This window comes from Pleuronectes platessa, chromosome 21 (genome assembly GCF_947347685.1).
Source record: "Pleuronectes platessa chromosome 21, fPlePla1.1, whole genome shotgun sequence".
In the NCBI taxonomy this organism is placed as follows: domain Eukaryota; kingdom Metazoa; phylum Chordata; class Actinopteri; order Pleuronectiformes; family Pleuronectidae; genus Pleuronectes; species Pleuronectes platessa.
In genome coordinates, this window is record NC_070646.1 from 1,863,262 (window position 1) to 1,931,867 (window position 68,606).

At 46.1% G+C, this 68,606-nt stretch overlaps 6 protein-coding genes, 1 long non-coding RNA gene and 1 pseudogene across 8 annotated transcripts in view; 3 read left to right on the top strand and 5 right to left on the bottom strand.

Annotated features, from left to right (window-relative positions):
• Nucleotides 1-8,131, top strand: part of sema4gb (sema domain, immunoglobulin domain (Ig), transmembrane domain (TM) and short cytoplasmic domain, (semaphorin) 4Gb) — a 12,914-nt gene extending 4,783 nt beyond the window's left edge. Inside the window, 8 exon segments of the mRNA XM_053413391.1 lie at nt 483-495; nt 498-657; nt 2,040-2,178; nt 2,263-2,485; nt 2,594-2,709; nt 3,047-3,201; nt 4,734-4,795; nt 5,369-8,131. Coding sequence (XP_053269366.1) covers nt 483-495; nt 498-657; nt 2,040-2,178; nt 2,263-2,485; nt 2,594-2,709; nt 3,047-3,201; nt 4,734-4,795; nt 5,369-6,336 — 1,836 coding nt within the window. The 3' untranslated portion in view covers nt 6,337-8,131.
• A 3,577-nt stretch (nt 8,132-11,708) lies between these two features.
• Nucleotides 11,709-13,460, bottom strand: mrpl43 (mitochondrial ribosomal protein L43). Its single transcript, XM_053413390.1, has 3 exons — nt 13,196-13,460; nt 13,006-13,112; nt 11,709-12,272 (listed from the first exon to the last, which is right to left on the bottom strand). The coding sequence occupies exons 1-3, from the start codon at nt 13,324-13,326 to the stop codon at nt 12,055-12,057; spliced, it is 456 nt and encodes a 151-aa protein (XP_053269365.1). The 5' UTR covers nt 13,327-13,460; the 3' UTR covers nt 11,709-12,054.
• Nucleotides 13,461-13,696: 236 nt separating this feature from the next.
• twnk (twinkle mtDNA helicase) lies at nt 13,697-17,647 on the top strand. Its single transcript, XM_053413382.1, has 7 exons — nt 13,697-13,745; nt 13,905-14,619; nt 15,269-15,971; nt 16,078-16,318; nt 16,416-16,523; nt 16,604-16,745; nt 16,933-17,647. Exons 2-7 carry the CDS (start codon nt 13,996-13,998, stop codon nt 17,248-17,250), a joined length of 2,136 nt encoding a protein of 711 aa, XP_053269357.1. The 5' UTR covers nt 13,697-13,745; nt 13,905-13,995; the 3' UTR covers nt 17,251-17,647.
• Nucleotides 17,648-24,452: 6,805 nt separating this feature from the next.
• On the top strand, nt 24,453-45,933 carry LOC128426490 (leucine zipper putative tumor suppressor 2 homolog). 2 transcript variants are annotated; one of them, XM_053413384.1, is made up of 7 exons: nt 24,453-24,605; nt 34,437-34,587; nt 41,567-42,100; nt 42,281-42,901; nt 43,021-43,143; nt 43,279-43,425; nt 44,337-45,933. In XM_053413384.1, the coding sequence occupies exons 3-7, from the start codon at nt 41,594-41,596 to the stop codon at nt 45,042-45,044; spliced, it is 2,106 nt and encodes a 701-aa protein (XP_053269359.1). In that variant the 5' UTR covers nt 24,453-24,605; nt 34,437-34,587; nt 41,567-41,593; the 3' UTR covers nt 45,045-45,933. The 2 variants fall into 2 exon arrangements, with proteins under 2 accessions (XP_053269359.1, XP_053269358.1); XM_053413383.1 differs by lacking the exon at nt 24,453-24,605 and adding an exon at nt 25,553-25,785.
• A 1,276-nt stretch (nt 45,934-47,209) lies between these two features.
• LOC128426488 (PDZ domain-containing protein 7) lies at nt 47,210-53,472 on the bottom strand. Its single transcript, XM_053413381.1, has 16 exons — nt 53,310-53,472; nt 52,666-52,803; nt 52,410-52,584; nt 52,145-52,321; nt 51,593-51,740; nt 50,964-51,024; nt 50,698-50,875; nt 50,380-50,606; nt 50,139-50,303; nt 49,917-50,032; nt 49,565-49,656; nt 49,385-49,476; nt 49,190-49,261; nt 48,385-48,990; nt 47,599-47,699; nt 47,210-47,386 (listed from the first exon to the last, which is right to left on the bottom strand). Exons 1-16 carry the CDS (start codon nt 53,470-53,472, stop codon nt 47,243-47,245), a joined length of 2,655 nt encoding a protein of 884 aa, XP_053269356.1. The 3' UTR covers nt 47,210-47,242.
• Nucleotides 53,473-53,483: 11 nt separating this feature from the next.
• On the bottom strand, nt 53,484-55,023 carry LOC128426505 (uncharacterized). The gene is made up of 3 exons (XR_008333274.1): nt 54,868-55,023; nt 54,254-54,331; nt 53,484-53,608 (listed from the first exon to the last, which is right to left on the bottom strand). It is a non-coding gene; the product is annotated as an uncharacterized LOC128426505 (long non-coding RNA).
• Nucleotides 55,024-55,747: 724 nt separating this feature from the next.
• On the bottom strand, nt 55,748-57,728 carry LOC128426500 (peroxiredoxin-like 2A; annotated as a pseudogene).
• A 2,130-nt stretch (nt 57,729-59,858) lies between these two features.
• LOC128427232 (DPY30 domain-containing protein 1) lies at nt 59,859-61,739 on the bottom strand. The gene is made up of 3 exons (XM_053414328.1): nt 61,593-61,739; nt 60,828-60,920; nt 59,859-60,200 (listed from the first exon to the last, which is right to left on the bottom strand). Exons 1-3 carry the CDS (start codon nt 61,737-61,739, stop codon nt 59,859-59,861), a joined length of 582 nt encoding a protein of 193 aa, XP_053270303.1.
• Nucleotides 61,740-68,606: the final 6,867 nt, after the last annotated feature.

Here is a 68,606-nt window from a genome sequence, read left to right on the forward strand (position 1 = left end):
TCTGATGAACAACACATGTCAGACGTAAACAAAGATGAGTTTTAAAAAATGGAGTCGACTCTTTACCTCCCTTTAAATGAGGTGTGCTAAATTACTCTTTTAGAGAGAGAGCTCCTGCAGCTTCACCTCCCACGGCTACAGAAATGCAATTAGAGCAAAATGTGCCACAGTCGATGTGCTCAGAGTTAGAAGTCCAACGTTCCAGCTCCACTTACATAAGACTCTACCTCTCTCTCTCTCTCTGCCTGCTCTACCAGTATAACCTGGTGTGAATCATGATTTGACTCTTATCGTTTGGTCGATGTATGTTTGTCACTTTTAATTACATCAGATCAGTTTCCATCAACGCACACGTGATAAATGAGGGGGTTGATTCATGGGATTGGAAAGTGTAAATGTCAGAATACATCATCTCAAGTGAGTGACTGGATCTTGGCGTTCATTGATTTTTCCTGTCCCTCTGCTGTCTCCTCTGGCTGCAGACTGACTGGGGGGGCAGCGGACCCTGCAGAGGAAGTGGACCTCCTTCCTCAAGGCCCGGATGGTTTGTTCCGTCCCAGAATACGAGCTGCACCTCAATATCCTGCGCAGTGTGTTTGTGCTGCAGGGTCGGGACGCCCAGAGCAGCATCTTCTACGGCATCTTCGGCCTTGAGTGGTAAGAGACGACCTTGAGTTCTGCTTTTATAGAGCGACGCAGTCGAGGCCTCAGCAGCAAAACGTTTTCTCTGGGTTCCAGGTGCAAGGTCACAGATTAGGTTGTTCGCTCTTCCAACATAACCAAACCCTGAACCGAGCTTAAAATACTTTCAATAGTTTTACCTGAATATCAATATAGACTCTATACTGACCTCTATATGTGCTCTATACCGCCTTCTACTCTATGCTGCTGTCTTTCCATATCACCCTCTACTTTGAGATATATATTGAACTCTATATTGCACTCTATAACCGCTCTATACTGTGCAAGCTCGTAATGACCATCACCATGCAGTGCAAGATGGTGGCACCGGTATCCAGGATACTTTGGCTTCATTCACAGTTGAAGAGGCGTCGTCCATCTTTATTTAGTCAGTGGTATTTAGGATCATTAAAATTGTTATTTCAAATTCCAGGTGAGTTGTTGTTGAGCTGCTGTCGAAGCTGATGGATGACGGCTGTGATGAGTGTGTGTGTGTGTGTGTGATGTGCTGAGTCATGCTGCATAAAACTGTCCCGGGGGGGAGGGGGGGAGATTGTGATGTAGAGGACTCTGCAGTAAACGAATCATAATGCTCTGTTTCTTCTTTGTGTCTTTTCTTATTTATTTCACATTCGAGCTAGATTTTTGTTAATTCCTCTCTCTCTCTCTCTCCCTCTCTCTCTCTCTCTCTCTCATCTCTCTCTCTCTCTTCTCTCACACACCTGTGTGAGTGCCAGTCAACGCCGTGCATTAGTCACACCCGTGCATGAATGAGTAAACCCCCCCCCCCCCCGGGCGACACCTCTCCCCAGATTTAAAGACAGATTCTGGGTTTCACGTCAGCCTCCCTCTCCTCACCTGAGTGCGTTTGAAGGTGGAGGGGGTCTCACAGCCGACAGAAGAATGTGACGCACCCCCCCCCCCCCCCCCCCCCTCGTTACTAATCTTCCCGTCCAGGCCTCAGATGGAGGGTCACCTGGCTGCCGACTCATGCTGCTGTTATGTGGTCGGACAAATCTTTTCTTTCGCAGGTGCTTCAGGAAAACCACAAATGGGTTTTTATTCCTGACTCACAGGGAGTGGAGGGGGGAGGGGGGGGGATTTTAGCTCTCTGGCTAAAGGAGGAGAAACACACACCTCCACTCCCACGTGTCCACACAACACAAATAAATGATCACATCCAGCGAGGGAAAATGTGATGAAAAACAAAACGTCAACACCTGCAGAGTTTTCCTGGGTGTTTGAAATCGATCCCGGTGGCGGTCGCTCCTCAGACAATAACCTCTCAGTGCTTGTTCAGCGTTGAATCATTAATCCTGAGCGTGTCCTCTGGACGGGGGGGGGGTATCGTCTTTCAGGAAGAACATCAAGGCCTCTGCGATTTGCCAGTACGCCTTCTCAGATGTGCAGAAGGTGTTCGAGGGGCCGTACATGGAGGTGCAGGACTCGAAGTGGAGGGAGTACACAGGGAAGGTGCCGGAGCCCAGACCTGGATCTGTAAGTTTCAAATAAAACTTCACACGATCATTTTTAATATCTGGCTCTTCCCCCCCCACCCGTTCAAACAACCCTCTTTCTCAGTGTATAACAGATCGGCACCGGGCCCAGGGCATCAACTCTTCTCGTGACCTCCCAGACAATGTCCTCACCTTCGCCAGGAGGCATCCACTCATGGCCGGCCAGGTGCACCCGGTGGGAGTGCGCCCCCTGTTGTTCAAGAGGAGCGTCAACTACGTCAAGATAGTCGTGCACAGGGAGCCGGCGCTGGATGGAAACATTTACACCGTCCTGTTTCTGGGGACTGGTGAGTCCAGCGTCTCCTGTGGACAGACAACTCTAGGTCCTCCCCTCTTTAGTTGTGTGTATTGTTATCCCGGTGTCCTGTTTGACGAGGTTGTGTCTCCTCCTGCAGATGACGGCTGGCTGCACAGAGCTGTGGACATCCAAGGAGAAATGCACATCATAGAGGAGCTGCAGCTGTTTGACAAACCTCAGCCCGTGGAGAGCCTGGTCATCTCCTCGGCTCTGGTACGTTTGCATGCACAACAAATTAACCAGGGTTTAAATGGACGATGACATAATCGATAGAGCTGGGGCTGATAAATTAGCTGCGTAGAAATGAGGTATAAACATTTTTCACTTATTAATCAGAATCCGTACATTAGATCATTTCTATGTCTCCTGCCACCAGCAACAACATTATATTTAGGGTTTGTTGGTCCATCCCAATCTGAACTCGATATCTCATCGAGCTGTGTAGGGAATTTCTGCAAAATAGGAACAAATGTTCAGTCGGACTTAACGATGAACTGATTAGAGTTTCGTGCTTATATTTAAATTAATTACAACGTTCTTTGTTTCCCAGCGGAGCGTGTACGTGGGCTCACACTCTGGAGTCGTGCAGGTCCCGATGTCGGCCTGTCGGAGATACACTTCCTGTTACGACTGCGTGTTCGCCAGAGACCCGTTCTGCGGCTGGGACGGGGGGGCGTGCGTAGAAATATCCTCCAGTTCAAAGAGGTGAGGTGGACTCTAACGTGCTGGAATAATGTTTAGCACATTTAATATTATTATAAACATCCTCTTTCAAAAATAATAAGTCTCCTGTAAAACAGAGATGAACCATTTGGACAGTGTTCACTTTTGCATAACTCGACCTTTTCAGACGATGTTTACTTCTTCGCCTTCGGGGCCCAGAACAGATCCTGGAGTCTTATTAATTATTTATACGCTTTACTTTCCCTTCCGACTCTTTATGAAAGCAGGTCTGAGACAATGTGCTCGACCTCAATTTGTCTCATCCGCTCGGTGCAGCTCAGCGGGAGCTTCATCTGGAGCGGGAAGGTTTGAATTACAAATGAGTTACCCTGTAAAAACCCACTGAAAGAAATTAATTGTGATTTTTAAAACAATTTTTCATATCTTAAATCAGCATTAAAACAGAGAAACATTTAAAATTAAATTCAGTCTTTAAACTGTTAGTTATTGATGATTACTTGTTGTAAGTAGAACAATTTGTCAATTTATTTATAGATTTATTTGTAGATTTACTTGTTGGAGTTCTTCCTCTTGAAAGAACCTGAATCCTTACAAATTAAATCCACTGGAAGAAATTTTTAATGGAAATTTAAATCGTCAATTCTTAGTCTTGCATCTTGTAAAGCGTTTTTAGTCGTGTACTGTTTTGACCTGAGGATACTGGGAGTGTTGGGATTTATTCATCCCACCAAACACACTCTCTCTCTCTCTCTCTCTCTCTCTCTCTCTCTCTCTCTCTCTCTCTCTCTCTCTCTCTCTCTCTCTCTCTCTCTCTCTCACACACATACCCAGACACACACTCTGGCTCCATCTTGCACTGGGGCCTGTTTGTTTTTCCCTCTTCATTCACTCTGCATGAATGAGCAGCAGACATCTTAATCTCCATCGCTGCTCTGGACACCTCGGCCTCTCCTGTGGATTTGTTGGTAGCGTCTGAGGCAGCAGCACAGTTGTGGGACGTTAATGGGAAACGTTACGTTATATATAATATATAATATTCAATGGCCACTTCCTTCTGCAGCAATGACATTATTCTTGTTATCAGTCTTGGAGAAATATGGCTGGAGAGTAAAACAGGATTATTCTGAGCTGCACTGGGTTTTAAAAAAACGACTTTTCAATATTCTCTCCCCCTGCCTGGAGCCTCGTGCAGCCTCAGTGGAGCCCAAACTGTAAAAATTAAATGATTTCTGTTCCAGAAACTTTTGTGTTTCTCTCCTCTGACTGTAGATGTGTTGGAGTATTGTGTAATCTCACTGTGTCGGCCTCATTAAGACGTTGTTTTCACTTGGTCTCGTGGTGTTTCACGGCTCTGGGGTTGTGTTTTCACCAGGAAACCAACACAATATAACTTTTCAAACTTTAATCAGCAGCTTGATTAAAGTAAAGTTTGATGGAGAATGTTTCCTCCCTCGTTCCCACTCCTCACCCTGAACCTTTGAGTGGGAACCATCTCCTGTGCTTAAATCAGATTTAAATACTCAGTGACTGAATTTTAAATCATCTTATTTCAGGTCAAACATAACTCAGGATATTCTGAGAGGGACCAGAGGCTGCAAGGAGAATTTAGGAAACGGTATGTTACACACACACACACAGACACACACACACACACACACACACAGACACACACCACTCTACATCCGATCTGCTTTTACTTCTTTATCCTCACCTGCCGCTCAGTGTCCTTGGTGAGTTTGCCTGCCTCCCTCTATCTTTGTCTCTCTCTCTCTCTCTCTCTCTCTTACTCTCCCATACACACACTCACACAGATTATGGGGTTAAGAAGTCCAACACACACACACACACACACACACACACACGCACACACTTTCTCCACCTGAAAACTCCAGCACTTAGCAGCTATTAAGAGATTCCACTGGGTGTGCGTTCCCCCCCCCCACCCCCCAGGTCCCAGCGCTCACATTTTAATCAGTTCCTCTGCTGGTGGAGGTCAGGAGGTCGCTCTGGCTGCATTGCAGAGCTCGCCACGTTTATAGAGGCTTATGAGATGTAATAGAAAGCGATGGCGGTGGGTTGAGCCGTGCAGGTTGTTCACCTGAGGCCCCATCCGTCTCTCTGTCCCTCTGCTTGTCTGTCTTCCTGCCGTCTCCTCATCTCATCTCTGGTTCTTGTCTCTTGTCCTCAGTCGTCCATCGGCGTCGCTCTGTGATGTCGGGTGATGACGTGCTGCTCCAGTGTGAACTGCGCTCCAACCTGGCGACGCCACGCTGGACCCTGAATGGCAAAGACCTCCAGGGGTTCGACCTGAACTCGGGCTACCGCATCGGCACAGACGGCCTCCTCATCATCGGAGCCCGGGCCCAGCAGAGCGGCTCCTACCGCTGCCTCGCCGTGGAGAACTCGGTCTCTGTTCTGGTTTATCTGTACACGGTCCGGGTGCACACTGACCCGTTCTACCCCGTGGAGCCCACAGACACCACCAGCCCCACCACAGTCTCCAGCCCAGCTGTTGTCTCCACCAGCGGCCCCACCGAGCAGCCCCTGCCCTCGCCCCCCGCCCCGCTGCCTCCGGGACCCGAGTTCCAGACCTACAGACACATGGAGGCCGTGTACATCTCCCTGGTGGCCGTGCTCGGGGGGCTTTGCCTGGTGCTGAGCGTGGTGCTGCTCTACGTGAGCTTCTGCACCAGGCGGGCCTCTCGGGACCGAAAGTTCTCCCAGCAGGGGCTGCGGGTCCTGGGCGAATCCGAGAGGAAGAGGAGCTCCCTTTTTGAACTCACAACCATCTCCAGCCACTGCAACGGGCGCCAGGCGCGTCACTCCATGTCGATGCCAGACTTCTCGGACATGGGCGACGGCTTCCTGCAGATCGTTCCCGGTCAGGGAAACATGTCGCCGACCAAGACGCCTCCGCCGGCCCCTCCCCTTCCGATGCCGCCTCCCCTTCCCAGCATGGACTACGCCAACGGGCTGTCGGCCACTCTGCCCAGCGTGCTGAGGAAGATGAACGGGAACAGCTACGTGCTGCTGCGGCAGGCCGACCACGAGGGCACGTCGCCGCTCTACCACTCCTTCACAGAGGAGCTCAACAGGATCCTGGAGCAGAGGAAGCACACGCAGCTGGACCTGCAGCCGGACGAGAGCTCCATCTAGGACGTCCCTCTCACTCTTTGTCCCACTAGTTATTTATTTTGACCCCAGCTGAAGAACTGGAACGCTGCTGTCGGAGCCCCTGATCTGAGATGTTCAGCCTCCTGAGACACATGATCCACGATGGACAACATTAACCAGAGATTGATATTCGATTCGGCCAAAGACGACAGCACAAGAGAAAACCCTGAGGAGGAAACGTAACGCTCCTCAGTCGGTCCACACAAAAGACAAAGCTGCTAAATGGGGCATAGGTCAACAAATACAGAAGCTGAGGAGGCGATTCTGTCTCTTTGAGCCTGGGGAGGTGCTGAGGAAGTTCTTGGTGCCCTGTAACGTTAACCCTCTGTGGAGCGTGAGGTCACACTTCCTCAAGGCGTGCCCCTGGCCCCGTGTGTCGCAATGAGCACGTTCCTGTTTTTGTCCACAGCTCCGTTGTGGTTCCTCCGTCCAGAGGAACAAAGGTTTGACTCATCTGTAGTCCCAAGACTGGACTCAGATTCTCAGAGTCCTTCTCGTCCGATTGGTCGTAATAACTTGATTGAGTTGGATTCTTTGCCCCTCGATGTCCGACCTCCAGGGTTTTTTAATGCATAAGAATGATGAATGGCAAAGTGTACGAACTGTTACACAGTCCAAAACAAGAAACACAACATTAACGGCTAACAAGGAGAACTAGCCCCAACTCGCCACATCCAACTGACCACAGTGCTGACTCCTTAGAAATGAACTAATCATCCAAGACTGCAGGACAACTGGAGGGCTCACGCTCTGAAGTGCACGTGGAAAAGACAACAGCAAATTAACATACACAACATATGACAAATCAGTCTCACACAACGCCAATTTAACAAAAACACGACAAAATGATAAATCCCTTCTGTAAGTCGTCCAATCAGCATCAATCCTCATCACTAAGAGGTACACAGAGGTTAACACTGTGTTTTTGGATGTGCACCTGGTGTTTGACGGACTAATTATTGGCAAAAACCCACAGTTGTTTCGACCCCACAGTGAAATATAGCTTTTACATGGAGCATCACTTTAAGAAGACAGTTCTGTTTCCGTGCACGACACATCACATGTTTGAGTTTATTTTTTAAACCAGTCTTTTCTCATCTTTTATTCTCGTGTAAATATCAATATTCACATCACAGCTGCACCAGTAAGTACATATGTGTTGTGTCAGTTCCTATAGAGGGTAAACTTTTACTTTGAGAATTATTCTGGAATTGTTTTAAGTCTGGAACCAGGACGAGCTGCTACAAGATGAATAGTGAACATAAAAACATTTGATTTAGAGCAAATGGGAAAAAAAAGGCAAAGGTACAAGACTGTGAACTTAATTATTTAAAAAGTGAAGAACTACGCTTCCCATAAACCATTGTGATCAACACCAACTTCCACTGCTTCTTCTTCAATTGAACTGTGTTGTGGTGATTTTGTTTCCTCCTGAGATAGATCGATGATATTTCAAAGCACTGGATTCTTTCAGGACATTTTGTCACAACAAGGAAAATATACAGAAACAGTAAATGACAGATTACTTTGTCCTCCGCCCGGTGGCAAGTTTCCCAAACCAGCAAAGCGAGGACCTTCACAAAAGCCTCCTCAGTGTTTACCTGACATCAGAGCAATGTTAAAACAACACAAACTGCCGAGCGGACAGTTTTTCCTTCTGGCAAGACAAACAGCGCGATGATGAAATACGTGCAGAACGTGGAGAGAAGTGGCTGAAATGAATCTCGGGTGTAATTTGTAAACGTGTCACGGTCAAATAAAAGAATCTGTCTTTGCAGCGAGGCCTTGAATCAGCAGCCGCCGCCCTCTCCGGTGACTCACAGCCCAGCATCTGTCAGGGTGACAGTAACGGCAGCAGTTGGCTCACCTCCACCAGGAGAGGACGGGGGGGGGGGGGGATCTGTCTGTTTGCATGGAGCAATGTCGTCCGTGCAGGTGGAGGCGGACGGGGACACACTTGACCTTCATGTCCCGGTGGAGACGTGGGGGGAATCGGGATGAAGATGATGAAACGAGCCAGTTTACTCTGATCCTCTCCGTTTTTTTCCTTGAAAGACACTTTTGTTATGAATCTGGACGGAATCATAATGGAGGAGATGCACTGGGGCGGGAAATGTGCTGGTGTGGATTGAGAAACCTGGAGTTCACAGGCCTCACCTTGAGTTCTGGGGTTTTTAATTAACTGAGGCAGCCGGTTGGATGAGAGGTGAAAAGTGTCCATCAGCCCTAGATTCAGCTTTTCTTTAATTACAGATACACTTTATGATTATTCAAAAGTTTGCTCCTCTGTTTATAGAGGGAGCTCTTTGCATTTCAACGTGTGAACTCAATCTTGAACCACGTCCTTCTGGGTCCTGCCGTCTCTCCTTTGAACCAATTGATCAAAGTTCTGATTGAAGATTTGTTTTTCCACATCTTCCTAGATTTCTAAATTAATAATTCATGTTAATTGATGAAAAAAATCTGACAAATTTCAGGGGACTGATATTTATGAGTGTTTGAGATCCTAATAAGAATCTGGATCCAGTGAGTTCCATAAGTGAATATGCTTTTTACTGAGTATTTGTTTGTTTCGTGCATTATTTGAACATGTGACAGAGGATTTAGTACCAATAGATATTCTTTAAAAAATTAATTAGCTTAGCTTTCTTGCCCGATACTTTCACCTGCTCTACTTGTCCTGGTTATTCATGCATGGTCGCATGTTTTCAGCTTTCTACTCGCCCTCCTCTTCATCCTCCTCTTCATCACTCCTCTCTCCCCCTGTCCCCTGCCTCTTTTGTCTCCCCCGTCTCATCACCCCTGCTCCACAGCATCATCTGCTGCTCACATGTACTCTCTCTCTCTCTCTCTCTCTCTCTCTCTCTCTCTCTCTCTCTCTCTCTCTCTCTCTCTCTCTCTCTCTCTCTCTCAAGGACCCTGCTGAGTTTACAAATGGCCGTGATGCCCCCCAATCAATTAGAGCCAGTTTTCAAAGAGCACTTGAGTTTGTGTTGGCGAAGGCCAGAGAGAGATGTTCTGCATTAGTTCAACACACACTTAGTCTCATGTTTCTAGAGGGACTTGAACTCTAGAGAACGTCCTCACGGTTGGAGCTGGACTTTCTCCCGAGGTTTTTTCCATCACATGTTAAACACAGCAGGAAGATTCTCTGCTCAGACGGGAAACATCATCAAGTCGCTCCTGGTGAATCCTCCAGAGAATCTCCTGGTGTACATGCGCTCATTCGGACGTTCTCCGGAGCTTTTACCCTGAGGACAATATCAGGAGATTCTCTGTCAGATTCAATGTCCAAAAACAGTTGAGTGCCACTTATATCTTGTGCTTCCTGTAAGTGTCACACAGATTAAACATGGAGCTGATCCGTGAGAATTTAATGGTGTGACTCACTGGAAATGCTTCTGATGGGTTAAATTGATTGCAGTTTCAACTTGCTCTCTCTCTCTCTCCCCCCCCCACCCCCATTTCTGATATAACAGCTGAACAATCCTGCACATGTGAGAAGCTTCATCTGATTCTGCTGCCTCTCTCTCTCTCTCTCTCTCTCTCTCTCTCAAGGACAATGTGTTTACAGCAGCCAGTGGCTCTGCTCTGTAAACTGTGCTCTGGACTTTTAGGTGAAGTCTCTCACGTGTCACTGGTTTTACATTCTTCTTGTTTCTGTCCACTGGTTTTATCAGATTCTGTGACGGTACCGACATCCCGCTGATTCAATATGCAAGCTACGCTATATTTAATGTAGGTGTAGATTATTTCTTTAAGTGGTGGCCAAAGAAACTGGTGTAGAGTTTGCAATTTGCACAGTTGTTGCTTTAAAAAAGTCCTTTGTAGTTTTCCCCTGTTATCTGTGGCACTTTCCTCCATCTTGGTTCTGTTTGATTTCCTGATGTTGACGATGAATTTTAACGACTACGTGAAATTTACTCCGTTGCTTCTTGTCCGTTGAGCTGTTTCTCTTATTATGTTGGATCTTATCATCTCATCTTATTTATTTGTGTTCATTAAACTTGCTCATGTGCAGACTGGAAGAAAAAAAAAGGTGTTTTGCAATATGTCCTTTGTCCACAGGGGAAGTGAGGAGGTGAAGATGCAGGACGTGTCCACACTGGATCGTGTTCTCCAGACGATTCCTGGTGGCTCTCAGCTGGTGGCGAGCGGCGAGGCCACGGGGGGGGGGGGGGATCTCACTCGTTTACATACATGTGTAACAGAGCCGAGGTGGATCATAGGCCGAGGTGGGAACCATGTTCAGAGCAGCGTCCACGGCTAGTCACTTAGCAACAGCATCTTTATTTAGAGCTTTTAAAGTCCCCACTCGGGTCGAGCTGTTCCGGGGGGTGAGAGAGCACCGTGCCTCAGAGGAGTTTAACTGGTGTCAGAGATGAATGAATAAATCAGACAAGAGGTGAGAATGAAAAAAAAAAAACACGTTTTCACATCATTAGAATTTTACAAATTGAATTCCAGGTTTTTATTAGCACCTGAGTGAACAGTTAGGATTCACAGATGATTAAAGTTGAGCCTCTTTTATTGTCTAAACTCTAACTGCTGTCTATACTGTATGTTTATGCAATGGTATGAAGAAACTAAGTACATCTACCCATTGCAGTACTGTAATTAAGAACATTTTTTGGTTCTCTCTGCTACTCTACTTCATTTCAGGGGCAGATATTGTACTTTTTACTCAACTATATTCATCTTACCTTCAAATAAGAGATTCAAATTTTATATATTAAATATATTTCATCATAGATTAAAATACTGTATATAACACATTTTAATCATTTATATAGGGGTGTTTTTTATACATATGTACTTATTTAAGTTGCATATTGTATAACAGTAGAGTTGTTAAAATGAACATTAACATTCAACTGCTGTACTCAACAATTAGTACTTTTACTCATGATACTTAAAAGTACATTTTGGAGCTAATACATAAATTCTTTTAATGTGGTATTAGTACTTTTACTTGAGTAATAAGTCTGAATGGTGTCACCTCAGTCTGAGGGAAAGTGGGGCGAGCGCTTAAAGTAAAAAATGATAAATTTAGGACGTGATGTGAAAAGAACCCAGTTGTATCTGAACTGATCTCCCGTCAGCTCTTCTGTTCCTGCTTCAGTCTGACAGAGGACGACTCCGTGCTCGAGGTCAAGAGTCGTCCCTCAAGTTACCTCACAAACATCTGTCGTGTTCATTTAACCTCTGGATCATTTCAAAGGTTGTGCAGCGAGAAATCCTTCAGCCCTCATCAGCTAACAACTGTAAAGAGCCACTTGTGTTGATGTTATTCTGACAAGCTGTTAAAACACGAATCGACAGGAAATCTTAAATTTAAAACACAAGTACCAAGATTCACACAATTCTTTTTTATTTCATACAAGGTTGCATCTGCTCCCCCGTGCTGCTCTTCAAAATAAAGCAGTTATCTGCTGTTGAATATGTGTCCGGTGGATTCATGTGGAGTCTATTCAAACGTGGCCTTCAGAGCCACGTGTGTGTTCTCCTGCCCGACTCGAGTGGCTCTGCTGCCGCCGGCTGAAGGACACGGCAAAAACACTCCGAGCCGTAGTGACGTCTTCAGCAGGAACATCCAAAAGTAATTCACTGGAACCTGCTGCAACCACGAGAACTACGTGACCTGTGCAGATGTAACGCAGCTCTCAGGAGGAGCTGAAGCAGATGGAGAGAGTCGAGTCCTTAGACAGAGTCCTGCTTCTGGGGCCTGATGGGGCCGATGGCCGGGGGCCGGTTGGTGAACGGGTGCCACTGGCCCTGGATGCTGGGGTTGTCCGTGTGGAAGGGTTTGCGGAGGCGCATGATCTCCAGGCCGGACTGATTGGCCAGTTTGGTCAGAAGCTCTGAAATCTGCGGGGCGGTTTTGCTGGTGACGAGTTCTTCCCTCACGTTGCCGTTTACTGCAGGAAGAGGAAAAGAGAAGAGGAAACCATGAATCAGACTTGTGTCACTGACTCAAACAGCTTTATGGTGAAATGTCTCAGTGTCAACAAGAAGTTCAGGTTTCTGAGGGAGACGAGTTTACAAAGTCTGGTGAAACATCCGGTGGTGTGTTCACCTCTGACCGAGTCGATGGAGGTCTGAGAACAGCCAGTGTTATACTGCCCCCTACAGCATCTCACAGGAGTAACAAGCACATTCGCTTTTCTTATGTCTTTAATCAAAAAGCCACTGAACATCAACATGTGACTGGTTTGAACCCTGAACCTTTTCTACTGGAAACCGTGTCTTTGTATTTGGATGATTTAACTTGACCTAAGTATATTTTAAATAAAAATGTTTGCTTATAAATAAAGTATTTAATCATCTTGGAAATGAACGTACTGAATAAAAAATGCATTAGCACTTTAATCTACAGTTAAATGAGCTGACCTTCCTGTGTAGTTAGCAAATTAATATGATTCTGATTAATTAGTCAAACTTAACATGTACTTAAAATATAACATCTGTCCTGAGGTCTCTTACAGTTCTACACACATGAAGGAAACAGTTTGTTTACATTGGTTTGAATGGATTTCATCTGTAATTTGTTAACTTGCTTCCTGTGAGACAAACAGGAAACTACAGGACCTGTACAATAACCGACCACAGCGGTTCCTTTAGATCCTTCACAGTAGTTTGAAATCCACTTACGATACTCTGCCACCACTTTGGGGATCCTGCAGGTCTGAGGGGACACGTACACCACGGTGCCCGGGTTCTTCTTGGCGTAGTCCACCACCCCCTCCTCGATGAAGTCCCTGAGAGAAGGAGAAGAAGGAGGAGGAGGTGCTGAGTTGCACGGGGATCGAACCTGTGACCTTCAAACTATATGTTTGCTTACCTGACTCCCAACGAGCTCTGTGCGTTCTTGGAGAAGACGATGGAGATCCGCTTGAGCTGCGGAACGTAGCGACCGAGCCCGTTCCGCAGGACACTGGCCAGGAAGCGGCTGGGTGTCCCCCTGGAAGACATCTGGACACAGGCAGCTAACTGTCGGTCCTTAAGATGGACTCACTGTTGGAAGCGTGTCCCCCGGAGGAGGCGAAGGAGACGCTGGACAACAGCTTCCGTCTCAGAGGACGAGTTCACGGGCAGTGTGTGCAGAGGTGTCCGTCCCCTAAAAAGGCCCGGGGGAAACATGAACCTGACATCCCCCTTTTTTTAAAACTAAATAATAGAACTAGATGAGAAATTAATACGATTAAAATTCAATCAAAACATTCATTTATATTTAAATTTAATAAAGCGTTGACATTTTTCAACCTGAATTCACTCTGCGGGTGATTCTCTTCAGCTTCCGTCCCGTGTTTCACACGGACTTGTTTTGGTAACGCACCGAAAGCCCGGGTTAGAGGAGCATGGAGGAGAGTGGAGGCTGATGACACGAGCTGGTAAGTGGAGTATTATGGGATTTTTCTCTTTATTTATCTCGCTGTGTTTGTAGCTGAAGCTCTCATGCACGCGCACACGCTCATCCTCGTGCATCGTGCGCGTGCGTCTGATTTGAAACTAACGGTTTCCTGGCCTCTGTCCTCTCTGGGATTATCCAGGTGAACTCAAACCTTCCATGTTCTCCTGGAGGTGGAGGATTGTTGATGACGTGGTGTCTGCTGCAGGTTCTCTGTCCCGTCCCGGTGAGTGATGTGGAGGAGGCTGCTGCTCAAGGGCACCTCCTGCCTCCTGCAGGCGGTGGACCCGAAGCTCCTGCACCACAGACCTCTCTCCTCCCTGTGTCCTAGGCTGCCCCCCCACAGGCTCCTCCACAGGCCCCCTCGGGCTCCGTGCGCGGGTGCAGGCTACTTCCTGGCCCACGGTGGCACCAGGACCTACAAGAAGGATGCCAAGTCTCCCGTGGAGCTCCCAGCGACCCCCATCACCGTCACTGAGATCAAACAGTACATACGCTCCAAGGACATCCCCTTCCACGACGGCTACAGCTGCCTCCACATCCCGAGCATCTTCGTGGAGCCGTCGGCGAGGAGGGACACGTTCTCCCTGTTCGTGGACAAAACCACCGGCCAGTTCCTGTGCAAGGACACGCTGGTGGAGGGGAGCTGGGAGGATCTCCAGGACTGCCTGGAGGTGATGCAGAAGGAGGAGCAGGACGTCCTCAGCCCCCACGTGCTGCTGGGATATCCAGACAGCATGGAGGAGCAGGAGGAGAGGGACAGGGAGCTGAGGGAGGTGCAGAGGATCTGGTCCAGCGCCGTGCCCCTCACCGACGTCCCAGAGGAAGAGGCTCTGCTGATCAAAACCATGTTCCAGGTATTGTCCAGTGGGAATTAGTGAAAGAATTACCAGTTAATGACCAGTTCCACCACCTTTCCATTTGGTATCGTGGTAATCCGTCCTGTGGTTTTTGTTTAATCATGTTTACAAATAAATAAAGATACATGTGGGACGAACATCCACAGAAGGATAAACAGATTTTATATTATCAATGGAGAGAAATAAGTAAGGAAGGTAAAGGTTGGAAAGGCAAACTAGCCTTTATCTTAATGTAATGTATGTAAGTTAACGTATCTTCAATTCTGTCCACTTTTTATTGTGTAGATTTTAACACAATCTTATTTGTGACTTTGCTTTTGTAACTGTTAAAGATATATGTCAGTACATTTTGAGTAAAAACATATATTGACTTATTATATAAAGAGTTTTTCAAATTATTTCAAGATGAAGCATTTCAATTAGAATTTAACACTAGTAGTGAAATAATTCCTCTTTTTTTAGAGATTATCGAAAACAGTCTACACATAAAAATAAATCCTACCAGGTTTGTTAAACATGTCGATTGTCTTTGAGATTAGTTGAGCTGTGAAAGGCTAAATCACAAAATGTATCAGCAAAGGAAAATAGAAAATACTTGCATAACTTGTCAGGACATTTTTTGATTATTATTTATGATTTATTTCAGATCATAAAGGTTTCTAACGCCACCCTGAAGAAGTTCGGAGTGAGGCTCTTCAAACCCACTAAGAGTCTGGTGTTCCCGTGGTTCGGCGGACCCGACTGCTCTCTGAAGGGAGTGAAGCTCCTCTCCGCCCAAAGCACCGACACCGACAAAGTCACGTACAACGAAGCCACCGTCCCAAAGTGCAGCTCTTACTACAACCTGTTCGGCCTCCCCCTGGTGGGCCGCATGGACTCTGAGGTGGTGCTGACGGGCCACGAGCTGGACACTCTGGCTGTGAGTCAGGCCACGGGCCTCCCCAGCGTGGCTCTCCCCCGTGGAGTCAGCTGCCTCCCTCCCATCCTGCTGCCGTACCTGGAGCAGTTCAAGCGGGTGACGCTGTGGCTGGGAGGCGACATCCGCTCCTGGGAGGCGTCCAAGATCTTTTCCCGGAAGCTGGGTCTGAGGCGCTGCTCTCTGGTGCGCCCGGGGGAGTACCGGCCCTGTCCCGTGGAGGCGCTGGCTCAGGGGAAGAACTTAAACCACATCCTGAAAGCCTCCATTCCAGCAGCTCACAAGTCCATAGTGTCCTTCAAGCAGCTCAGAGAGGACGTGTACGGGGAGCTGCTGAACACTGAGCAGGTGGCCGGGGTGAAGTGGACCAGGTTCCTGGAGCTCAACCGGATCCTGAAGGGGCATCGCAAGGGGGAGCTGACGGTTTTCACAGGTATAAGAAACACAGACAGGAGGTCAACGTTTATCTGTAACCTGTCCTGAACAAGTTTGAGAGCACGCTGTAAACACTTATCTTCATATGTGTCTTTATTCACCAGGTCCTACCGGCAGTGGGAAGACCACCTTCATCAGTGAGCTGGCTCTGGACCTCTGCATGCAGGGCGTCAACACGCTGTGGGGAAGCTTCGAGATCAACAACGTGCGTCTGGCTAAGATCATGCTCACCCAGTACTCCATGCAGAGGCTGGAGGAGAACCTGGAGCAGTACGACTTCTGGGCGGACAAGTTTGAAGACCTGCCGCTCTACTTCATGACGTTTCACGGGCAGCAGAACATCAAGTGAGACTCGTGGGGCAGTGCCACGGGAATCCAGAAAGCTTGTAAAACCCCGAGTCCCTGATCTGACCCGTCTCTAAACTTGTCCCCTTGTCCACAGGGCGGTGCTGGACACGATGCAACATGCTGTTTACCTCTATGACATAAACCACGTCATCATTGACAACCTGCAGTTCATGATGGGACAGGAAAACCTCTCCGTGGACAAGTGAGTGACACTTAACTTGGAATTGTCCATACACCATCCTTCAGGCCCAGTTCTTCTAAGTGTTGGTTCGTGTGATGCAGGTTTGCAGTTCAGGACCACATCATCGGGGCGTTTAGGAAGTTCGCCACCAACAGCAGCTGCCACGTCACTCTGATCATCCACCCCCGGAAGGAGGAGGATGATCGTGAGCTGCAGACGGCTTCGATCTTTGGTTCTGCTAAGGTGAGACCGAGAAACGTTTAATCTTTTCTACTGAGGGATACACCAGGGTTAGAGTCATATCCCAGATCAGTGGAGTGTTATCACAAGACAGGAGGAGGATTTAGTGTTAAAAGTCAGTTAGAACATTACAGATGTTTTAACAAAGACATCTTGATCTTTAACATCCCCCCCACTCCTTCTCCTCCAGGCCAGCCAGGAAGCCGACAACGTCCTCATCCTGCAGGAGAAGAAGCTGGTGACGTGTCCCGGCCGCAGGTCCCTGCAGGTGACCAAGAACCGCTTCGACGGGGACGTGGGCATCTTCCCCCTGGACTTCCTCAAGTCCTCGCTCACCTTCTCGGCTCCCGTCAAGGGCAAACACAAACTGAGGAAGGTCGCCTCCAAGCCGGAGAACGAGGAGTCGGAGGAGGACGAGGCGGCGGTGAAGAAGAGCCAGGTTAAAAAGGAGAAGGCTGAGAAAACAAACAAAACAACAAAGACTCCAAAACCTGCCACTGGAAAGTAAACAACCAGAACTCTTTCATATATATATATATATATATATATATATAAACCCTAAGCATTCATATTTCATGAAAGCCAAGAAGTTGCCATCATGTATTTTACCTAAAAGGTGTCAGGCAGTTTTATGTCCGTCACAAAGTGTTGAACATGTTCAGTCTGGAAAGTTTTTAGTTCTGGATAATAAGATGAGTTGAAGCCTTTTCTAAAAGTGTTAAAGTTCTTCTGTTTCAAAAGATACTGTGACACAAAGCTGCTGTTTTCATGGTTGAACACTGTCGTATATCAAGATGATATCAGTAACAGAGAACCACTGTGTTCTGAATTATGATTTATTGAACCAGCTGTTTTATTAAAAAAATCAAAATCAAACAGATTAAAGTCCACTTTTATAAACAGTCTATACTTCAAGCACTTATTTTTACTTTCTTTGCTGAGGAGGTTGTGTTCTCGTCTGCGTTTGTTTGTCCGTGAGCAGGAATACACAAAAACTACAGATATGATTTCCATGAAATCTTTTGGAGACGTACAGCAGGACCTATAAATCCATGTTTTTTTTGACATTTTCATTGATTTCTCAGAGATTAACTCATGGATCCTGATGAAAGAAATCAGTCATTTTTAAGGGAGTGTTTAATTTGCAGCTGTATTTCAGTTTGCAGGCAGCAGAGGGCAGTGTGACACAGTTGACTCCAGACAGGAGCTGATGTGACTAAACCACAATAAACATCATGGCTGCTTGTTTACTAACTAAAGACATGTGCATCTGATTCACGTTGTGCGTCAGGAGAAACTGTTTACATGTTGCAGAAGTAACTAGAAATTCACTCAGTAGATCTCATAACCTCTGTGTGTGTGTGTCTGTGTGTATAAATACACATGTACATACAGTGCGGTGATAAGGTGAACAACCTGCCTTGGTGCAGGTGTGTGCTCTCGGAGTGACCTTCCAAAGGTCAAGATGTCTTTAGTTAAATAACAGTTAAGAATGGAATGGCACTGAGTCGAGCTCACACCTCCGCCAAGACCCAACAATCCAGACTCCTAGTTACAGGTTTCTATCAGTCCCCTGAACACACCAGACTTTTTTTCATCAAGAACTTTATTGCAATGTTAATGAAAGCGGGGGGGCGGAGGGAAGAATCCTGGATCTGCACCAAAATGCAATGGAATCATTCCTGACTCATGCTAATCCTCACAGTGTTTTTTGTGTGTAATGCTGCTAACAAACAGACAAACAAACAACCTCCCTGGTTGAAGGTTATTGGCTCCAGATGTCTGTGTGAGTTCTAAACACGCGTGTGTGTCACTGCACAGTCTTCATGAGATCAAGTTGATCCCACACTGTTCAGGTAGAGTTATAATCGCTGCTGCAGATAATGAAGCTGGGTCAGATTTCACATGTGACGAGGTTCCAAAGGTTTTCACCCACCCGCCTGATACCTGCTCTTTACTCCAGCGTCACGTTACTCTATCCATTATTTACACTGAGTGACTTTTAGTGAATACAAAGTGCGTTTCAAATCATCTCTCCCATGAATACTTCATGGGTTTGATCAATGGACCTGCCCGGTCTGCGCTGGTGCACGGTTACACGTGGAACCGGTAACATGCAGAGGTGAGGAGCCGAATGAAGCTCAGATTTACGATACAGAGGAAACACTTCATTGTGGGAATAGTGCCTTTGTGTTTTATAACAGGGCCTCACAGTACGAGTCACTCTGATTGACCGAAGATTTATGATATATGCACATTAAGACACAAGCTCTAAACAAGAGGCAACAAACACAAACTCTTCTTATAAACTCTTCTTTTATATCTTGGTCACAGAGCGGGGCCTCTCCAGCTCTCTCCTGGCTCCTGCTCTGAGGGGCCGGTCCAGGGAAGCTCCTCCTGGCACCAGACTCACTTTACTCTTGGTATTAGGAGCCCTGAGATCCTCGTGTATATCCTCGTTATATTAATATTGTTGTAAACCGTGGGAACGATTCCTCGGTAGTTGACCAACATAAATCACTGAAGGATGATGTCAGGGTTTGGATCCAAACTTAATCTTGTGTCCTGTCTTTAAATGTGTGTTTCTGTGAATGTCTTACTGGTGTGTGCGTACACTGTGCTGCTGGTAATGGCTCCAGGCTGTGGGCTGGATGGGTCTGGGTGTCCTCTGGACCGTGAGGCGGCCTCTGAATGGGGCTCTTTGTGTTTGCAGGCATTGCTGCGCTCAGATGATGGTTCCACTGTCGCCTGCCAGCTCCTCAGAAGACGTCAAATTACACAGAATTGCGTGAGGGTGCACGTGCACGCGCAGTCGTACTTTGAACTCTCAAATATTTACACTCTAGAGCCATTAGTCATACTTTTAATAGCGTTACTGAGCTTCATCCAAGGGCGCTTTGCAGATAACTGCTCCACTTCTCTGTTTCTTATCAGAGTAAACAGAAAAAATGAAAACTATACATGTTACTGGGTTAAATGGAGTCGGAGCACAAAGCTGGACGCTGATTGTTCTGCTTCGTTTTTAAAAGCTCGCTCAGATCAGATCAAATAGTTTCCATCTGGAGATGAAAGGACTCGAGTTACGCAGCTTTTTAATCACGAAGGAAACAAATTGTGCGTAGAGCAAACAAACTCCCCTTCATTAAAAGGCTAAAGGACCCGAGTGGACGGGGATAGAAAGATGTTTCAGCTGCAGACTAACCCTGACGTAGAGTATTTGAATGGATCCACTCCACGAACTGATTTAACAAACAGGAAGAAGAAGAATCCGGGCATTATAATGATCTGAGGAACCTGAGCTGGAGGTTCCAGCTGCTGAGGATGACCTGCGTGCACGACTCTCCGCTCCATTAGCTGGACGTCACTTAGACAAATATTTGGGTCTGGAGGTAATTTCAAGATCCTCAATGAGAGTTAATCAGTCGGGAGCTTTGACGCAGCTCGGTGACTTCACTTTCTGCTGATCCTGGTTATTGTGTAGATCAGATCACTTTATTATTACCTCAGTTATATTTTCATTCGTCTGTGTGTGTTTGTTTGTAGCTTCCCTGCCTCGAGCTTTGTGGTAATCCATCCAGTGGTGTGTGTCACGCCAAGGAAAACATGGCCTCCTTGGCCGATGCAACAGGAAACTGTGAAGTTCAACTTACAGGTCGACGTGGACGTGGTGGAAGTCATGAGAGAGCTCAGAATTAAATCACTGAGGTCTAAAATGCATTTTAATGTAAATATTCTGGCTCATTTCTTTTTGTCCGGGTCAGTGAACCTGGATTTTAACGTCTTAAAGACACAGGGAGGATTATTGGACCGAGACTGACGTTAAAATAGAAACTGTGAGACGACCTGCTGGGGAAACGTTGAGTTCTCTCAGGGACTCACTGAGTCTGTAGAACAAGTTCATCAGGACACTGAGTCTGCTTCTGTTTCCGAAACATTTCTCATCCTTCAACATGGGAAACTGAAGCCTAGTATCTCTGCAGAGTCCGTTCAGTGGCTACAATGAGTCCGTTAATAATCAGTCAGAGATGTTGGTAAATAACGTGGGGTCTGTTCCCATCACAGAAACTCACAGAGCATTCCTTAGTTTACACGCTGACGACTCACGGTGCCTGCAGACGGACCAGAGGCGGTTCCAGAGCGGAGGCTGATTCGAGATGCTCCAGCCTCCCCTCAGTGCTTCCTCCAGGGAGTGGGGGGGTGGGTGGCTTTCTACTCTGCCTCACTTACTCACATGCACTTTGTAAGTCTGACCCACATTACCCAACAGTATGCCTGCCGCTGTGTATATTAATAACCATGTGCATATCCTCCGAGCTCCCAGACCAGGAGAAGGATGATGTTCCAGCTCAATAGGTGAAACTGGGAGACTGAGGATGCTCTGTATTTTTACTTTAGCAAACAAATGAATTGATCTCACTACAATGTGCTGTCTGTGTGTTCAGAGGATTATTCTTTGTCATTTAGGTCCATATTTTACTAAATGCATTAAAAACACAGAAGTGTGCCACAGACAAAATATTCCTGGTGTGAACACCTCCATCTTGCACCAATGACATCATCTGCTGATACATGTAGTGAATGACTCCCGACTTGACCCCTCTGAGAAGCTACCTGCAGGGATTTATGTCTCTTTGGGAATTGGTTCACCTGCAAACATTTAAAAGTCAACTCGTATTTTCAGTTGCTCGGGTATTGATCTGTTGTGTGTGTTTTGGCAGCAGCCGGCTCACGTGGCCCTCGTGGTTCTCCTCAGTCACCGGGATGATACCGTCTGCTCGTGTCTCTAAAGCTGAACGGTCATGTGGCCTCAGCAACTGACCGTCAGTCGTCCGTCCAGCCCCCGATGACACAGCTGCACTGCAGACACCTGCCGACTCTGTGTGCTCCACTGGCCACATTCTGCCTTTTCACCACGATGGGGAAAGAATTCCAGAGACACCAGCGTGCCCGGGGCTTATGTAACAGCGAGGAGAGAACGCTGACGGGCGATTATCCGCCCTGGCACCGTGGGTTCGAGAGCTATTCAACAGCCTTGAAAGGACTGAAGAGGCTGCACCACCCTGTTGAGCACTTCTAGCTTTTCTGCATCCTGGAAAACTTGTAAAGGTGAAAAGAGCTGTGAGGTGGTGTTCAGAGACACGGCATAACTGCAGTGGTAAGAGACGAGAGTGACGGGTTGTGGTCGGGAAAGTGGATTCTGAGGGGAAGGGAACAGACGATGAGGCTGGTTAATGGGGCCTTGAGAGGCAGCCATCTCTGCTTTTAATGAGCGGAGGGCCTCATTCCTCTCAAGCAAGTGGTCAGAATTAGCGTCCTTCACCGGGATAAGTGAGGCGCCTGGCCGGGCTCCAGCTCGGCGAGGAGAGACACAGAGAATGGGAGACGGCTTTGGCCACGCAGCCAACCAGACATGCTGCACAGCCAAGGCCAAAGAAAATCACCATTCACTGTCAAATTAGCCGTCTGCATGGGCGCCTTCAGAGGAGGCCCCGCTCCGCCTGTTTGTCTCAGGCAGCGTGCAGACACTGACCGTCCAGCCGGTGGTCGACCCGCCGCTGCCTCATCAGCAGAAGCTTGAAGCCGATCACTGCACATTGAATTATCCTCTGTTCAGACACACGTGGAATAACAAGCCATCAGCAAACCATCAGAGTGAGCGCCCTGTTCAATAAGTGAGAGAAACGATTCCTCTGACATGGACAGATGAGAAGGCTGGCAGGGTGCAGTTTGGTGCAGCTTGATTGAATTAAGGGGGATTTATGCTATAGTTTTGTTTTGGTTGTAGTTGTGTAAAACGTGACGTATTTAAAGAAAGTGAAACAATTCCTGGATCCGGCCTCTGATCCGGAACCTACATTTAATCACTTCCTTCCTGATCCACTTCCTTCCACAAAATCCTGCAAAATAGCAGATAAAACAAAAAATAACCTCGTTAACATGGAGGAGGTAATTAACCAGAATCCTCGTGACATACGGTCCAGTCTGTTGATTCAGACTGTGACATAAACATGTTACTCTTCAGCTTGGGATCTCAGTTTGATTCACAGGGCTTGGAAAAAAATTATTATCTGAGCTTCCAGCAGGTAGGACGGAGAGTTCCAGTGTCAGAAGGGCATTCCCCTCATCATGTATCTTTAAAGCTATTGCAGTATTTTATTGGCCCATAATCTTGCTGTCATTTTTTAACCAGTTTTATGAGTTTTGTACTTGCAGACACATCAGTAATTAAATAACACGAGCAAACACAGGGAGACTGGAGCTGAATTTACTGCAAATCAAATGTCAAGTGTGTAAAACCGAATATCTGGCCTGTACATGAACACCCTCATACTTCAGAAACCTGAACTTGTATTTCCCTGGCTTCCTCCGTGCACACGCCTGGTGTATCATGATGGAACAGCCGTGCTTTCACGTTCAGGAAATGGCCTCTCACATAGAAACGAGCTGCAGCGTCACTGACCAATTACTTTTTCTCCAGTTATCTCCATCCGGCATGTTTTTGAATAAACTGAGCTCAGTGGATGCAGAGGGGCGGCCATTATCCCTCAACACAACATAATTGCATATGGGCCCGGCTGCTTTGGGCAGCGATAGGCATCTTGGGCCCAGCCCGGTGCAGAGGGCGGGGGGGAACACAGTGTCCCGCTGCTGGAGTGCACGAGCAAAGAGTCATTATCAACAGACACGCTGCGTTCGACCCACACACAATTACCAATTACTCTAACAACTCTTCTCAGATTCTCTACTTGCCACATAAGTGCAGGACAATTTCCCTTCAGTCCCCCCGGGCCCTGATTGTTGGACCAGCGTCACAGAGGCTGCTCGCTAAATCCAATTTCCTCAGAAATGGACCTAAGCTCTTTGAAAATTAAGCAAAACTTAACAAATGTGCCACGTTCACACAAAGTAAATGAACCAACCTGTGTGTGTGTGTGCATGTGTTACTCATGTAGGGACCTAAATCTCACACAACAGGGACTTGTCTTCCTTATAGAGACAAAAAACAAATCCCCATGATATAAATCCTTGCAGTTTAAGGTAAAGACATATTTTAAGGTGAGGTTTAAGTTCATGGAAGTGCTGGGGGTTAAAACAAAGCACTCTGAGTGAGGGCTCTGAAAAGCTGGAGCATGCTGGGACTTTAAAACAATTTAAAAGTCCATAATTGATCGGTTTGTAATTACACCATGAGGAGAATAAATGAATAAGTAAGTTAATAATAACAATTACGTGAGGGAAGGAACAGTCGGGGCAGCCGGAGTCTTAGTTCTTGTAGAAAAAACATCCAGACTTCACAGGCATTACCCTCGCCTGTGTAGTTTGGACCGTGTCCCATCCACTAACATGGTGGAGGTGGGAGATTTAGGACCTACATGGCCACCAGGGGGAGCGATCAAGATGACTTAACTTCCCCTTTTGGGGGAGCAGCCGTGTCGTCCATCTTTATAGACTATGCACTGAACATAATAGTCCAATTATCAATAATCAATGTTTGACCTGCTGACGGTGATAGAGCTGGGGTTAGCTGTAGGGTGTATCCTCAGGAGATCATGAAAGTCGGCACCAGATTTGTACCAGTTGGTCTGTTCTGGACGAACGTGGCCAAACAACCACACAACCTCTACACAACACACACTGTTGTATCACTGCTCATGAATGTGGTCATGTGCAGAAGCAACCAGTGAGTGAGTCAGAGTTCATGTTGTAGAAATGGAGTTGTGATCGTGTGCGTCCTCTAATCTCGTGCTCCGGCCTCTGTGGAGACAACGCACACACGGTGACATCAAACCGTGGGACTATGTTTAGCCCTGCGTCACAGCACTGGAGCAGCAGGGCCTGTCTGCGAGGGTGGAGGTTAGTCAGGTATGACCTCGTTCTACATATCTAGAATACAGAGCAGGGAACCGGTTGTGCTGGAAGAGGATGTGGATCTAGTCTAGTTTATCTGTGTCACACTGTCGTCCTCTGAAACCACCCAGGTTCAAACTGGTTATTCAGTCATCAGTAGACTTCAAATACTAGAATGTGTCTGAGTATGAGAGGCGCTAAAAACTGACATTACTGTTTCTATCATCAGTGTTTTATCCTTTTGAATAGTGAGCATCTGCTTCTTATAGACCCAGTTGTGTCCTGGCCTTAGTGTGTGTGTGAGTGTGTGTGTGTGTGTGTGTGTGTGTGTTTGTGTGTGTGTGTGTGTCACATTGACAGCAGTCCAGGCGCGTCAAGCACCTCAAAGGCAGTGCAACAGCGGAAACCTGTAAATTGTCCTGTCAGAATAAAAGCATGCAATTTTGCACAGTCACTTTAGTGCGCAGAAGATCCGAACAAATAGTAGGAACATCTGTTTGTATAATGAAATGTTTTATGCTTTTTTTAATGTAACAATTTAACCACCATACCGAAATTATTATAACAATTATTATAGTTTGATTGACGGAAAGTAAAAGGTGAAACTTTTGAGATTAGTTACAATTATAGATTTAAAGTCAATATGTGATATGGTCAAAAGTCAAATATATGATATAGAATCAACTTTAGGAGATATAAAAAACAAATTGACATATATAAATGTGGGTGAACTCTGAAATGTAATGTAATAAATCAAATCTAATAAATGAAAGGTAAAATGAAAGTCAAACCTTCGACTTTATAAATCTAAATTAGGACTTGGATTAAAAACAAATCTACAAACGTCGCATTTTTATTAAACCAATAGTATTTTTCTACAATAACAAACTTTCCCTTCATTTCCAATAAGTGTGTCACCTTATTGTGAAACCGGATGTGCCTGTGTGCTGGCTTCAACTTAACCCTCCCACGAAACAGTCTGTGGCTTAAACCCGCGCAGCGTCAGTTCTGCTCCTCACAACAACAACAGACCGGAGGAGGGAACGTGCGCAGCCGAGGGAACTGACTCGTGCGTCGGGCTCCTCGTCCTCGAGCGTCGGTGAAGTTTCGACTTTGTGGATAAAACGAGTAAAAAATAAAAGACCTCCGCGGACTTTACGGAGCAGGAGCGGGCTCCCGACGCTGCGCGTGCACGGTGAGTTTAATTCACCCGTTGTGTGCGTGTGTACGTGTGCATGTGTGCGTGTTAGTAATAACACGTGTGTCGTTGTTGTTATCTTGTATAACTTTATGGATGTTTTAAAGTGACGTAAAACATCAAGATGCACAGGTGTGTGAAGGTGAAATTGATCTCACACGCACATACACACACACACGCACATACAAACACACACGTAGACTGTAACCTCAACCTTAACCCAACAACCTTTACTTAACCTTTATACACGTCTTTGCCTTAAAATGTAATGATTTACACTGAGGGGACATTATATTGTGTTAACATCCCCACAACACCAGTAACACTTTGAACACACACACACACACTCCAGGAGGAAATTGAATATTGTTTCATATTTATCCTTGGAGAGTAGAAGCTGGAGGAGCCTCTGAGAGAAGTGAGTTCTATCAATGTGTGCATCAGATGGTGGGTCGAGTGGGTTCAGACATAACAAAGTGCCCCCCCCACAAACACACACACACAAACACACACAAACACACACTCATTTCCTGCTCATACTTCACATCTCAAATCAACAGTTTCCTCCTCATGCCCCTCAGCATGTCCCCCCCCCCCCCCTCTCCTGTAAACAAATCTCATTGATTTTTATCTTGTGTTGTTATTTTTGTGTGATTTGAAGTAGTGGCCCTCAGATGATGAATGTGTGTGTTTTTTCCCTCCATGTTGTTAAAGTCTGTACAGGACAATCGCTTTTTCTAACAAGTTACGTTTTAGATATGAAAATGTTTATTTGAAACAGTAATTACGTAATAATCAACTGCCAAAGTCAGGGTTTATCTTCTACCACTGCAGGTGTGAACCACATTACAGTACACAGCTCCATGGGGGGGGGGGGGACAAGCATATTGTTAGAGCTGTGGCTGCAGCAGTAACACATGTGAATGCTTAAGACGAGTGGCATTCCCCCTCTGACGCGTTCTGCAGCCACGTTTGGCTCCACACTGGTTTTTTCTCTTTCTTCCTTATTGGTTTGCCAGGTGCAGTGTGTTGGGACCACAGCTCCCCAGTCTGTGTGTTACTGGAAACAGAAAACAGAAAACAAGAATATGAATCTGTATTTCACACACAAAAGTTTGCTTGTTGGTAAAACTTGTTGTGTGTCCTGGTGGAGTTATGTTGTGAGTCCGCATGTCAGCTTTGTTCTGTCAAAATACAAAATACCATAATTGCTCAATTAAGTAACGAGGTTCAGACGAGCAGCTGGGACTTCCTCATGTGTAAACAGAGCCGAGCATCGAACCCTGCGCTGGGCTCACATCTCTTCTTCAGAGGTCGGGTGTTTACCTCCTGGCAGCGGCAGCTCACGGGTTTCTGTGCATTAGTAATTTCTCAAGTGATTTTTATGAGCACATGGCAACCCCCCCCCCCCACACACACACACACACACTCTGAGTGGAAGTGCTTCATCAGCACATCGAGGTGTTGGCATCATCGTGGAGTTTGAAGACGTGTCCTCCGTGTTGTGTCCTTTGCTGGACAAAAATATAAACACTCTGCTGGTGTAGAGTCGGGACTTTGATCTCATCTGCACATTAAGAATGATTAATTTTGAATTTGGTGCATCTCTTAAAGTGTCATTTGTTTGAGGTGATGATGAGTTTCATCGTTGAAAATTTATTTAATGTTGTTTAGGGCTGTAACTAACTCTAAGACTTGGATAACTTCAGAAAACAAGTGTAATTCTGTTTTCTAATAAAAGAGAGAGGAGGTTTGCCTTATTAATTAAGTATAAATGACCAAAACAAGACATTTACAGATTGAAGTCTCGATTTTGTATCAATGTTTTGACAATTCATGAAGTCTTGTACCTAATAAACTGACAACTGAGTGCATTCCCTTGTGTTTCTTCACTCCACTGGTTAAGAAGTGCAGCTTCTATTTCCTTTTTGTTGTGTTAAACCTCCTCTGGCCTTGAGAATCAAACACAACCATCAGAACAGACCCTGGAGCAGCCGCGTCTCACTCCTCTTGTGATAAACATGTGGTTGTGTTGCATTGAGGTGCAGATCTGAGAGGTAAAGAAAACCTCAAGGTCAAATATGTGTTGGCGGTTTAATAAAAACCCCGTGTTGTGTGTAGAAAAAGCACAAAATGTACGTGAATGTGTGTTTATCCAGTTGTGTGGTTTTCTAGTTGAACTGGATAAATGTTTTCTCTCTGCCTGTGAGCGCCTGTGAAGTTTTTTGCCCTTGAGCTATTTCCACCGAAGGTCAAGTCCCTGAAGCCGATTGCAAAGCGTCTCCTGGAGGAAGTGGAGAGAAACTTAAGAAGACAGGAGGACAGTGGGAGCACAGCAGGGGGCGTTCTATCTGTCAGGCAACGTGAGCACCGTGTTGTGTTTAGTTCTCCCTGTGGCTCATTGTGTTGAAAGAAGTGCTGATTTTGTGTTTCGGGCCTTTTGTCTGGTGCGTACAGTGTGCCATTGTGTTGAACTCAGTCTCCTGTCGCTGGTTGTGTACTGTAGATTGTGATGTGGCACGGTTCTACCACCACCACCAGAGGGTTTAGAACAGACTGTGTGAGTCTGTGTGGGTTTTTTAAAACAAAGACTCATGACTACAGGCTCATTGTGTTATTATCGAGAAGGAAAACATCTTGACTTGATGACCTGCATCTCTTCTGTAAATGTCAAGAAGGGAAATAAGCCTTAAATTAAAAATCTAAATGACAACAGAAGGAAAACATCTTAAGTTGAAGGTTTAAATCCCTCGAGTTTAACTTCTGTAGCGAAGTTTTAAATGTCTTGAAATGTGCTAAAGTAAAAACTTCTGTGGGGGATTTCATGTAGTGGACACACTGCTGGTTTGTTAGAGATCTGCTGTAGTGTCAGAAACAAACCCCCTGTGCTGAATCCACACAACACAGTCAGTTGACAAAACAAAGTGAGCAGCTTCCTTCTCCTCCTTTTAAAGAGAGAGAGTTCAATTTAGCTTCCGATGTTTCATCAAACCTGAAGAGCAGGGTTTTACTGAGGTGAGTTCATAGAGTTATAAGCTGATTAAAGGGAAATCAAGGCCCAGGCTCCTCACTCAATGTCTGCTGGGTGTCGCACCTCGGTCAGATCGGGGGGGCCGCCCTCTACATGTCTGTTTATCAAAGGGTTAACCAGTTAATTGCTAAAGCTATTAAGCATCGTGAATTTCAAATGTCCAAATTCAGTTTGCAGTGAACACCAGCGAATCCTCCCAGTGGACAAGGTGAGAAATTAGATTTCTGTTTGACGTGTCATCACAACATTGAGGTCGACCGCTCCACATGGTGTCTTTTTAATCTGTTTACATAACACCGTGTTATGATAGCTGAGATCCCAGACATCTATTTGGTCACATATCATATTATCGTTCTGGCGTATTTCCCAGCTTTGATCCAGATTTGTCCACGGGCGGCTGTGACAGGATTGGTTTGGTATTCTTAGCCGGCTCTGAGGTTCGCACACAGCTGGACGGCACATCTGTCCGAGGGCACCGAGCGGCGCCGGGGCCGAGAGCCGGGAGTTTGATCCCTCTTTGGTTAATCTGAAGCCGAGTGTCTGTCCTCACCTGAGCAGGTCACGTCTGCAATCACCAAGTAGTTAGGGGATATAGATGTATGACAAACACACACACACACACACAGACACACATGCTTCACACTTACCTTTGTGGGTGAACTCTCAAGTGATTTTAGCTTTGTCCCAATTTGAAGGAGCAGAGCACAGCGGCCATTAATCTTAAAACATCTTCCATCTCCCAATTTGCCATTTTCCATCACCTCCTCTCCTGGAGCTTTGACTCTCGGCCCCATTTCAATGCAAATAGACCACGATGGCTCCAGAGCGCTTTCTGTTTTCTAAAACCAATCTCTTTGATATGGTTCCACATTCTGATCGTTCTTCCAAAACTTTTACAAGAAGTTGCATGACTTTGAATCAAAGGCGAATCCCCCTCGACTTTTACACACAGATATATTTCCACACATTTACCAGATTAAGCCAAACAGTCTAAATAAGACATCACCATGTAAAAAGCTTGTTCTGACGACCTTGACCCGAATAAGGTCATCCTGGTAAAAACATATGAGAATGAAGATGTGGGAGGTTATGACCCCTGACCCTGGCAGAACAATGTCAGCTGTAATGTTAAATAAACATTGATATTAGCATTTAAAAGCACATCTATGCCCACGAGCCTCACTGTAGATTCTTACTCTTGTATTTTAATCTAATAAAAACCTTCTCCTGCCTGGAAGGAGATGCCAGTGTGGCTGGATTACACTGATCTGACGTCAGTGAGCTGGAGGACTCGGGCCCAGTTTTGTTGTTTGGCCTCGTTCCCGAGTCTTTTTTCACCGAAATGAAATGGTGACACACGAGAGAGAGTGTTTTACACAGCTTGTCCATGTTGTGCGTTGCGTCATCTGTTGTCACTTGTGGAGGATTGCATGCTCTAAAAAAAGAGTGATAAACAACATGCCCGTGTTCCCATGAGCAGCTGTGATTGGCAGCGGTAGTCGGTGTGATGATGACACTGACGGCTGCTGCAGGGAGGGAGGCCCACATGTGCTGATGCACCTTCTCCTCACTCCTGCTTCTCTCTCCTCCTCGTTCCCTCTCTTCTCCACCGTCACCTCCTTCCCTCTCGCTTGCTCTTCAGCCCTGTGTCAACTGCCCCTGCTGTAATTGTTTCACACTCCCCGACTGTGGCGTGGACACATTTTGTAAATATGGGAAAACACAGAAAACTGACACACAAAACAATAAGAACTGTTTCTTTTAAACTTCTAGTTCGAGAGAAAATCACTCTGCACAGGACAAATGTGTTTTTATGATTACTGAATCATAGAAGGTGAAATTATGAATCACTCAGCGGTTGATCAGCAGAAAGCTGAGTCACTTCCTGGCTATTTCTATGGTTTTATCAGTCGTTCATTCAGCATGTAACTGGGAGCGCTCCAGTTTGACCTGCACAGTGCTGGTGTAAGTGGGGCGACCCTCAAACCTTCTCTCCATTCAACCCACTTGCAGATAAAACGCGACAGGAGTCAGAAATAAGGAAACAATATTAACGTAAGAGGCTTGTGAGTGGCGAGGCTGACCATGTGGTGGGAGGCGGAGTGATGGAGAGGTGAGGAAGCTGAGTGGGCTGCACGGCCGGGTGGTCGCTGCGTCACAGAGTTTCATAAGAGCTTACGCACGAAGAGGGGATCTGAAGTAACGAGTGAGGAGAGCCGTGGGTCCTGCCTGCGCACTGAGAGGGGGAGAGATGTGAGGTATCCCTCCATCCCTCCATCCCTCCATCCCTCCATCCCTCCGTCATTCACACCCAGCAGAACACAGGCCGGCCTGTTGGTGACTCTTCCTCATTATGTATTGATTTATTTTATTCATCTTGGCTGATTTAACCATTTGAGCCATTATATTTACATATCTAGATTATTCTGACATCCAGGTCTTTTATTTGGTTTCTTTTTCAGTAAATGCTTTATTTTGCATGATTTACCCCAGCGGTGAAAATCAACTATACATATTTAAATAGAAATAAGTTAAACTGTAACTACAAACAAAACAAGGATAAGTTTTTCTGCTCTATTCAGGGAGTAAAGTGGATTTTAAACTGTAATAGTATCTTAATTTGTTTCACTACTTTGTAAGCATCTCTTCATCCTTCTCGTTTCCTCCTCGTCTTCGAACACTCCCTAACTCGTGACAGTGGAAATGGACGGGGGGGGGGGGGGGGGCTGGGTGGTTCTCTGTTGGTTTCTGAATGGTAGGAGGATATTTGAGGTTTGGATGAGTCCAAATGAGGAATGTCTGAGAGAGTGCAGAGATATTTTGTGCAGTTTAATGTGATGGTTTCCATGTGGGCTAAGACAGAAAGGCCTCTTTTCCCCAGTGGATTCGCTTGCCAGTTCCCACTCGGCCCATTTGAACCTTTTGAATATATACTGCTGTGTTATTTATTTATATTGTTGACAACTGTTTATAATCATGTCCTGAGCACAGTGATGTCCACACGTCTGTTTGTGCGATCTCAGCTCGTTTCCCTTCTTTCCTGAACGGCCTTTGTTCAGGGTGAGTCGCTCCCACTGTGTCTTATTGCGTTTGGTAACTTGCCTGAAACCTTCAGCACATGGCTGATCATTACAACAATAAACCCAAGTGCTGTGTGGTGGCAGTGTTTGGATTGGGAAGACGCCGGCCGCCACCCTGTTCTTTAGGGTGTGTGTGTGTGTGTATGTGTGTGTTTGTGTGTGTGTGTGTATGCGTGCCTGAAAGGCCGGCCACTACAAAACCTCATTCATCCTCATTACTTCTCCTTTATTACACTGCCCTTCCCAATGAGTATCTAACTTTAATTTCTGCACCCGATCCGGTTATATGTAACCTCCTGACCACTGCACAGAGCTGCCTGCTACAGTTTTCTGATCCATAAAGTTTTTATCACCCTCACACTTGCTAATTATAATAGTTTTGATTTGTAATTTTTACCTTATTTTGTCAAATCATGCTCTTCCTTGTTGGATACAGACTTTTGAGGCCCCCTGACCAAACTGCCTGGCTTCTCTTCATCTGTTTATCAGAGTCCGACGGGAGATTAAACTTTAATCTGTGTTCTCTCTTATCCATCATCTGTTTATCTCCAGTGTCAGATTTAAATATATAAACTGTCATTGCATGTGAACTGTAAATACCCCTCTGCACATCCTGCATGAAACCCACACACTGGTGAAGCCCGAGTGAGAGATCTAAAGACTCACAGATCTTTACGATGCAAAATCAGATTCATTTCTGCACGTCGTCCATCTTTATTTACAGTCTATGATTAGATTAGATTAGATTCAACTTTATTGTCATTGCACAGTACAAGTACATATACAACGAAATGCAGTTTAGCATCTAACCAGAAGTGCAAAAAAAATGGCAGTTAAAGTGCAGAGATGGAATATGTAAATAAATATGAAGTACAGTTAGAAATATACATGGAATTATAAATGGAATATCAACAGTATTAAGAGGTAAGGTATGATATAAGAATGATGAATACACACATGAATACATAGAGCAAGATAAATATAAAAATATGAATACACTATAGGTGGGATAATACAGTAGGAATAAGTTAAGTGCAAATGTACAAATGTTCAAATGTGCAAATATGGTCCAGCAGATGAATAATGTAATGAAATGATAATCGCAGTGTCGCTCCCTCTCTTTTCTTTTGCTCCTCTCTCTGTATCTGTCCCTCTGCCGTTTGGTTTCCTGTAATGAGGCTTGTCCCTGTGGAAGTGGAGAAGCCGTTGAGAGGAGCGGCCCTCTTAAGTAAACACCTCTTTCTGCTCTCTAGGTCAATTGTCTGCCTTTTTTAAAACAAACAACTCTTTAAGTTGTTACTTCACAGGCCTCGGTGTCTTCCCCCTGGTTTGGCTCCATCGCGGTGCAGCATTCACACTCAGCTGTTTTAGAGCCGTGTGGACGGAGCTGCATTACATGTGGGAAGCCACAGTCTCGACTCCACTTCCATGTGTCTGTAACACACTGATCCAGAGCGGTCGGCACAGAGGGAGGAGCGGCAGGTTTGCTCAGCTGGAAGTAGAGCCCGTGCAGTTGTCTTTGCCCTGCAGGCAGTTTGAAACGTTACTTAAAGCAAACATCCTGCTGATAAAACAGGATGTAAGTTAAACTGACTAGCTTCTCCCTCAGTTTATGTTTCACAAGTTATTTTTTGGGGGGTTTATTCATTTCTTCTTCTGTTAGCGTCAGTACTTCTTTCTTACTGACATGATGCTGTTAGCAGAAAACACGATTTGTACTATCCACTCCAGCAGCACAAGAACACTTCCCTACTAGACACTGACACAATCACATCATTGCATTCTGTACCATAGGGTCAGACCCATTCCTTTACCTGTATCTGTCATATGTTCTACCTATGTATTTGTGATTTATGTATGTATGTCAGTTAAGTGTATAAGCTACTGGATGACCTAAATTTCCCACGGGATTAATAAAGTAAGTATGTATGTATGTATGTATGTATGTATGTATGTATGTATCTATGTATCTATCTATCTATCTATCTATCTATCTATCTATCTATCTATCTATCTATCTATCTATCTATCTATCTATCTATCTATCTATCTATCTATCTATCTATCTATCTATCTATCTATCTATCTATCTATCTATCTATCTATCTATCTATCTATCTATCTATCTATCTATCTATCTATCTATCTATCTATCTATCTACATTGAAAAGTCTGAAATAATGACTTCACTTCTCTGCAGATGTTCGCACTGTTCTGTCTTTTTTTAGACAATGAGATAAAGTTAATCCAAAACATGTGTTATCAACAGTTTAAATATGAACAACATGTGATGGTTATTAGTTTTCATGTTCAGCCCCTCGCTCTTGTTGACACAGAAAAAATCCCCTCAAGTCTCGACCTTCCTGCACAAGAAGCTGATTTTTTTTCGCCGCCATGACTCAGAGTTTCCTCTTTTTCGCTGACTTCCATAAACACACTTGTCACATTTCAGGTTTTCCAGCTCTCTGCAGTCTCGCTGCGTCTCGTCTGCTGATTCAACAACATGATGCATGTCTTCTTGCTTTCTGTCTCCTCAGTCTGGGAGAACACACAGAGAGAGAGAGAGAGAGAGAGAGGGAAGGAGAGACGAGGAGGAAAGAAAGAAGATCTGTTCACCGGTGTGAGCTCCTGGGATGCCCCATGCTTTTCTAAGGCCTCCAGAAGTTAAACACAGGGCGTCATTGACAGGTAAGTGGAGCCTCTTGGAGTGAGTGTGAAACTGCACCGACCGTCTTTTCTCGAAGTCTTGAATCTTGATTTTAAAACGTTTTTGGGCCAAAGCAGGAATTCTCAGGCCCGGTTTCTTCTCTGCAGCCATTTCTGCAGAGAAGTGGCTGTAACACACCTCACATAGCAGAGTGTGTGTGTGTGTGTGTGTGTGTGTGTGTCCTGCGACGTGTGAATGTTAACACACTGCTGCAGCACGGGGGTTAGCGACAGATCTTAATCATGGATAGGGTTTTGCTGTAATTCCAGAGCTGAAGGCGTAACCCTAATCTCTTTGGCACATTATACAGTAAATCAGAGTGGTGGTGAATCGGGTTCCTGCCAAACAGCCCATTTCTCTGGATTTATGACGGGCACTTGTGAGGTTTACTTATTTCAATCTGCAGACGTCTCTCTTCTTCTCTGCTTTTCATTTGTGTCTAAAACTAATGGAGCCTCCCCGGCCGGGCACTAGGTCTCATGTCGGAGGTGCTCGCAGATTGCTTTGTGCCAGGGGGGGATTGTTTTGGATGTGAGCGGGTCAAACGGCCGGCTGGTCCAGGCCAGTTTTAGCTGCAGGGTCCAGTGGGAGAGACGCCCCCCCCCCCCCCCACGCAGAGGCAGCATGGACACTGAGGAGTGGCCTAGCTTCCTGGTCCCAGACGTGAGCCTTTGTTATGAAAATATAGAAGGAAGCAGGTTGATGGACAGAGAGGGGGGGGGGGGGGGCGACCTGCACGGCCTCTACGGAGACACTTTCATGTAAACCTTTTTATGACTGGAGAACATTATTCTTTCATACTTTACATGTCGGCTATTTCAGAGCTCTGTTAAGCAATGGACCAAGTTCACAACTTTTCAAAATAAAAGCTCCGCTGGATGTAAAGCATTGTAGCAACAAAACAAATGTTGTGCTCGAGCCTGAATTCATTTGTTAAGACTTTTTAAGACCTGCTCAGGATTCTAACTTGTTGCTTGAGCCTGTAAATCTACTGCTTCAAAAGGAGCTGACTCATGTTACACCCCCCCCCATCATCCACCCCTCTCCCATTGCATAGAAAGATGAAGCGCTAATTGGTGGCTAATCACAGAGTTGCAGGCTGCCTCTTTGTTGTCGCCCCGTCTTGAGCGGTGGTTTGTGTCTCTCACACGCTGCAGCAGGACGGGTGTCACGGTACTCGAGGCTCATTCCGAGTCCTCCTCACTTTCCTTTTCAAGACATGACCGAGAGCGACCTTGAACTCCCTGCTCGGCCTCGTCTGAAGGACAAACCTCCAGTTTGACCCAGTTACAGGAGCTGGGAGAGAGAGAGAGGGAGTGGAAAAGAGAAAGGGAGAGAGACAGATCTGTGTTTGTGTGTGTGTGTGTGTGTGAGGCGGTGACGGGGCATAGCCTACTTCTCGTACCCCACTTTGCCCCCCCCCCCGCCCCCGTCTCAGTTGAGCTCCGTCTCTTCCTGTTGATTCAGTTTGTGGTGGTCACGCGGTGGATAGCAGGTCAAAGGTCGGACTCCAGTGTCACAGGAGAATAGACCTGATCAGCTGCTTCCTCAGTCCCAGCTGCATTAATCAATATTGTTCTATTAACGATGGATCAAATGACCACATGTCGTGTAAAAGGGTCAAATGTAGAACAGAGAACTGTCACTCAAATCGTTTCACTTTCTGCTTCAGGTTTGCAGAGGGAGCTAAAAGGTCTCAAACGGAACGGCTTGCCTTTCCCCCGGCTTTCAGAGTCTGTCTCCTTTCTCCTCTTTCTACAGCCGGACAAAGGCTGTGGAGGAGCTGGCAGGGTGTAGTTTCTTTGGTCAAAGGAGGCGGTAGAGGAGGAGTGGAGCAGGGAGAGAGGAGGTGTATCCACCATCAAAGGAGGGGGTAAATGGAGAGGCTGGACCGAGAGGAGGGGGCCGGAGAGAGAGGAAGGGGAGGGGACTGTGCTCCCATTCACGTTGGAGGCATTTGGCCTTTTTTTGGGGGCTAAGTAAGAAACAGAGGCAGGAGGAGCAGGACCACATGTGACTGTGGGAGCTTGATTTCAATCTGAGGCCGGATGATGAGGAGGAGCTGGTCCGGCTGCAGGGCCGCGATGCAGACAGAGATCTGGGGTAAGAAGCTCGGAGGGAAGGAGCCTGGGAGAAAAGGGAAGTTGAGTTTATTGCTCAGGTGTCTCAAGGTGACCGGGAAGTTCACTGATAACAGTTTGTGTTGCGTTTAAAAGGAGCTTGTGCAGGTTTATAGTATGAAAATAACTTAATTTAACTGTGCCAATAATAACTGGTGATTAGTTAAACAGTTAATTGAATACCAGCGAATATCAGATCAGTTATAATGTTTTCAAATATTAATTTGGATCAAACGCCAATAATTCAGTTTACGGTTTTTCAAATGTCAGGATCAGATACTTTATATTTCTGTCAGTTAAATGTCTTTGATTAAAGTAATTTTTTAGACATCATCTGACATTTAAGCACCTTAAGGTTTAATCGACGGTTGAATAATCATCGGGGGCATGAATGTTTAAAACACTGAATCCGGTGTCAGCCGGTGGAAAGGTAGGTTGTCTAAGAAACTGAAATAGCCTGGTCACACTTCTCCCTCTATGTTCCACTTTCCAGAGAGAGGGGGGGGGAGTGAGGAGATGGGAGGGGGGGGGGGGGGGGGTGTTAGAAAGAGAGAGTGGGATTTAGAAGTTCGGGCTCAGAGAGATGGAGAGTGGAGGAGGGGATCTCCAGACGCTCTCCTCTGAGAACTGAGCCTCCTTCTCCTTTACGTCCGTTCTGTCTTTTATTCTGTCCGTCCACAACATGGTGGAGTCAGAGGTGGCGTCTTGTTGTCCCTCCCCCCCCCCATGAGCATATACTCTTCACCTGGTGGTGTGGGGGGGGGGGGGGGGGGGTATTTATAGACTCTCCCCTCTGCGGCTGTGGATGTGTGTTCATGGCGCGGTGCTAACAGAGAGGGGGTTTGGTGCCGGCTCCTTCACTTCGTCTCAAAGCAGGTTTGTGTGACGTCCTTCAGGAGCAGAGCCAGTGAACCTCAGAGGCTGAAACTCTGTAACACGGCCTCCATTAGACATGTCATCCCCTGAGAGGTCTGATGATCGAGTCGACTGGACTCACGCAGACTCGTAGATCTCTGGATAAACAACCTCACTGTTGAAAAAGGAAGGATTTTATTCTTTGATTCTAAAATGTAGTTTTCAAACTTTTCCTTCTTCTCTCCTGGCAAAGGCAGGGAGTTTGCTTAATGGAACATTAGGAGCTGTAGTTCTACAAAGTTTCCCAAACAGAAATATTGTCTGACAAAAACCATGTTTGATAAAAAAGTATCTGAAGTGTACTTTTATCTATTAGTTTGATCGAGGTCCCATCCGTTAACATGGAGGAGACGGGGTTTACGTCCTATACTGCCGCCAACCAGCAGGAGGTGATCGAGATGCTTTCAAAAGTACTTGAATCAGGAGAAAATCTGACCTCAGACCTGCTCCTCCTCCTGCAGACTGAGGCGTGTGGGCGATGAGACACTGACCGCCGCTCACTGTTTACTCTGAACTCTCTTTAGCTGGTGTTGCCGCACATTCCTGCAGCCGGAGGAGCGACTGACCGACGGACTGACGCCTCCTGCCTGAGGGCGCCGACCTGACAACCTTCAGGGGCTTTCCCAGACCAAACAGTCCCAGTCAGTCAGCTGACACTGGGCACATCATGAGGGGGTTATGATGTAATTCACACGTGTGCACTGCTGTTTTAGTGAATGCATTGTTGTTGCTTTACTTCAGGGCTTTAATTGGCCATTTCTAGGAATTCAAACTTTCACTGGTCTTCAGGAGAACAGTTGTAAGGATGCAGCCTGAGGGACAACATGGAGTTCACCTTATCTTTTAGGGGAAGTGAAAGTTATTCTGTGAGTTTCTTCATGGATCCTCACACCAGTCATTATGTTGTTAATGTCTGTTTAACCTCCATGAGCCTCCTGCGAGCGTGTGGAGGTCTGTCCCCACTAGAGAACGTCTTTAAGAGGCTGTGAGGACGGATACTGGCCTCTACCCCCCCCCCCCCCCCCCCCCTCCCCTCCTCCTCTTTATCCTGCCCACACTTTCTTATGATTGAGGCCCCGGTCCCTATGACAACGAAGTGCATGTAATGGCAGGGGGGCAGTGGGGGGGGGGGGGGGGGGGGGGGGTCTACCAATTCTTAGTAGAGTCGCTGCATAGTTCCAGTCATCTCGAGTCCGGGGGGGATTAGAGCTTTACTCACTTATCTGGAGAGAGTTAGTCCAACAGATGGATTCCTCACGAAGTACTGATGGTGCAGGACAGGTTCTTTAGAGGCTCTGAACTCGGGGGACAAGCTGCAGTTTATATTCATTCATTAAGGATATTAATTCCTCGCTTGGTTTATATATGAACCAGGCGTTAATATAGTTGTGAGTGGCATCTAACGTGTGAGTGTGTGCAGCTTAATTTAACTCTTTAAGTTGGACCCCTTGCTCGTTTGTACATAAAGTTGTGTATTATATTAAATATTTAAAGATGTCATCTGGTCTGCAGGGGTTTTGATAATGAAAATAATCGTTAGCTGCAGCCTTACAGTCTTCACCAGTAAACCAGGGACCAGGTGAATCCAGAGAGTTCTGTTGGATCTGATCCGAGCCTCCAGACTGTCACTGTAAAGAAACATCATCTCGAGCATCAGGATTTCTGTCTGACAGCAGCAGGTTGTGACAAACTGCAGACGTTAGCATCGCCGCTCTCATGCAGACGGGATTATGTGTAATACATATCGTCACGGGCTGATTAGCTTTTCTCAGCGCGTAGAGAAATCACACGAGATTAATCGACTTGGCTCCGGAGCCGTTAAGTCTGCAGCCGCGACACCACATGTTGCTCCTGCTGCCGTTCACCTCCAGACAGACACCGAGGCAAGGATTCAATCATCGAGTTAGAATCTTTTTAAAGGCTCATTTCAAACTGCATTAACCAAATTACCTGAGAGAATCAACTGACGGATCATTTCTGGTCTCATTTGTCATCTTCTCCCACAGGGGGGGGGGGTGAGAAGAATGATTTTTAGATTGTAATTTCCTGCTATTTTCAGTTTGGAGCTTAATGGTTTTTTGTTTAACCCATTACCTCTTTGATAGAGAGAGAGAGACATTTAAAATATACCTTTACACAAAACCCTGTTGTGCTGGTGCTTGTTAATTCATTTTCAGTTTGACAGCTTGTTGGTATCATAACACGTTGCGGTGCCAGATTTGTCTCACTCGGAGTCTAAGAAGGTCCCGGCCGGTGTTTGTTGTTCCTAATTAACTTCTGCTAATCACAGTTAAATCACAGTAGTGGCCTTGTCGGCTTTGGGTGAACTTGGCAGGTTGGAGACTGACCCTGTCCTGGCTGTCGGGCCTTCTCTCACCTCATCAGCCACTGTCCTCCAGCCTGGATCGTCTTCTTCAGCTGCTCCTCGGGCGTTTTCATCCTCAACGTGAATCAAAAGACAAAGTTTGACCTCTAGAGAAATCCCAGTTTTATTCAAGGTCATTTTAAATTGCCACACATCCACTTTACCCGTGGCCTTGGACAAACACCCTGATAGCCCGTTAGCATCTTCTTCCTTCCACTGTTTGTATTTTTCACTCTTGCTCGAAGTTAAATACGCTATATTTAAAGTTGCTGTTCCTAAAAACCTTCTCTCAATTCGCCGAAAGTTAGGATCGGGATACGCCCCTCAGTCTCTCTGCTGTCAGTGCACCATGACTTCATCATCACGCGTCCTATTCCCCCCCCCCCTCCCATTGTTCTCTGCACAACATTGTTGTCTACACAGTATTCTCCGTCCACGGGACAAATCAAATGATATCACATCTTCTACGAGCCGGTTACAGTGTCAATATTTACCCAGCCGTCCCGTGAGAGTGGGGGGGGAGTGAAACAGTAAGTTATTTTGCCTCCTGCTTTGTGAGTTAAGTTCTCTCAACTGTATTTTGTTGGTTTTTACTGAGCAGCTTTCATCAGCCACGGCTGAAGTTTCACAGCAGGTCGAACATGTCTCCTCTCTTCATGCTTCTCCTCTGAGGTTTTATCCACAGTCGGGGTTTCTGGTGATTATTGCCGAGGCTGATCAGATGTGTGGAGACAGTTGCCTTTGTTGCTGTCAGGGGAAAATACCGGCGTGGCGGAAGCCATTTAGCATCTCAAATGAAAAGAGACTCTTTTCTCCTGCTGCCTCACGAGCCAAACGCCTCAAGCCCCGTTTGTGCTGCTTGAATGGGTTCAGTGAATGGCTCGGCTCTGTGTGTGGGCCACTGTGGTCTTGTGGGATACTGTGTATGCTTCGGCCTGTGGTTCATTTGTTTTCCGGCCTTATTGGAATCTTCAATCGAATCAAATGCATCAAGATAAGTTCTGTACATACGACAGCAGCAGGTTTCATTTTAAAAACACTGTAAATAAAGTTTTGGCTGGAAAATGTTTGATTATTAATGATGTGGGAGGTCACCTGTCCTGAAGGATCTCAGGTCTTGTTTCCTGAGACTTGGGAGTCCTCCTGGAATTCATGGACTCGAGATTTGTCCTTATATCTTAGCTTAAGACTCACAGGACATGGGACTTGTTGTGCTTGAGGCGTAACTTGAATTTGTAAAGGATGTAAAACTTGATTAGGGGTTGTCTTGAATGAAGGACCTCCCTTGGACCTCAATTAGAAGAGTTAACTATGGCCTGTCTTTCATGACTAAAGACTTTGTCACGAATCTGGATTCATCTTGAAAGACTTGAGGTCTTATTTGAGAGTTTCTGGAAGATGAGATCTGCTATTTGAATTCTTAAGACTTTGAATCCTGCTTTGACTCAGGCTTTCAGCTGGACTTGTCTCAGATGACTTGTGACTTGACTGAACTTCTGTTGTGATTGAGACAAACTATGTAAACATGCAGCTATAAGTTGTGTTGTTTTTCTCTTTCAGAGCAGGTGACCCCTCTGAGCTGCCACCATGGCGCTGGTCCAGGCTCTGCCCATATCTGCTGAGCCCCACAGCTCCGGCCTGAGTGGAGGAGCCCGTAGACGACACCACTCTGGCCCCTCGTCCCCCATCAACGCTCCACCACCACCACCACCACCCTCCACTCTGGATCCTATGGGCTCTGTCAGCAGCCTAATAGCCGCACGCCCCGGCCCTTACCAGGACCACCGCTCCGGTGTCGAGCTGGGAGCAAGAGTCCGACGACCCACACCGGGGGCTCCCTGCCTGGGCAGCCAGTCCCCCCAGGACTCCTTACTCCAGAACCAGCTCAAGAAACAGAGCTCCACGGCCTTCAGCAGCACAAACGGGAACTTCACCTATCTGAACGAGGACTACTTAGGGGACTGGAATGAGAACCTTGTGTTACCTCTCAGTCCAGGAAGTGATGTGGACGAGATGAAGGAGGGATCGGGGCTGAACGGGAACATGGGCGGACCTCCTCCGAAACTGATCCCCATATCAGGAAAACTTGAGAAGGTGATTGGGTTTACTAATTTAAGTAGGAATGATATATTTCAATCCAATATATCTTCTGGAAATAATAAATAAATCACTGATTTGCCCACAGGAATCCTAAGTGATAAAAAAGTTATTCAATCTGCATTATTTTTATATATATAATGATTTAAAAGTGGTTTATCTTCTTCCCTCGTGTAGAACATGGAGAAAACGGTGCTGCGGCCCACTGCCTTCAAAGCTGTCATTCCAAAGAGCCGCCACTCCATGCATTACCTCTCCCCCCGCCACTGTGCCAACCCGTCAGAAAGCCAAAACAACCTGAACATGCTCAGCCCCGCGCACAGAGAGGCGTCGCCCTCCTGCTCGGAGAAGCGCAGCTCGTACAGCGGAGCTCACAGTGGAGGAGGAGGAGGAGGAGGAGGAGGAGGAGGAGGCAGCAGTCAGTCCTGCTCCCTCTCCGACTCTGGACGTAACTCCCTCTCCAGCCTGCCGCCCTACAGCAGCGCCGGCTACAGCCTGGCGTCAGGCGAGGCGTCCGCCGGCCAACTGGAGCCCGTGAAGAACGCCCCGCCCGCCAGCGCTCACGGACATTCCAACTCAGACAGTGGGCGCTCGTCCTCCAGTAAGAGCACGGGCTCTGGTTCGATGAGTGGCCGGGGGCAGCCTCTGTCCGACAGCGGGTCCAGCGGGCGCTCCCCCGGCCCTGTGGACTGCTACGAAGGGGTGGTGAGGGACCTGGAGGACAAGCTGAGAGAGAGAGACCTGGAGCTGCTGCAGCTCCGAGACAACCTGGACGACAACGAAGCTGCAATCTGTCAGGTGGGAGGGCGGAGCTGAAAAGACCTTTTTAACAGCTGGACATTCATTCTGTAGTGTCAACTCTCAAGGATTTACTCTTTCAATGATGTCTCTTGTTGTTGCTCTGTCTCGTCTCGCAGGTTTACGAGGAGAAGCAGAAGCGTTTTGAACTGGAGCTGGAGGAGCTGAGGCAGGGCTGTGCCACCAGGATGCAGGTGGCCTCGCAGAAGGCCCAGCGCGCCCAGCAGGTGCTCCAGCTACAGGTGAGAACATCTGCCTAAAAGGTCCATAGAAGTTTCAAACATGCTCCCGTTGTGCAGATCAGTTTGCGCTTTACCCAAATCAAAAATCGACCTCCTCCGCTGAATTCATTGAGATCCATTTTTTCCTGTTTGCAGGTTTATCAGCTGCAGCAGGAGAAGAAGAAGTTGCAGGAGGACTTTGCTCAGCTCCTGAAGGAGAGGGAGCAGCTGGAGGAGCGCTGCAGCTCCTACGAGCACGAGAAGATCCAGCTGGGGCCTCGGCTGGAGGAGACCAAGTGGGAGGTGAGCAGCGAGACGGGGGGGTGCAGTCAGAAAGTTCTGAGAATGCACCTGCACCACCTAAAGTAGTTATTAGATCAAGCCACAGAGAATCAGTTCTCCAGTTTACTGACCGGCTGATTACTGTTGAGAGGATACGAGTGTCATCGCTTAGTTTGTTGTAGAGCTTTTGTAACAATTCTTCATTAAAACCACATTATATGTGTTGTTGTCTTGTGACACTTTAGAATATCCAAAATTATACAATTTCAACGTATGACGAAGGAAAAACTCCCACTGCTAAACCAGTCAGCTGCTCCACTGCTCACGATTATCTGTTCCTAGTTTATTAATCGTATAAAACTCCCATGATCCCACACTGCTTCTCAAACACATTAAACTAGGTCTTTGTTTTTAATTTTGAGAGAGAGCCCCCTAGTGGCCAGAGTTACATATTGGTTTAAGTGGAGCCTGAGATGAAATAACATTTACTGAACATAAATCTGTGGGAAAACCTGCTCATCGTTTTAAACGCATAGAACTGTTGATGATGGACAAATAGGTTAAACATTCCTGGTTGTTAAACTATTAGAATATGATATTTAAATGTCACATGGGCTCATTTTCACATTTTACAGACCAAACAATCTATTTGCAACCCTTCATACTTCTATTACTATTTAATATGTACACTAAGGCTTAAACTAACAATTATCTTATTATCCAGTAATCCAACCAATCACTGTCTTAATTAAAAGTTTGAAGTTAGAGTCCAAAACCCAAACATATTTAATTTAAATACAAAGAAAAGCAGCAAATTCTTATATTCTCGTTTGATACTTTTGATGGAAACACAAAAAAAACACCAAATATTAAAATAGTTTCAATCATCTAATCAATTGCTCAGCTAATAGTTGTAGCTCTTCTCCCTTCAGGTGTGTCAGAAGTCGGGGGAGATCTCCTTGCTGAAGCAGCAGCTGAAGGACGTGCAGGGAGAGTTGTCTCAGCGCGTCGGGGAGATCGTTTCCCTGCGAGGTCAAACCCGAGAGGCCCGCGGTGAACTGACCAACACCCAGGTGCTGCTGCAGGAGGCCCACGGCTCCACCCGCACACGGACCCTGGAGCTGGAGGTCTGCGAGAACGAGCTCCAGCGTCGCAAGAGCGAAGCCGAGCTGCTCCGGGAGAAAGTCGGGCGACTCGAGGGAGAGCTGGTTCATCTCAGAGATGCTTTGGCCAATCAGGGCCCAGGAAACCGACAGTGCCAGGTGTTCCACGAAGCAGGGGAGCACATGTTGTCCTACGACAGCGACGAGGCCAAGGCCCAGCGGCAGAGCAGCACCGAGGCCCTGCAGCACATGAAGGCCCAGATGGACCGGATGAGGGCCGAGCTGGCCTTCGAGCACCAGCGGGCCGAGCAGCAGACGGGAGGCTTCGAGGAGGAGCGGCGGATATGGCAAGAGGAGAAGGACAAGGTTATCCGCTACCAGAAGCAGCTGCAGCAGAACTATGTGCAGATGTATCGCAGGAACCGGGAGCTGGAGCTGCTCCTGCAGGACCTCAGCCAGGAGCTGGAGAGCCGAGAGGAGGACGAGGGCAGCGGCAACGAGATCAACTTCGATGAGGTCGCGGCCACGGAGATCTGACCCTCGTGTCTCCCACCTTTTTTTTAATTTGCACTACTGTCCCCTGAAACCCTTTCACCCACATGTCACAGATGTGTGGTGTGTTTGTGCTGTTGTGAGTCTGCACAGACGACAACAAACTCTGCCACTTTAGTTCTGCCTCCGGTCCTGCTTTTAAAAGCCAATGACCCCATTAGTCATTAGTCCTCCGCCTCAGTCCTCTGCCCGTCCACTAATGTCTGTGTCAGTGTTTGCACCAACTGACCCGACGTCAGTGTTCTGCTCCTCGTTCACAACTTAACACAGATTTGTTGTGCATGAGTAACGTGCACCTGTAAGCCTGCTGGCTCCAGCTCCACACGCTCTCTGTGATGTGGGGAGAATCTGGTTGTTTTTCATTTTCTGAGAAGTTAAACAGGAGATGTTCTCAAAATGCGTCAACTTCCTTCCCTCAGGAGGACAGATTATTGAATCAGGACAAACGAGTGAGGCGTAGACTGTAAATAAAGATGTACAACGTGTTTCCACTTCCTCATACCATCTGGAAAATGAAGCCAAACACTTTGGGAAGCGGTCATGGCGTCCATCTTTATATACACTCTAACAGTATAAACAGAATTCGTTCCTGGTCTGGAATCTAATGTTTTAATTTGTTCTGTCACACTCGGTGGATACAAGATCATCTGAACAGTCTAATGTAATTGAACATAAAAACTGAAACTCTGCAAACGGCCCGAGTCGCCTTTCAAACCATCTCTGTCCCTCGTCTGACGTCAGAATCACTAAAAGTGGCCGATGTGGATAAACGTGTACATACGCTAATTTTATGATGTGTTTATACTGTTGATTGTGATGTAGTTCCTGTTCTAAAGAATAAAAAGGCCTTTCTTACAGCCGGTGTTGACTTAGAGAGCACTTGTGTTACTTAATAATATCCAAGATGGCCACGGTGTTCAGTCCAGAGAGACGGTGAGGGGGGATTGTCTCATATTATAAAATAAATAAATAGTGTTTCATAATGCTCTCTCCTTCTTCCAAGTCAGTCCTGGGAAGATGCAAAAATACAAAGAAATACTTAAATTGAATCCATGTTTCCAGTAAATCAAATGTACATGTAATTAATACGACACCACGCCCACGTTGGCTCTTCAGCGAGAGGTGAATGTTTTATTTCACCAGATTAAAAACACAATTCTGACTTCAAGGACCTGAGTTTTCAAAGTTTGACGAAGCATTAAAACCACAATGAAGAGAACATAAAACAAAGAAATCGAGAATAAGGTCAAAATCGATATGAAGTCAAAATATGACAAGTTAGTTTGGTTATAAAAAAGTATTTTTACTTTTGAATTTCTATATTCTTGTACATTACGACTTTATTTTCATAATATAACAGCTTTATTCTTGAAATCTCTGATTTTTGGCCCCTTTAATTGGCTTTAATACTTTTTAATCCTGTTACAGAAATAAGACTCATGGGTTTATTTTGTTCAACTGTACATGTAGTAAAACTTCAGTATTTACAGTTGTATCTGCTGTGTAATCCTCCCCAATGGCAGTTTGGATTATTTAATAATTTATTCAATCGTTTTTAAAGGTTTTTTCAAAAATAATGTTCATTTCCTGCAGCACTGATGTTTCTGAGCGGCTCACGTCTGCCCCCTACAGGTCAAACTGTGCTTTCAGTCCACAGGGCTGTTCAAGGCACTCGGGCTACAGTTTGTCATCCTACATATTTAAAAGTCAAGAGCACAGACGCACACTGCTGATCCATGACACGTCTACTTGTGTATCTTTTCATACACTGATGAATGTTCACACAATGTAAAAAGAAACCCAGGTTCGTGGCTCCTGCTTAAAGGCATCAGGAGCTTCTCTTCTTTCTCGATCGAGTCTCGTTCCTCCTTTAAATTCATCGGCTTAATTCTCCTTGTTTACTCCTCAGCTGAGGAATCACCAGCATCTGTGGCGTAGCTTTAACAAAACACCACGTCCCTTGTCCCTGGTCTCTGGTCCCTGGTCTCGGTCCCTGGTCCCTGGTCCCTGTTCCCTGGTCTCTGGTCCCTGGTCCCTGGTCCCTGGTCTCTGGTCCCTGTTCCCTGGTCTCTGGTCCCTGTTCCCTGGACCCTGGTCCCTGGTCCCTGGTCAGCGGCGTGTTCAAGTTTCCCGTCTCCCTCTGAGTTTTGATCTAAGTTCTCCATGTGCATCTCCGTCTCCTCTCAAACGGGTTTGGGGACTTTGACCACGAACACCATGGGGTCTTTGGACTTGTTGCTGAAGGCTTTCCTGATGATGTCGACCGCGTGCGGATGTGTCACCGCGTGGAGGGAGACGCCGTCCACCGACACCAGCTCGAATCCAGCCTGGAGACATGAGACAGAGGGTCAGGTCAGAGAAGATGATGGAAGAGGGATGCAGAGAGTCTGCAGGTCCCAGAGGGGGAATTTACTCCCCTCAAAATCTTTAGAAGGCATCAAACAGTCTTCAGTTTGAATCACACAAGTCTTAATATTTACTTTTATGACTCAAACGGCACGAAGCACAACACATTCCCCCCCCGAGGCCGTCGAGTTACCTTGAGCACTTCACAGGTGGAGGCGGCTCCTCCAGGAAAGATCTTCTCGATCTTCACCACCGGCTGAATCTTGGACTCCATCCCTCCAGATATACTGATGCCTGCAGCGTCAACACAACAGCAGCTTCAACACAACAGCAGCTTCAACACAAAAGCAGCGTCAACACAACAGCAGCGTCAACACAACAGCAGCGTCAACACAACAGCAGTGTCAACACAACAGCATCGTCAACACAACAGCAGAGTCGGTCACGTGTTTTAGATTTTGTGTATCTACGGCACAATTGTACCGGTCCCCTGGTTTGTTATGAAAACAGTTGTTAACTGTGCGTTCAACTCCAGTATTGTGTGTTTGTGTACATGTATTTTTCAGTTAACACAGGTAGATACATAAAACTGAAGTGCAATAATATAAGAGTGTAGATTATTGTGTACCTAATAAAGAGGTCAGGGAGGTTAGTGTGTAGAATCTTTACCTCAGCTGAAAATATTCAAATTACTGCTCGTGTTTATAATAAATCAAAATTTAAGGTCAAATATTAAACAGCCTGTTACCATCAGAAACCAATATTTACAATATTTGTACTAAATCCTTTCTGTATCTCGACGTGTCTCTACTTCCTGCCACTGGCCTGAAATGAAGCCAACAGTGATGGCGGTCTGGTATCAAGGTCCCGCCTTCACACACACTCAACCAATCATGAGTGAGCGTCAGCTGTCATGGAGGATCATGTTTATTTTTCATAAATTAAATGATGTGTGATCGTTAGAATTTGAATCCGTTACCCAGCGACTGTTTGGTCTTGGAGATGCTGACAGTTTGGAGCTGGTACTCCGGTTCAGCGTCCGAGTCGTGGACTCCGTTCATCTGTTGGCTCCCGACTTTCTGATCGGGACTCGAACCAAACACCTGCGACAGCAGCGGTCGACTCCTGCGGGCGCCGCTCGGCAGCGTGAACACGGTGGCTCCCCCCCGGCCTCCAACCCGGCCTCCACTCTGCTCCTGTTGACCTTTGGGGTGGCTGTTCCTGAACGGGGGCCGTCCCCTCTCTGTGTCCGCCCGGTCGGAGGCCGAGTGGAGCGACACCTCGTCGAAGTGCACCGAGCGGATGGTGCCGATGTCGGTCCGGAGGGGGGGGCGGGGGTCGTCGCTGTGGGCCAGCAGCCAGTTGGGGGGCAGGGGACTGGCCGAGCGGGGTCCCGGCTCCCCGGGGGCCGCGGTGTATCCGTCCACCGGGATGTCCAGCAGCGGCGTGAAGGACGAGGAGGTGCGGGGGGGCCTGTCTTTGGATCGCCGGGGCCCCGACAGGCTGAGCTTCTCCAGCTCCCCCAGCAGGTGGCTCTCCTTCTCCACCTCCTCAGCGCTGTGGAGCTCGAAGCCTCCTCGGTAATCTGAGAAAAGACAGAAGAAAAGTGACTTATTATACAAACACCTCTCAGCAGTTTCCTTTAATTCAACTGATTTCAAACACTCGTAGATCCTCAGTCCTCTACATACGCCTCATTCTTTTCACCAAGACCCATTCATTATTCTCTGGGAAACTGGGAAAATATGTTGTTAACACTATTTTTTTGAATGTCCCTAGCCGACCTGGGATGGGAGTGATGAGTCGGCGTTTGGGAGTTCGACCAGACGTGGAACAGCGAAGAGGAGGAGTTCGAACTGAAGGAGAAAAAAGTGAGAGAGATGCTGGTTTACAGATATGAGATCATTTCTATCTGATCCCTGTGTTCAGATGATTGTTGGACATGTAAAGTATTTCCAGTCTGTGTGGATCAAACCGACCTGAGCGATACTTCAGGATGTCGTAGGCCTCGACTTCGATGGGAGTCACCATGTTGTTGAAAAGACTCAGGTCAGACGGAGGAAGCAGCATCCTGGGAAATGAGAAATTTTGTCAACTTATTAGTAATAATCATATGAATTATTATATGAATTATTATAAAAAATATCGGTTCCTCTTACCTGACCTCCCTCAGCAGCAGCAGCTTCTCCGGCCGGTCCAGCACGGCCAGCAGGTGGCGTATCAGGTTCTCCACCGACCGCTCTGCTGTGTACTGCAAGTGTCATAATTAAAGTGATACTGCACCTAAACACTTTTGAGCTGTAAACCAACTTATATGATTGTTTCGAATTAAATACATTAATGTTGGTTTTATGTCAAATCTATGATCAAATTTACTTGGTTGGCTCATAACGCCATCTAGTGGTTCAAATTAGTGCTTTTGTAGAGTCCACTGTTTGTAGCTGGACAACCTGACATGTGAAGTTCCTCTTTAAAAACCTTTCCTCTCCGGCTGTGAACTGATGCTCTTACCCGCCGGCACGTTGCCATCACCGCAGCCACCTCCTCCTCGGGCAGCAGCCGGCGCGCCATGTCCTCCACCACCCGCAGCATCTCTGGATTTGGCATCGCACCGAGCTTCCGACCCTCTGGAAACCAGAGCAGAAGGACGTCAGGGTAATGTAACGTGTGAATCTAGATCATATTCATACAAGTTGATCGAATCTGTGATGAAGGACACAAAGACCCAGCTACCTTTGCTTGTCTTGTCTGTGGACGGGGACTTGGAGCGCCCCCTGGAGGCGTCTCTCCTGCGCCCGGCCCTGAGCAGCAGGTTCACGAAGGTCCTGGAGCGCTGCAGGGTGCTCTTCTCCTCCGGCTCCTTCCCTTTCTGCTTCTTCTCTTTCTTCTGCGTGATCTCTACGTCGGGACACCAACAGAAGGTCACTTCATCCGTTCAGCCGCTCCATGGGGATTTTGAAATCTCCTGCCTCACCTGCCACCGTGACCTGGCTCTGCGACCGGCTGATGAGTCGGCTCGGCATGCTGAGCGCCAGCAGCATGGCCGTCTTGGGGGATTCCTTCCTCCCGCTGGCCTCCTCCCCGCGGATCAAGGTGTCTTTGAGCAGGGTGGTGCGTCCCAGGCTGCGGGTGGTGTCTGCAGCCGTCCTCTGAGGGGGGGGGTCCGTCTGGATGGCGGTCTCGGTTCGCTCGGACTCGAACCTGGACACAACGAAGACTATGATCATGTCTGAGCCAGTCTGGATGTTCACACATTCAGACTTTGGGACAGTAAGAAGGAGACGACCCTGACCTCTGGTCCTCGGTGGAGATGGAGACGTCCACCATGTCCGAGCCGAACGGCAGGCTGGGGGGGAACATGACCTGCGACAGGCCGCTCAGAGAGCTGACCGGCGTCCCGGAGGACAGAGACGACAGAGACGAGTTGGAGTCTGAACCCTGGGACGAGGACTTCTGGGGACCGTTGGCCACTGGGTGGGGAAACCAGAGAGGATCGGTGTGAGACCGAGAACTGGTCCCAACAGAAATGGATTTCTAGATACTGAGACGGATACATACGCTTATTGAGCCACCTGTACTCAGCCACCATCTCCTTGTAGGCAGGGTATCGACCTGCTTCCTGTTGAGAGATGGCCACAGATATGCAAATGAGATACAGTAGAGCGCTTTAAACTTTAATGGGATTGGCTATATTTGATAAAGAGTAACCGGAGACGCACACATCATTACACCTCCTCTGAAGGGGAAGCACGTTTCCCTTCCTGACTTTCTAGTAACCTCTGACAGTGGCAATGCTTTCTAACTCCAGCCCCCCCCACCCCCCGGCTCGAAAACACCGGCTCCGCGATTCCCTCAGCACCTGATCCCGGCTGCCTGGTGAATAATGCACACGCTCTGGCTATTTTCTCACAGCGTGAAACCCGAGCTCCAGAATATTACGACTGAACGCCAGCTGTCGGGCCTGACACACAAACCACCGGTGAAGCCCGTGTTACAAACATGTTTATTCCTTCTGCATCGACCTGTTTCAGTTTGAGACTGACAGTTTCTCTGGTAGATTTGTTTGGAGATGCTGCCTCTGGTGTCACATCAACAAAACCATGACCTTCAGGTGATATTTGTTCTCATATCTTCTGCTCTGACCCCGGCAGTGTGAAAGGTCAAAGGTCGCACATCCTCCATCTCACCTTGATGGTCAACATGACGTGGGTGTGGCTCTTCAGCACCTCCACCGCGCTGCTGTGGCTGATGTCCTCAAAGCTCAGGCCGTTGGCCGCCAGGATCTGGTCCCCCATCTTGATTCCGTTCTGCTCGGCCAGACCCCCGGGATCCAGTCTAAGACAACGAGACAGGAGCCAACCAGTTCATCCACTGGTTTACATAGAGAACACAAACCAGACATTGCTTCACAGATCACGATGAATGAAGGAAGATATGAAACCATTCATAAAACTAAAAAGAGCTAAAAACAGGGTTGATTCTTATAATTCCCTCTGCAAACTGTTTCAAATAAATGAAGCTTCCTTATGAAACCACATTAAAATCCACCACGTCCAGATTTGTTCTTGGATCTGCACCAAATTGCACAAACTCATAAATATCACTCCCCTAAATATGAGATGGTGAAATGTGAAAAACCTTCACAGTGTTAAAGAAAGTGATAATAAACCAGGATCTGCTCTTTGTTCCGATCAGATCTGTGTCTCGTCCTTTGATCCCCTCAGAGCAGAGACACCTACTTGGAGACGTAGATTCCCAGACCGAACTCCTTCCCCCCCCGGATGTTGAATCCGAGGCAGTAGTCATCCGAGGTGGTGTACAGGTGCACGATCCTCTGGAGGGCGCTGCTGGAGCTGGCCTCCGACGGCGTCCGCCCGCTCTCCTCCACCACCATCCGCCGGTGAATCAAGTCCACCCTGGAAAAACAAAAAACTCAACGATGATTATTCAACTTCACCACATTCGGTTCACAACCCGACGATGGTTTTTAAAATCCTGCCTCACCAGGTGGTTTTCTCTTTGGAGTAGCGGATGCCGGGGACTTTGCCGACTCGTCTCACCACCATCCTCAGCCGGTTGTTCCCCGTCAGGACCTTCACGGCGCTGCTCATGGTGATGCTCTCCAGGCTGATGCCGTTCACCTCCACCAGTTTGTCGCCCACGAGCAGACCGGCTTCCTCTGGAATCAAAAGAGGGAGAACACACCGGGATGAGCACGTGGTCGGAGCCTCGGGTTCGGTGACGTGGTGCCTCCTCTCACCGGCGGTGCTGTGGTCCTCCACCTTACTGACGAAGATGCTGAGGCCGTGCTCCGAGCCGCCGCGCACGCTGAAGCCCAGCTTCCCGTCCACGCTCTTATCCACAGTGATGGTGTGGAGGTCCTCGCTGTCATCTCCCCCTGAGAACATCAATCAGCCGTTAATGGTCACTAATGTGGATCGTGACTTCTCCATCTTCTGGTAAAAGTAACAGCAGTGGTTCTCCGGCAGCGTCCTGGTGGTCAGACGGTGACTAAGAGGTTTTTATCGACTGTAAATCCCTTTGTGGGCTTTTGAAATAAAACTCTCTCCACTTCCTGTCTCTTTTCCTAATGAAAAATGGCGGATATGGACTCCTGGTGGCACGGTGGCTTCACTTTTGGAAACAGTTGAGTAAAACGAGGCTGCAACTAACTCAACAGTTAAAGGTTCAGTGTACGATGCAGGGGAAAGGATCTATTGGCAGAAATTGAATATGTAAAATAATCCTAGTGATGTTTTCACTTGTGTTTTTCATCTAAATTGTACAAAATTGCTGCAGAAACTTGTGTATAAAGATGTTTCATGTCGTCTTTGATCTCACTCCAGAACAGACCCTGATATTATTTGTGTGCTTTGATGTTCACCACACTCAGCTGCTCCTCACCGTCCACCGGGGAGTTGATGAGGATGACCCGGCCCATGGGCGAGGACGATCGGATTCCACGCCGCCGCTGCTCCTTCTTCCGGAGGAGGTTGCGTGTGGAGGTGTGCGACCCCTGAGGACCGGGGGTCTTCTCCCGGCGGGACGGGTCTGACGAGTGAGCCATGGAAGACGGGCGGGGGTGTGGGGTGGGGGGGGGTCCCCTTTCACACACACACACACACTCTGCTCCGGGCCGAGGCGTCTACAGCAGCATAGAGCAGAAGGAAGGGGATCCTCAGGCAGCTCCGTGTGTCCTGGATCTACAACACAATCCACACGTTGATGAACTGCAGCACACTGTATAACACACAATCTACACAATCCTGTATCTAAACAGTATTTATTATTGCATTTGCTGCTTCCTTGCAGTACTTGTACTATTTACAACACAAACAGTTGACTTGGGCACATACTCTCATTCTGATTTACTTCATATTCCACTTCCTCACAGTCCAGCACTATAACTCAACTATATTTGTTCTTTCCTTGTATGTGTTCTAGAGCCAAACTGATCAGCCTCTAAGGGTCACATCGGTGAAAGTACAAAAATTACCTATAATAACACCGAAGGATTTTATTTCATAATAATATTAGCTACTTCCAGATTTCTATAGAAGACAGAGCTGCTCATCCTTCATTTCTACATAGACACCAAACTTGAGGGACTCCTAAATTTATATTATTAATGCAAATCCATCTCAAGTGAAGAAACTAACTAATGGTTTTAATTATAAACCAGCACAAGAGCAACAATTACCAACATGAACCAGAATGTTCTTCTGAACAGACACAGACCGATAGCAGACTGAACACAGAACTGTCTGGTTCCATTCTGGTTTTACACAGTCGTACATGTTGTGTTTCTCTATTTGTGTGATTGTGTTGTTGTGACAAAGCGGACTCACCCTCGCAGGTTGTTGTGCGACGTGACGTGTGACTCTCTCCATCCCGGCCCATGTTGCATGTCTCTCACCTGTCGGGGTCTCAGACACACAACACACACACACACACGTCTAAAACACTCATTCAGCAAAGCTATGGACAAATTCTCTGTCTGTGATATAATTCTATCTTCCATTTTCTATTTTATTCTATTTCTATACTTCTGTTTGTTCTCTTGTTTACCTCATCTGCTGCTGTAACAAGTGTTTAGTTTATCTAAGTCAATCTTATCTTATCTTATACTTATATCTTATATCTTATATCTCATCTTATGTGTTGAGCTTCACAGAGAAACTCGCAGTGGTTTGTCTCTGCAGGTGAGAAAAAGGATTTACTGGTTTTTATTTAGCTCAGTCTTGACCCAGTTAAGAGCTGGGAAGTCACATGCTGCCGGTTACCAGGGTTACATGTCACTAACTTAACCCGTGATAACTTCCCCCCCCCCCCCCCCCCCCCCCCCCCCCCACAAACATTCCCCACTGTAACTGTCAACCCACATTAAATGAAGTTTCCTATTTAGTAAGAAAACATTCTGCTTGTTGTGCAGCGTGTTTTGTGATATAAATAAAACACTCACCACATGTTTCAGCTCGGGACTCGATCAACAGCTCAGAACAGATCTCAGGTCAGATGTTCGGTCCTGAAGGAAGCGAGAGAATGAGGAGCGAACATCCTTTAAAATCCATCTCCGGTTCAGTTCGAGTCCCCCTGAGGCAGAGCTGCAGAAACAACCTCTCACCTGCACCCCCCACCTCCCTGAACACCGGGACTGGCTGGCTCCAAGTCAGGTGGGAGCATTTGATTGGAGGAGTGACATGTCAATCAACCTGTCACAACTTCCTCTGAGGAAAGGGAGTGAGGATGTTTTCAAAGACAGAAACAATAAATTAATCTTGTTCTCAGTCATAAACTGTTCAATCTTTCTGGAAACACTTTTTAATTCAGCAATGTAAAATATTTTATTTTATTTGAAGATATGAAACGCACACATTTGTTTTTTAATCTAATAACACAAACAAGTGAATATCCTCAGCGTGGATCAATATAATAATAAAATAATATTCTTATTTTCCCTTATTTCTCAGGGAAATCAGTGAAAGTGATAAAACTACTCTTTTAGATGTGACAGGTTATTTGTACTACAGTAGTAGTAAAAAAACAAACTCAGATGGAAACAACCTGGTGGAGGGAACTATTTCAAAACTAATAGAATCTCACTTTTAATAGTTTTGTGAGAAAAGAAGTGTTTGGTTTTAAACCCTGGTTCAGTCGGGCTCTTTCTGTGGAGTGTTCTCTCCTCCAGTCCAAAGACATGCAGAGTGTGGTTTGGTTTATTGACTCTAAATTAACTGATCGTAGAAATGATTGTCACTATACACACACGACTGTGCCCCCCCCCCACCTCTCACCCAGCATCCGCCCCCACTACGACCCCTCAAAGAATAAGTGATATTAGATGCATGGATGTATTTGCTTTATTAGTCACAGTCAGTCTCTTGGCTCCATAGACACAATGGGATCACAGAGTAGTAAAGGCAACTGAGATGTTAGATATCAGGTCTGCTCCCTCTGTTGAGTTTAAAGACAGACCTTCATTAAAACCCTCAGATCCTCTTCAACACACTCGTATCCCAAAATGCATCCTGGTTTCCCTGAGAGAAGTTTTCTGCTTTCTTTTTATGAATCCACAATACAAATGGTTATTTCTTCTCTATCGGCAGAAGCTCCAGTTGGATTCTTCTGGCAGCTTTGATGACGTCTTCAGTGTCGACTTTGTCCCCGAACTCAATCTCTCTGTGCTCCAGAAGAATTCCCTGAAAAGAATAACAGAAAGAAAACAGTGAGAGAAAAACTCATTTTATTTCCTCTTGAGATAATTTGTGATGACGGACTTTTACCTGCTGTCCTGTTCCGATGACGAAGACTCCACCGAGGACAAAGCCCTCCCCCAAGACGTTCCCCATGAAGCCCCTTCTGAAGGCCCGGAGGCCGTTCACCCACACCCCGAGACGCAGGAACGCCAACAGACCCATCTTCCGCTCACGGGGGCCATAGAAGCACTTCTGTGGTGAAAACACACAAACCAAAACCCCTGGAGTCATTCATGCCGACCCGAACCGATTCCCCACACGTCCCCAGTGACAATCAGGCTATTGATCTGGTTTGAACGTCCAGAGGGACACGGACACAATAAACCAATTCACTGTCCCACCTTCTCATCCAAGAAAATCTCGCCATCGAAGAACGGCCTGAAGTTCTGGACCTCGGTGCCGACGTCCTCCTTCACCACCGCGTACAGAGGGACCCCGAGCTCGTCCAGCTGGGGTTTCAGAGAGGACAGCTCTGCAGCCTCCTGCAGCACGAGAGGGGGGGGGGGGGGGGCAAACTCTTGACTTAACTCTTCATACAAAACAAACCTTTGTGTAGATTTCTGTTATGTTAAATCCTCAAAAAGATGGTTTCTATCATTTTAGTTTCTTATCACACTGATGCACGTTCCAATGTTCTGATAGAGGCGTTCCTTAATATCCAGGATGTTTATGTTTTCATTTCTGAACAGTGGGAGGAAGTGGAGACGTCCATATCTATATAAACAGTTTATTGTGCGAACCAGCACGAAGATCATTTTGTAAATCACGAATTTGGAATCGCCCCAAGTTCCCAAAAGATTCCAAAATATGTTTATAAGACAAAAGGATGTCTGAGAATAATGATGATTTAGCATCACCACTGAAAGTCGATGAAAGACATTGTGGAAGGAGATTTCTTTTTCTAGGTTGTGTCATAAGGTTCTTTCTTCATCACATGCCAAGTTTTCATTTGCAGAAAAATATCTCTTTTGCTCCTGGAGCAGGGAAATGATAAATCACATGTATTCTCACTATACATATAATTTAAGTTTAGCCCTAGGAAGTCTTGTGATGTGTGTTTGTGTGTGTTTGTGTGTGTGTGTGTTACCTCTCTGCACAAAAATCATCCAGGCCTGCGCACTGCCATGATGACAGCCCCGAACTTCTCCCACAGACATTTTGCTCTCAGGGTTTTCAGCTCTGACGCACAGAGGAGGTGAAAGAGCGAAGCAACAGATTTACACGTTCCCACTGAACAACAGCTCGGATCTCACCCAATTCATTAGAATTTGTAGAGTCATGCGTCACAATCACATTCTTCTCTGTCTCACCTCCTCTGAGGGTTTTGAGCTCAGCCCCCTCCAGATGTTGGAGAGTGGCCTTCAGCGGTGGAGTCAGGAACATGTCAGTGAGGAAGTTGCTCACAGCGGTGATGAGGCCGAGGGCAGACGCCACCAGGTTGGCCACGACTCCCGCTGCCATGTCTCTCTGCTCCGTGCGCCTTAACGCATCTGCACAAACTCCAGCGAGGCTCGAACCTCCAGCTCGGATCCTCGCTGTGTTTCCACTCCCAAACGTTATATGCTGCCAGAAGACTTGATTACACGAAGCTGTTTGATTCGGCCTCGCGTCTGGGGCGCGTCATTACGCACAGAGCCTCCGCCTCTGGATCAGAGGTCAGTGAGGAAACTGCAGCGCCATGCGGCCATGAGAAGGTTGAGCAATGAGCTGAGTCACGAGTCATGAGCTATAGTTAATCACATTAACACCATGAAAATCATCTTTACACAAGTCTAACAAACATTATTGTACATTAACATTAACACGAATGTCACCAAGGCCCAACAGGCCCCTTCTGAAACCACATTTAAATTCATTGGATCCAGAATATTGGGTTCTGCAGCAAATTAAAATCACTCATATCATGTCTGGGTTTTCTTTTCATTATGATTTGTTCTCTGAGAAATTAAGCAAAATGTGGAAAATCAAGATGATTAAAATATAAAATACAAGACACGACTTTGAAGCCTAAAAATCCCAAATAAAATATAGTTATTTAAGTTGAAATCAGAAAGCCCCAAAACATAAGAATAAAGCTTTATAAAACAATTGCAACTGGAAGATAGAAGCTTATTATAGCAATTAAATTGTTGTTTACGTTTCAGCACGTTTTTATATCATCAAACAACTAATAAAAAACAAACTTATCAAGTAGTTGAACAAACGTCAGTTTGAGTGGGTTGACAGAAAGGACAGAAACCTTCTTTGAGAAAAAGTATATATTTAATATTGACAGATAACAGTTACACATCCTAAAGTTTACATGTTTCATTTGTGTATTTATTAAAATGTAAAATATGGATCAGTGGATGAAGGATCGTTAAACTCTGACTTGGTCAAGTACCATCTGTGTCATTTTCTTCTTCCTGAAAAGAAACAAAGAAACTCAATGACGAATTATTCACACGTAAAAGATTTATGAATAAGTAGCATAGATTATAAACTCATTGATCCAGGCAGGTTGTGTGTGTTGGAACATTTGAAACGGATCATGAATCACTTTGGGTTCTTTACCTTCTCCTCAGCGTCGGTTGGATTTATCTCGTGTTCCTCTTGTAAAGTCACTGTTTCCTCTGCAGAGCGATCCGGGGTCTCACCTGTACGTCGCCCGGCGGCCTGAGATGAGACCACATCAGTTAAATGTCTTTTAGAACCATCTCCAGGATGTCTTCTACACCGCTGCCTCCTCTCAACCTGCTCTTCTGACTCAACAATGAGACAATTAAGAGAAACAATCTGCATTTTACACAAGAGAATATCTTTAAGTGAATGTTCAGTAGATTAATTGACCTCGGAAACCTGATCTTGAGGAGCAGGAGAACTTGAGTCACGTGTTTCCTGTTCTTCGGTAGAAAAGATCTCCTCCGGTTGGAGATCCTCATCCTTCCGGGGTGAGGCCGACTCCACCGGGACGGAATCTGCAGGTTTATCGGTTTCGTCTTCAGCAAACTTCTGGTAAAGATGACGTGATGCACAAAATGAGTAGAGAGAAGTAGAGATCAGGGAAAACAGTAATGAAGAGAATCCTGTCATCCTGCTCTTCTCAGCCTGAAACCTCTGTGCTTCCTTCACCTTCACACCTGAGGCCACGCTGTCCACTGCCACTCATCTGGTCCTCATGTCTTAATCACCCTGTATCTCTTGCTTTGTACAAGGAAATCTGAAATCCTCATGCTATATATACATGTTTATATATATAATACAAATCAGCAGGACAGGTCTATTTCAGCAGCCTCACCTTCTCTGGGTGCTTGGGGGAACGAGGGCCTTGATTCTCGTGATGCTCCTCAGTTTGGTCTGGTTCTAAATCATTGGCGTCTTGGATTTCGAGTGTCTGCTCGGGTTCATCATCCGCCTGTAGGGGTAGCTGTGAGACAGAATCACGTGCGATAGAAGTTTTAAATGGTTATTTTAAAGGAGACGTGATTCATTTTTCAGTGTTTCTGTCCTCTAGGTTAAAGTTGTGCTAAGTGAAAGTCTGTGGTAAAGGGAGCCCCTTGTGTCACTGCCTCTTTAATGGGTCAGAGTTTAAAAACATATCGATGCTGATTGGACAACTAAGAGAGACACACCCATCAAAGCAGACTGTATGAATTAAAATGATCAAACTTTAACATCACAGTAAATATCACATTTTTCTCCTGAGTTTAACATCTAATCATCTTTTCATGTGATACAAACCATCCAGATAAACAGACAGAAATAGTTTGGATGTAATTTGACCGTAGAGTCTCATCACCTCCTCTTTGTGTTCCTCCTCTGCCTGATTGGTGCTCGTCTCCTCAGCTTTCTCCTCTTCATCATTATCACGTGGCTCCTCTTTTGCTTCCTCTTCTGCTTGATCGCTCCTCGACTCCACTTTGCTTCTGTCGACTGGTGTCTCTGTGGCCTCCCCCCCGAGGTCAGTGCTCAGGGTCTCAGTGAGGGTCTCAGTGAGGGTCTCAGTGAGAACAGAGCTCGCCTCCTCCACAGCTTGTCTCTCAGTTACAGTATCTGTAACCTGGCAGACACACCACCTCCTTAGAGCACTTGACGTCCATCATTTGACGGCTGTTTCCACACCATGCAAGGCGAGTCATGCACAGACGTATCAGAATGAAGGCAACACCCATGCTCCACCACAAGCACATCAGCAAAGACCACGAAATCCAAACCAAAGGTCACAGGAAAGAGACCAGATTTACAAGGAGACTACAAATGATCAGGAAAGGAACCACCACCAGAAGCACACAGCTATGAGATCGACTTTATTTAAATCACCTCCTTTAAAGGGTCATTTTTCTGAGCTTCAGTTTTCTGTTCATCTTCCCCCAGCGTCTTTTCAGGAGGAGGAGTGTTCGGTTTGTCGTCTGGCTCCTTTTCAGAGATCTGTGGAAGTGTTGATACTGAAAGTGTCACTTGCTTTTCTGAACCTTCCTCTATTATCCAATCGTTCTGGAATTTTGACATTTTCTCTAACTTCCCTGGGAATAAATCATTAATCCTGATGAAGAAATCTGACATATTTAGGGAACTGATATCCAAGAGTAATTGGAAGATAAGTATTTACAATTTGATGCGACTTGATTCAATTTAAGGGGACTGTTTGGTTCCGTTAAAAACATCTGAGGGGTTTTTCTTAACCTACTTTTTTGGCCTCCTCCAGGGCCTCGCTGGCCTTCAGCTCCTCCTCTCTGGCTTTTGCCTGCTCCTTCTCCAGCAGAGCTAATTGGGCCTTTTTCTGCAAATAAAAAAGAAAAGAAAAGTGGTTCAACGTCAAGAAAGGAGACACTTACACTTCTGGACAACTGTAGAATAGTCGTAAGGGGCGTTATCATCCTTTCTTTTAATACTTCTTATGAGGCAGCTGTGGATCTCCAGACAAGCAGCGTTAGTCTCACAGTTTCTCAATCAAAGCTAAAGGTGGAGGGCTTTTTACTACCTAGTGCCACCAGGTTAAATGGCTTTGCCGTGCTCAGCCTGAGGAGCTTAGACCGTCTAATACTGTGTCATCCTTTACTACAGCTCCTCAACCCTGTTTGAAGATCAGGGGCTGAGTCTGTGGAAGTGCCAGTAGACGTATGAGTGGAACCAGCTTCATTTCTAGAGCTTTAAGAAGCAGGAGCAGTGTTTCTCAGGATCAATACTTCTGCACTGCAGGAATCAAACCTGCTGCTGATTAAAGCATGCATCATTAAATCTACTGTCTTTTTAGATTAAAGGGATAGTTCACCCCAAAAATGAAAATCATTATCTCCTCACCACTACTACTACTGAACTACTAGTTTTGTCAGAGTTGTAGTTTGGTCTCTTGGTTGTTGAGAAAGTGAACTAATGAATGTTTCCTCCTGGAGTTGTCACTATGTTGTTTAATGCTGCCCCCTGGTGTCAAGAGGCCGAACCAGCAACTTACCCCCTTTTCCTCCTGGACATTTGTGTTGTGTTTGAGGAGCCAGTGAGCAAGGCACAGGACGGGGTTGAAGGGGCGCTGCTCGGCCACCTCAGCCAGTCCCTCTGCCAGACACTTTCCAAGATGTTTCCGGATGTACTCGGAGTCCATGTTTGTTTCCTAACGTCAAGAGACAGAGGTTTTATTTTATTTATTATTTTTATATCATTGACCAAACTCTGTTAGATGGTTCTCAAGATATTGATGATGGAGTCTTATCAAAACTCTGGTTTGGCGTCAAATTCAAACGAGTCGCTGTGACACACACGAAATGGCTTTAACTTCAGTGTCCTTTGTTCATCTCCCTCAGACTACATGTGTGTAACAACAGCCCAAACCACATATCTCCCTGAACTTAAGAGAACACATCATTCATCATAAGGGAAAACAATATTGGACTAATGACACTGCCCTGAGGAATCCCATTTTCCAACACATACCTTTATATACCTGATAAATCTGTTCTAACACTTACTTGAATAATCGTATCAAATATAAGTCTGAGATCCAATTATACGTCTGTTTATTGTGTCTTCTTGCTCTTCCTCTTTTTCCTTTTTATGAGACATCAAAGCCTGTCAACGTGACTTTGATATTACAGCCATCTTAATATATATGAAAGTAAATAAAATAATAATGGATGAAGCGATTCACGAAATCAAAGAGAGATGGTCTGATGAAGGAAGTTCCATCCAGCAGTGATGATGCAAACACAACTGGTTGTATCTGTGCTGTGTTTAAATAAAGCTTTGAGTCAACATGTACCCTGTGATTGTTTTTATCTTATTCTACACGATTATTGAGTATACAATATATAACATCAAGCATCAAATGCATATATATATACATGTAAGTCCACTGTGCATTGTCCAATCAGCAACAGAGTTCTCAGGCTTCATTAAAGCCAAGACCCTGAACAGATATATTCGTCTGTTGGTAGTGATTGCGCCATCTGCCGGCAGCGGGAAGTAAGCCTCCTTTTACAACTTTAATTCGATTTACGTGAAATTTTCACCGTGTTGTCTGCACTTGATGACGTGGACCGTAATGCGTGATTAGTGGGCGTGGTCCAGAAAGAAAGAAGAATAAACACGAACCTTTTTCACGCAGCGCCGCTTGAAGCTACGTTCTTCATAGATATATCTATGACGTCAGTCTTCTGTTTACAGTCTGTGGTCCGGATGTAGCGACCGTCTCCATGGTAACAGTGTCTCGTCCTTAATACTTCCCTCCTTCAAATCTACATTAATTAGTTCCTACTTGCTACTTCATCTACTACTAATACAGGTTAAACTACTGCTACTATTACTACTTCATCTACTACTATTACAACGTATACTTATACTACTACTACTAAAATAACTATTAAAGTAATGACAATAAATAAATAAACTAAAGATAAAAAAATAAAACAAGATTATTTACATTTTTAAATAGCATACAAAATACATACAACAACTACAAAATACTGGAGAGTAAAAGTAGAAAGTATTTGGTATAATTGTATTTGCTCTGTGTCCTGAAAAAGGGGGAAGAAGGTGTGTGTGCGGGGAGAGAGAGAGAGAGAGAGAACTGCTGCAGGCTCCATTTCCAAGAAGCAGATGACACCAGTTTACATTTGTAATCATAGATATCATTTTCCCTGTATAATCATACCGCGCACCTTTCAGCCAAATATAGCCTTCACACCGACAGGGCGGCTCAGCCAATCAGACGCAGGCCTGGACCCCCCCTCTGCAAATGAAGACTCCCTAATCAAGAATCTGATCTTTTTCCAAGAAGATGATCATGTTTAGTGTGAATGTTACTGTAGATTGATCCATATAGAGCCATGTTGGGTTTGTCTGCTCGGGTCGTGCATAGAAACATGGAGGTGTAAGATGGAGAAGGACCCAATGATATCAAACTCAAATTCAACTATGTTTTGGTTTCAGACGCTTGTGCACAAATTGAAATATAATTAATATTTTATTTTCGACTCACTAAACTGAGACACAACTAGACAATGGATATTACCCAGGATCCTTTGTTTTCACATTTTAAATGAATCCCACAAATGTTGAATATTTGCAGTTTAGTTTAAAAGTTAATTAGGAGAAGTTGCACCAAAGCACAATATGAGAACGATCAGTGAAATCATGCTGCCCTCTGGTGGTTGCAAAAGACTGTAAAACTGCTCCCAAAGTCTTTTATTGGTTCTTAATGATGTTTCTTCTCTTATTATTTAAGAACGTCTGTTTTATTAAAAATCACAGCTTCAGTCGAATTCATCAGATTCATCAGAAATCCTCAAACAAATAAGGAACTTATCATATTCGTGCCCTGACACAGACGGACTCATCCTCGGCCGCGTCCTCACGTCACGTTGATCCACTTCTGTAACAGAAAATAATAATAGTTCAATCCTCATTGTCAGACTTGTTGAAACCAGCTGAGCTGCAGCAGACGAGCAGGAAGCTGCTTCACTGTTGAGCGCAATGTCTACGAGAGATTATGATCATATTATTATTGAATAATGATGATAATAACAAACATAATGATATTGATATGTTTAGTACCTACAGGTTTAAAGTGTACTTCACAGAGATAGAAACTGAATGCATAAAGTCTATACAATGTACAATATGTATACTTTCTGGTCACCAATGATAATAATAACATTCAACTTTGAATAGAGCACCTTTAAAAACACAGTTACAAGATTGTTTACAAGTTAAAATGACTGAATGTATAAAAACTTTTATGAGATAGGGAAGTTTATCACTTTATAATAATGACACACGGCTTTTCAATCAATTTTAATTTGTAGTACACTTCATACAGAGGTTGACTCAATGTACTTTACACTAAAAACAGAAAAAACAGAAAATACAAGAAATTTAAATATATGAAATACTCGTACACTCTCTAATCACACACACACAAGTAATCAGTCATTGATGAATAAACACATGATTTAAGCAAGACATATTTAATGCACATTTAATGCAGTGCAATGCAAACTTGTGATGTTGTTATCATCATTATTCAATCATAATATTATTATTGTGTTGTTATCTGTGTGTGCAGGAGGAACAGTGTGCAGGAGGTGCAGGAGGAACAGTGTACAGGTGGTGCAGTGAGCAGGAGGTGCAGGAGGAACAGGGTGCAGGAGGTGCAGTGAGCAGGAGGTGCAGGAGGAACAGGAGGAACAGTGTGCAGGTGGTGCAGTGTGCAGGTGGTGAAGGAGGAACAGTGTGCAACTGCAGGAGGTGCAGGAGGTACAGTGTGCAGGTGGTGCAGTGAGCACCTTCAGGAGGTGCAGGAGGAACAGGAGGAACAGTGTGCAACTGCAGGAGGTGCAGGAGGAACAGTGTGCAGGTGGTGCAGTGAGCACCTTCACTTCAGCCGAGGCGGCAGCAGCGGGAGCCATCCCCCGGACTGTGCGCACGGAGAGGCGGGCAGCAGCCACCAGCTGTGCGGGAGGAGGACGCGGCTCCGCGGCTGAAGTGTGAAAGGTCTGATCTGCTCCTTCCTACCTGGAGCGACTCCTCCGGTTTCAGTGCACAGCTCCACTCTGCGTCAGCAACAGCTGTCCCGCAGCCACAGAGCTGCGTCCTCACAGGCTGGACGGAGGACTCGCGTTTTGTTTCTCAAGTTTCTTGGATTCTGTGGGAATATTTGCTGGACCGTGCAAGGTAACCTCCTGATTTCAGTTTTCATGTGTGCGACTCCTGCGTGAAGCTTGGAAGCGGGAAAGTCTCCGGCTGCAGATTGAAGGATTCGACTCGTGAAGGAGTTTTGATGGTTTTAAGATTCGAATTATGCTCAAACTACTTTTTCTCTTGAAAGATAGAAGGTGGAACGTTTTCATTTATTTGTTGGCTCTGAAAAATAATTAGTCGTGTTGCCAAATAAATCAAATGCTGTTTTAAAAGCAGCACCTTTGTTCTAATAATAAACGTAGACCTGTAATGGAGCTTGGGTCAAATTTGGTATTGGTAGATTCATGACGTCTCAGCAGTGTTTTTGAATGTGTGCATGAGTGAGTGTGTGTTTGTGTTGTGAAGGTGATGTTATGTTATGTGTCCAACATGTGTTTTTGCTGCCACACTTGAACATCACGACAGGGCCATGTCCTCAACTGCCAGGTGAAGACTCCCTGGAGGCCACAGAGATGCCCTCAGACCAGTTTCCTTCCCTGAGACTGTTTCTGAAACCTGGACGAATCAGACTCAGATCAGATATCGATGCATTTACAAACTCCTATAATTAATGTGCATTAACAGCTGTATGTTCTGACCCGGTGTGAGGTGATGACTACTGGTCCGGCTCAAATTAAACCCTGCGTCAAACAGAGAGTGATAAATAAGATACTTGATAAATATTTCCAACTTGCTGACGTTTTAGCTGCGTCTCAATTCAGGGGCCGCGTTCTTCAGAGGATCCCAGCTCGTGATACTTGCTGGCACCATTACCTCGGTAGGCCATGATCCTTCAGATGATGTGGTCTACAGGGCCCACGAAGACTGCAAAGTGGTCTTAATGGCCTTTGAAATGTTTAACATGTGCCGTTGGCTGCTCTGTTGACTTGCTGGTACCATTACCTCTTTCAAAGACTAGTTGTCACTGAAGCACAATGAATCCTGGGACTGGTCCAGGATGGATCCACCCACTGGAGCCATCAGGGACAGGGACACATTTGATGGAGTCTTTAAATTCCGACAACCTAGTCGCTTTGACTCATTCAGTCTACAAATGCAGCCTCTGAGGGATCCTGAGTTGAGACACAGCTTTGAATTATCTCTGGTGTTTACTACGATACCTGAAATCGTTTCTTAAGAAGAATAATCAGGGTGAAACTAATATTTTGTAAAGATATTGCAATAGTATTTCACCCATTCTGCTGAGATGTATCTGAAATATCTGGGAATCGGCCAAAAATGATATGATATGTATATATACCGTATATATATGTATTTGTGCGTATTATGGCTGCACATCCAAATTATCAAGTTTTATTTTATTTCCTTTATTTATGTCCCTTATTCTGTCAATGATATGCACGATATGTTGCACAAAAACATTTGGTACACAATAAAAAGACGTGGTATTGGATCAGTGAATAGGTTCTCTTACTCGAACGTGTCTCTGAGGACACTTTGCAACTTTCTCCGTCCCCCATGATGCGTCCTGCCAGAGAGACAAGGTTTTATTTTTAGGCCACGTCTTTATTGCAGATGGGCAAGAGACGCTGCGATGCTGTGGACGCTTGCACCCAATCGTTACTCAGCTGCTGCCCTGATCAGAGTTGTGGGACAGCGTGGAGACGGATCTTCAGCCGGCCCTGTGGTCCCCGGCCCTGCAGCCTGTACGTAACCAGCTGGGCTCCTGCAGTGGAGCTCCAGCAGCAGGGCCCAGTGCACATGGACGGCGGGGGGGGGGATCCTCGTTTCGTTGTTGTTGAAGTTCTTAGAGTGAGTTCTACTGCATCGTTTGCCTGAGACGTTGTTGACTCGAGGTGAATCTCCTCCGGCACGTGATCCCCGCTCACCTGTGTCGTCTCATGTGAGCTGAAGGTGGCATAGGATCCAGATTTATGTCTCTTTCAATGTGCACGATGTGGAATAAGACGCGTCTGTGGAGTGTGTTTGTGTGTCTCGCGTCACATGTTCTTGGACGCAGAAGGTGTCGGTTTTGAGTTTCTTTCACCAACTGAACCCATGTGACTGCTTGGCTGGGCCCGAGTATTTTCCACAGTATTCAAAGGTGAAATAAGGTTAAAGATAAGCTCAGCATTTTCTCCTCAAAATGAACATTTAACAGCGTTTGACATATTTTCTACTCCTAGGAACAGATGTGTTTTTTGTTAAACAGTTGAGTGGAACATGAGCGAGCAGATCCTCGACAGGTGTCTGTGTCTTTTATGAACTCGATCGTTGGTATGAATATGATGATATCTCCCGCTGACCCGTCACGAGCTGCATGAAACATTCTCCACGTCACTTCCTCGTGTAATCGACTCGGATGTCTGTGCAGCGAGTGCAAAGGTCAAGCGGGTCCGTTTAAGACGGAGGAAAAATCTGTTTAGAAAAGCAGCAACACAATCTATCTGAGACCTCCCTGTTCTTGGTGATGCCACAAAGTTGATCTTACATTTATGGTTTACTCCAAAACAGCTTGAGTTACTTAAGCAGTTAGATTCAAGACCCCCGAAGGCTCCTATGATCCTGGTTGATGGGAAACATTCACTGCAGCCTTAAATCAAATTCTGGATTCTTAAGTAGGGAAGTGGGAATATATGTCTCAGCTATCGTGCATGTAGAGATATTGTGTAACTGTGCATACACCTGCTAGTTGTTCAATTAAAAGACAGAGCTTGCAGCTGTGATGTCCAGAGTGTAAAACGCTTCTGGTGACAACATACAATGGCCCGGGGGGGGGGGGGGGGGGAGAGAGCAGCAGCAGCAGCAGCAGCAGCAGGTGGAGAGGTCAGCTTTAATGTGGCTCCCTATAGGGGTTTGGAATACAAAGTTAACTGGCGGGTGACAAGGTGTTGAAGCAAGCAGGGGAGCGAGTGAACCACAGCATTGAGATTCGACCCCGTGAGAAAATTAGGGCGGGGGGGGGGGGGACAGGAGCATGGTAAACGTCAAAGGACTCGTAGATAAAAAGCCCTTGTTTGTTCTGTGGATCCGTCGTTTACAACTTGACCACATTCCGGGTAGCAGGTGACGGTGGAGTAATGGCCGACATGCCGCCACCCCACCGTCTGACACGCCGGCCGTGATGCCGCAGAACCCCCCGGCATCTTCGGGGCACTGAACTTAAACCAACATGTACAAATGTGTACCGAGTGCGACTTCAGTTTAAGACAATCTGAAATGTGGAGAACTCGACTTCTCGGCTGTTTACGAGACGAAGGCCTCTGCTGCCGGGTGAACTCACGTTGCCCTTGTGTCAAGAAACCCTGAAGCTCGTTGGGGTCGTTTCCGGAGG

What these genes read in the sequence shown, in the direction of transcription:
- mrpl43 (XM_053413390.1), bottom strand. Translation starts at nt 13,326, where the DNA reads ATGTCTTCCAGGGGGACACCCAGCCGCTTCCTGGCCAGTGTCCTGCGG. An exon ending in CAGAGCTCGTTGGGAGTCAG is followed by an intron (nt 13,113 to 13,195) that starts GTAAGCAAACAT and finishes TCCTTCTCTCAG; the next exon opens with GGACTTCATCGAGGAGGGGG. An exon ending in CAAAGTGGTGGCAGAGTATC is followed by an intron (nt 12,273 to 13,005) that starts GTAAGTGGATTT and finishes CTCTTCCTGCAG; the next exon opens with TAAACGGCAACGTGAGGGAA.
- twnk (XM_053413382.1), top strand. Translation starts at nt 13,996, where the DNA reads ATGTGGAGGAGGCTGCTGCTCAAGGGCACCTCCTGCCTCCTGCAGGCG. An exon ending in GAAAACCTCTCCGTGGACAA is followed by an intron (nt 16,524 to 16,603) that starts GTGAGTGACACT and finishes CGTGTGATGCAG; the next exon opens with GTTTGCAGTTCAGGACCACA. An exon ending in CGATCTTTGGTTCTGCTAAG is followed by an intron (nt 16,746 to 16,932) that starts GTGAGACCGAGA and finishes CTTCTCCTCCAG; the next exon opens with GCCAGCCAGGAAGCCGACAA.
- LOC128426490 (XM_053413384.1), top strand. Translation starts at nt 41,594, where the DNA reads ATGGCGCTGGTCCAGGCTCTGCCCATATCTGCTGAGCCCCACAGCTCC. An exon ending in AGCAGGTGCTCCAGCTACAG is followed by an intron (nt 43,144 to 43,278) that starts GTGAGAACATCT and finishes TCCTGTTTGCAG; the next exon opens with GTTTATCAGCTGCAGCAGGA. An exon ending in TGGAGGAGACCAAGTGGGAG is followed by an intron (nt 43,426 to 44,336) that starts GTGAGCAGCGAG and finishes TTCTCCCTTCAG; the next exon opens with GTGTGTCAGAAGTCGGGGGA.
- LOC128426488 (XM_053413381.1), bottom strand. Translation starts at nt 53,472, where the DNA reads ATGGCTCACTCGTCAGACCCGTCCCGCCGGGAGAAGACCCCCGGTCCT. An exon ending in CTGCTGCTGAGGGAGGTCAG is followed by an intron (nt 49,477 to 49,564) that starts GTAAGAGGAACC and finishes CTCATTTCCCAG; the next exon opens with GATGCTGCTTCCTCCGTCTG. An exon ending in ACTCATCACTCCCATCCCAG is followed by an intron (nt 48,991 to 49,189) that starts GTCGGCTAGGGA and finishes GTCTTTTCTCAG; the next exon opens with ATTACCGAGGAGGCTTCGAG.
- LOC128427232 (XM_053414328.1), bottom strand. Translation starts at nt 61,739, where the DNA reads ATGGACTCCGAGTACATCCGGAAACATCTTGGAAAGTGTCTGGCAGAG. An exon ending in ATGTCCAGGAGGAAAAGGGG is followed by an intron (nt 60,921 to 61,592) that starts GTAAGTTGCTGG and finishes TTTTATTTGCAG; the next exon opens with AAAAAGGCCCAATTAGCTCT. An exon ending in CCCTGGAGGAGGCCAAAAAA is followed by an intron (nt 60,201 to 60,827) that starts GTAGGTTAAGAA and finishes TGTGTCTGCCAG; the next exon opens with GTTACAGATACTGTAACTGA.